This window comes from Cavia porcellus, unplaced genomic scaffold (genome assembly GCF_034190915.1).
Source record: "Cavia porcellus strain 051 isolate PalLab524CR breed Dunkin Hartley unplaced genomic scaffold, mCavPor4.1 scaffold_17, whole genome shotgun sequence".
NCBI lineage: Eukaryota > Metazoa > Chordata > Mammalia > Rodentia > Caviidae > Cavia > Cavia porcellus.
Window position 1 is genome coordinate 66640215 of NW_026947500.1, and position 68801 is coordinate 66709015.

At 52.3% G+C, this 68801-nt stretch overlaps 4 protein-coding genes across 10 annotated transcripts; 3 read left to right on the forward strand and 1 right to left on the reverse strand.

The window, feature by feature from the left end:
- The first annotated feature begins 11852 nt into the window (after window positions 1-11852).
- On the forward strand, window positions 11853-18121 carry Casp14 (caspase 14). 4 transcript variants are annotated; one of them, XM_063228542.1, is made up of 8 exons: window positions 11858-12106; window positions 13774-13843; window positions 14923-15072; window positions 15144-15369; window positions 15472-15588; window positions 15672-15775; window positions 16355-16488; window positions 17621-18121. In XM_063228542.1, exons 2-7 carry the CDS (start codon window positions 13817-13819, stop codon window positions 16457-16459), a joined length of 729 nt encoding a protein of 242 aa, XP_063084612.1. In that variant the 5' UTR covers window positions 11858-12106; window positions 13774-13816; the 3' UTR covers window positions 16460-16488; window positions 17621-18121. The 4 variants fall into 4 exon arrangements, with proteins under 4 accessions (XP_063084613.1, XP_063084612.1, XP_013012224.2 ...); XM_063228543.1 differs by having other exon boundaries at window positions 11853-12106; window positions 15153-15369; window positions 16355-18121; XM_013156770.3 differs by having other exon boundaries at window positions 11859-12106; window positions 16355-18121.
- Window positions 18122-41427: 23306 nt separating this feature from the next.
- LOC100716028 (olfactory receptor 1I1) lies at window positions 41428-42495 on the forward strand. The gene has a single exon (XM_003461805.2). It carries the CDS (start codon window positions 41488-41490, stop codon window positions 42427-42429), a length of 942 nt encoding a protein of 313 aa, XP_003461853.1. The 5' UTR covers window positions 41428-41487; the 3' UTR covers window positions 42430-42495.
- An 8043-nt stretch (window positions 42496-50538) lies between these two features.
- Window positions 50539-57039, forward strand: Syde1 (synapse defective Rho GTPase homolog 1). Of its 3 annotated transcripts, none has more exons than XM_013156774.3 (8): window positions 50539-50697; window positions 52080-52406; window positions 52506-53153; window positions 53306-53520; window positions 54198-54324; window positions 54486-54646; window positions 55221-55446; window positions 55751-57039. In XM_013156774.3, the coding sequence occupies exons 1-8, from the start codon at window positions 50550-50552 to the stop codon at window positions 56131-56133; spliced, it is 2235 nt and encodes a 744-aa protein (XP_013012228.3). In that variant the 5' UTR covers window positions 50539-50549; the 3' UTR covers window positions 56134-57039. The 3 variants fall into 3 exon arrangements, with proteins under 3 accessions (XP_013012228.3, XP_063084615.1, XP_063084614.1); XM_063228545.1 differs by having other exon boundaries at window positions 54419-54646; window positions 55751-56138; XM_063228544.1 differs by lacking the exon at window positions 50539-50697 and adding an exon at window positions 51327-51659.
- On the reverse strand, window positions 57039-65661 carry Ilvbl (ilvB acetolactate synthase like). Of its 2 annotated transcripts, none has more exons than XM_013157072.3 (16): window positions 65470-65661; window positions 64745-64895; window positions 63099-63300; window positions 62861-62988; window positions 62639-62777; window positions 62448-62559; window positions 61159-61258; window positions 60949-61046; window positions 60701-60837; window positions 59220-59354; window positions 58409-58523; window positions 58157-58326; window positions 58012-58082; window positions 57862-57933; window positions 57627-57732; window positions 57039-57506 (listed from the first exon to the last, which is right to left on the reverse strand). In XM_013157072.3, the coding sequence occupies exons 2-16, from the start codon at window positions 64883-64885 to the stop codon at window positions 57328-57330; spliced, it is 1905 nt and encodes a 634-aa protein (XP_013012526.1). In that variant the 5' UTR covers window positions 64886-64895; window positions 65470-65661; the 3' UTR covers window positions 57039-57327. The 2 variants fall into 2 exon arrangements, with proteins under 2 accessions (XP_013012526.1, XP_003461855.1); XM_003461807.5 differs by having other exon boundaries at window positions 65352-65658.
- Between the last annotated feature and the right edge of the window lie 3140 nt (window positions 65662-68801).

Here is a 68801-nt window from a genome sequence, read left to right on the forward strand (position 1 = left end):
CTGTGTCCCTGGCTGACAGATACGTACACTGGAGAGTACATTTTCAAGTAGCATGCATGATAGATGTGTGGGGTGGCAACCATGCCAGCCACCCTCGGCTGGCCGTTGCAAATATGTGTATCATTACCTCACGACATACCTCATCCACTGGCATGATTATTATGTGTCAGTTAGAATGTTTGTGCATTTTAGAAAGGAAACCTGTTATGTGCATTCCTTAGCTTGAGGAGGAATCAGGCCTTCTCCACGTAAAGCTGAGTTAAAAGAATAAATGCAATCTCTTTTAAGAATTGCAAGTGTGCTGGATCCTTAGACGGAAGAGCAGAACTGCCTCAAACTTGAGGCCAGTGTGGGTCCCGCAGTCAGCTCAAGGCCAGCCGCAAAGCGAGACCCTGTCTCAGCACAGAAGTGTAGGCAGGAGGAGATCAAGGTTTTCAGAGCCGGGAGTGCAGGTGAGAGGCTGAGCGCTGGGCTAACAGGCATGCGGTGCTGAGTGTAATCCTCTACAGGGGAAAGAAGAAAGAAAGAAAGAAAGAAAGAAAGAAAGAAAGAAAGAAAGAAAGAAAGAAAGAAAGAAAGAAAGAAAGAGAGATTCTTTTAATCAAGATTTTCATTCTGCAATATATAACAATACCATCAGTATGACCACTAATAACATTACTGCTACTAATAAACATTTGGGTTTTTTTTTTTACTATGAATGCATGTCAGTAAATACCAGAAGGAACATAAAAATGAAGCACAGTAAAATGTAAGGCTCTGTGCATGTTTGGGAGAAGGCACGGCCACGCAGCTGCCCACCCAGTTTATGGCAACCAGAGGCTTGCACAACTCTGAGACATACAGTCCGGGGAATGCCGCACCGCCTGGGGCCCTTGGGTGTCTTCCCAGATCTCGGCTGACAAAATCCTGCTTGACGAGATGCCACGTCCGTCCCGTCTTGCTGGTGTCGGAGTTGTTTACCCTCCTGGGAAGCCGGGATGGTGGCGGTTGCCAGCCTTTGAGCAATAAGAGGATGCTGGTGATAAGAGGGGGCTCCGGAGGTCACAGCCCGGATGCAGAGGGACTCTGGGCTGGGGACAGACGAGAACCCAGGCAGTGCACAGAGACAGGGCTGTCACCGCTACAGCCCGGGTTTGGGGGTGAGCCTGGGGTGAGCGGGGGGCAGCCTCCGGGTGTGAGCATCCTCCAGCCCTGCGTGACAGCAGGACCACAACAGGGAAGGCTCCAGGAAATGGTACCCGGAGGAAGTGGGCGTGCAGGGAGAGGCCTCCGTGAGGACCACAATCTCTCACATCCCTCCGCTTGCAAAAGAAGCCAGTTTCAGACCTCAGCGACACGGGGCTGGCTTTCAATAAGAGACTTTATTTCACTTTTTAACTCCCAGATGAGACTCGCATATATTTATGAGGCCCAAAGGGGTGCTTTGACGCATACATACGAGATAGAATCACTAAATCAAGTTCACTATATATCTGGCCCCTCCCTTAGATTTTTTCTTGGGGACTCGTTTAAAGTTTACTCTTAGAATTTTTTTTTTTTTTTGGTCTTTTTGAGACGGGGTCTCACTATGCAGTCCAGGCTGGCCTTGGGCTCACTTTGTAGCCCAGACTGGTCTCAAACTCGCAATGATCCTCCTGCCTCAGCCTCCCGAGTGCTGGGATTACAGGCATGAGCCACCACGCCCGGCTTGCTCTTAGAATTTTGAAATATAAATTATGTTTTTACCTATGGTCACCCTGCTGGGGAAAAGATCACACAAACATACTCCCTTCTGTCTCAGTGATATTTTGAATGTAAATTAGTAAAGCCATTATGGGAAACAGGATGGGAGCCAGTATAGAAGCCCTCAGAAAACTAAAATTAGAACTAACGCATGATCCAGCAATCTCACTACTGAGTGTAAGCCCCAGGAAGGTGAAATCGGGGTGTGCAAGAGACCCTTGGACCCCCACATTCACCATAATACTATTCACAACAGTCAAGGAATTTGTCTGCCCACCCATGCGTGAATAAACATGCACAGAAAATTGGTCTACACACAGGACTCAATTATTCAGTCTTATTCAGACCCCCCAAATTCAAAGACTCAATCCAAAACTGAGCATCTGAGATGAATTCACAGTGCTCAGATGAAGAAATACAAAAGGCAAATAAACACTTGAAAAAACATTCAGCATCACTGGTCATTCGAGAGATGCAGATTAAAACCACACTGAGATTCCATCGCACTCCAGAAAGAGCGGCCATCAACCAAGAAATCAACCCATAACAGGTGCTGGAGAGGCTGTGGGGAGAGGAACCCTTCTCCACTGTTGGTGGGAGTGTGGGCTGGTGCGACCGCTGTGGGAATCGGCGCAGAGATTCCTCAAAAAGCTAGGATTAGGGCAGGGATTTAGTTTAGTGTTGCTGCACCTGCCTGGCAAGCATGGGGGCCTGAGTTTGATACCTGGTACCAAAAAACAAACAAACAAAAAACTAGGACTAGAGATTCTATTTGACCTAACTTTTTCCCTTCTGGGTATCTTACTGGAAGAATTCAAAACATTATACCATTTATAGCACAGTTTGTAATAGCTAAATCTTGGTAACAACCCAAATGCCCATCAAACAAGGAATGGATAAAGAAGATGTGGCTTTTTTAATACAGTGGAGAACGAGACTTCCAGGAGAACATGGCGGACAGATAGCAGCAGCTACAGAGGCTCTCTGAAAGACCCAGCTTAGAATTCAGGAATGGTGCTGAGTAAGGGATCATAATCAAGTGGAGATATGCCCTGCTGACCCAAGAACAAACTGGGCTGAGAGAAACCAACTGGGAATGCAATCCTGGTGCTATAACAGGAACAGAAAAGCCTCAGTGTGGAAGCCGGAGCCCGCGCCATTGGAAGCCGTGATTTGGGTTTCCTGCTGCCGCTGCTGCATCTACATCAGCTCGGCAGGGAGAGAGACGCGCGGAAGCTCTGAGAACGGGAATCGGTGAACGGAGTTGAAAGCAGGACAGGCGGGGAGCTGTGCATTGACCTGCGGTGAGTGAGAGAAACTGGGACTCTTCCACAGTCTAGGAGACTCCAACAGAGGACATGCTGGGTCCGGGCAGACTTGCAGGAACAGGGCGCTGCAGTGACTTCAGCCATGTATCCCCCTTTCAAGCAGGATTGGTGAGCAGTGCCTAGCCTACGTGATGCTGCTGGCTGAGACCCAGTAGGCTAGCACAGCCCACGTCCCAGCTCCTGAAGGTGACCTGGAGGGGTGGGCCCCGCGTAGGCTGCCTGGTCTGCAACTTCCTGGGTGCTGCGGTGGGCGGGAACACCTAGCTGGTGCAATTCAATCAGACTGTGGCTGACAGGGAAGGAAGCTGGGCCTCCTATATACGCTTGCATATATAAGGAACAAAGAATATGGGAAGAGGCAGCAACAAGAAAGGGTCCTCGGCCCCCAATCCTGAGAAACAGGCAATAGCAGACACAGCACCAATAGACATAAAGCACTATCTCCAGAGCCTCATAGACAAGTTCAGGAGTGAAGTTATTAATGACCTGAAGCTAGACATAAGCAGAATAGTTAGAGAAATGCTAAGCGTCACCTAAGAAAAAACAGATGGTGGAATGGAAGAACAGAAAGAGGGGAGAATTGTTTGATGGACAAAATAGAGAAAGCATAGAATACGTGAAGCAGGTTCAAAGAGATTACCAGGAAACTAAAAAGTCTATCGAAAACTGGCATAACAGCTTAAAAGAAACTAAGGATAGACTATCTGAACTGGAGGGCAGATTTGTAATATGGGAGAATGAAATGAAAAACTTCTTAAAAGTAACAAAGAAACAAACAGGAATAATACAAAGACTAGAAGATGATAAGAGGGTCTATAACTTAAGCATTAAGAACATAAAAGGAGAAGTAGGGACATAAACAAGTGAACTACAAAAGCTACTCACAGAAATAATCCAGGAGAATTTTCCTAATTTAGCAAAAGGTAAAGATACTCAGTTGTATGAAGCATACAGGACCCCAGCTACCTACAACCCAAACAGAGCTACACCCAGGCATATAATAATTAAAATTCCAGAAATTCAATACAAGAACAGAATATTAAAAGCTGTCAGAGACAAGAAACAGACCACTTACAAGGGAACACCCATCAGAATTACAGCAGACTTCTCGGCACAAACCATCAAATCACAAAGAGCATAGGGGGAAATAATTCAACCTTTGAAAGATAATAATCTCCAGCCAAGATTGATATATCCTGCACAACTATTCCTGGAAATTGATGGAAAAACAAGGTGCTTCCAGGATAAAGAGGAACTAGGGGAATATGCAACCACCAATTCAACTCTACAGAGAGTATTGCAGGATATTCTAAAAAAGAAAAATAAGAAGAATCCAGAAATAGTGGCAGAGAGGCCACAATGAATGGAGCAGAAAACAAAATGAAGAAGATAAACTGACAACTAATGACAGAAAAAGAGCTCAACAGAAATGAGGCAGAGAAGATTGGATGATAGGAACAGATATTTTGGAGAAAATGACGTCTTAATAGGTAATACTGATTTAGTACCATCTTGTTTTGAAGTCTCATCAAGCTTTTGTTCTTCTGTCTCCATTGGTCTAAACAGGTGGTATCTTATTGGATTTTATTATGTATGATAGTATAAGCAAAAACTTTTATAGACAAGGAGATTATACAGAAACCATTGTTCAGTTTCTGTTAGTTGATTCTAAATACCCTGTAATGCTGTCATTCTCTTAAATGGTTTTACATTGTTTTGATATATTTGATGCTACAGTATACGAAGTTATACTCAAAGATTCCAAGGAAAGAGACAATATGGTAACTACTTTTATGTCAGGATTATCTGGTGGTGAAACACTATTCTGCTTAAATGGTTATGTTTTGATCTGCGCTGTTTTGCTGTTATGCCCTCTTTTATCTCAATCTCCACTCCATTATTTACTTTTTTATTTTTATCCTTTTAATTAAGGGAAAAATAAATAAAAAATAGCAGGATATATTATAGTAACCCCCTTTAGTTTCCATTATCTTGATTCAAAGCCCTGTATTACTCTCACCATCTTGTTTTTGACTGATGTTCCTCTATTCTGTTTTGTTTGATAGTACCAGGTTCAAAAGTTTAGGCAACAGCTGTGAAGATAGTGAGATTCATTATGAGGCCCATTCTGGTTGACTATTATCTACTTTTGAAGACCTACAATGTCTCCAATGTTTTGGTTTTGTCAGTTTTGTTCTTTACTGTTTTGTTCAAATTTTATTATAACTAATAATATAGGCAATTCTATTAGAGATAGCGGGAGGCATTATGGTAACCATTGTTGATCACCTTGTATTATACTTTTACATTATCTATTGTGTCCACCCTTTTGATTTGATTGACTCTGTTCTGTTATGTCACATTTGGTTCTACTCCCTTCCAAAAAAGTGATAAGAACTGTGGGAGTAACAAAACCCAAAATGGGTAATTGTCATTGTACAAAAGAGAGGAAAAGAAAGTGCTCTAAATGATATAACTGCATGTATATTTAAGTGTATAAGATAGAAAATGATATCACAGAGTTTTATTGGATCATTGAACAGAACTGTTTGCAGTCTCACTGTTGGAATGTCCACTTTATAAGCTTTAATTTTGTAACTTGAACAATTGTTTCTGAGATGACAATATGTAATCTATTAACTAGTGATTTCCTACTGTTTATTTTTTCTGTAAATCTGTATAACTTGTACCCTTTCTCTGCCTTTTTTCTTTTTCTCCTTAAATAAAATTAAAAAAAAAAAGGAAAAATACAGTGGAGTACTACTCAGCCGTAAAGAAGGGTGAACTGGAGACACTTGTAGGTAAATGGATGCAACCTGAGATCGTACTCTTAGGCGGAATAAATCAGTAAATATCACATTGTCTCCCTGGCGTGAGAAACTGAAGAGGACACAAGGACCGAGGTACACCACAGATACTGTGAAATGGGAAGAAATTGTTCAAAAGCAAAGAGGAAGTGGGGTGAGGGAAGGGGTAAAGAAAGGAAGGGAAAAGGAAAAATTATTTTTAAAAGGGTGAAAGGGAATTCAAGCTTTGTAAGTAGGGGAGGGAAGAGAAGTTGAAGGCGGGAGAGGGGACTGAGCGAGGGGGAGAGGAATCCAAATGTATCAGGCGTGGGTACAAATTCCCTCTGGTGCCTGTGATGTACACCTAAGATGTACCAAAAAGCTTAATTTTTTTTACAAAAAGGAAAGAAGTCCTGTCATCTGAGCAGGAACCTGGAGGACAGGAATTAAAGGGAAGCAACCCTGGCCGGCATCGAGCGACAAATTCAACAGATCTCGCCTCCATGGGGAGCTGAAGAAGTCGGTCTCTTCGAGGGTACAACCGTGCTGACCAGAGCAGGGGCGATAGGGGACGGGAATGCGGGGCAGAGGGCACGGGAGTCCTGGGGGAAGGACCAGGAGCGTCCCCTGCTGTCCTCTGGATGCCTGCTCCACCCTCCGCGGGAGCCGGTGACCCCGGACCTGTGCGGCCCAGGCTCTCACCGGTCAGCTCTCTCCCAGGGTGGGAAGACATGAGGGACCGACGTGACCGCCTGCGAGGCCAACAAAGGCCCAGAGCAGTGGACACGGGACCCAGCCTGGTCCAGCAGACGGACAGCCTCCTAGAGAGCTGACTTCCCCCTGAAATCCAGGCGACCCTCCAGGCACCCCGAGCTGTGCAAGGCTCTGTATCCGCATACCCACAAGGGCTCCACTTCGCAGGCCACCGAATTACAGCACGCTGTGCAAAACTGACCTAGGGGTTTGGATTTTGTGTTTTGCTTTTATTTCAGGGATGAAAGCCCCAAATAACACTAAGCCTGGGAAACACAGGTGACCCTGCACCCTAGCCAGAGCAGGAATCCCCAAGTGCTGCCAGGACCCGCAGCCTCTGCAGGGGACTCCATGACTTCCTGGGTGGGGCCTTCCATCCTCTTCTGGAACAGCAAGACCTTAGCCTGGGTCACTGTGAGGAGACACGCAAGATACACTATAATAAGCTACGTGTTTCCCACACACGGTCCAGGAGCCCCCAAATCTACCCTAGCACGCACGAAAATATGGTAGGACTGTAATTAATACAGCACTCATGACAGTGAGTCCCTGTGGTGATGGAGGAGGAGGAGGAGGAGGAGGAGGAGGAGGAGGAGGAGGAGGAGGAGGAGATGATGACCTGAGCATAGCATGTAGTCTCCACAAAGATGGAGATCATGCCAGCTTTGTTTACCGCGGTTGACTCCACATGTGACACAACCCAAGTGTCCAAGCCCTGGAAAGCAGTCATTCTTCACCTGGAAACTGCCCCTTCACAAAAGGATCCTCTGCTGCCTGAATTCAGACGCACAGCGTTACTCACGGAGGAAAACTGGAAGCTCCTGAAGCGCCCGTGAGCAGAGAAATGACCGAACAAATGCCTGCCACCTCCACTGTGAAGTAGCCCTTCGGCAAACATTTGGCAGTGGCCACCCAAACCGTGTCGACGTCGCCTGTGAGCCAGCAGTGCCACTCACAAAGCTGTATCCAAGAGAAATCCACACATGTTCACCCCAAGGAATGCATTCAACAAAATTTACATAACAGGATGCAGCGAGATAGATCTTCTGCACATCAGAAAGGATCCGAAGGATGGAGAAGGGGGCAACGGGAAGGGTGCGTTACAAAGATTTCGGTTACGTTAAATTAAATTGCGTTATGTACAGGTATCAACTTCCTCAGGTGAGTGCAATCATTACATACTAATAAAAATTTTTAAGAATCAAATGTGCACAAATTCATAGCTCGTGGTATAAAAACTAGAAACAACCCAAGTGCCTGTCGGTAACACATTGAATTAACTGTGGAAGTTCAGACACTAGAAAACCAGAGAAAGCGTGCATGCTCAGAGGGGTCACACCACAGATACCGAAAGCTGATGTGAAGGGGTAAAAAAGACTCTCCCTCCAAGGCGGGGGATTTAGCTCAGCGGCACAAGCACCTGCCTGTCAAGTGCGAGGTCATGAGTTCGATCCCTGGTACCAACAAATAATAATAATCATCATCTCACTGCTGCTGTGTCTGATGCACACATATGCAGATACACAAACAGTACAGAGGTGCTATCAGTGCAGATGGAATCATAGATGTAAATACGGACACACAGAGATAAGAGGAGGGAAAATGCATATGAATATGCAAGGTAGGAGGGTGGAGGACAGACAGAGATGGGTACAGAAGACAGAAAGAAATAGATGGACTGAATGACACATCACCAAGAGGACAGAGTAACAATGCATACACAGACAGCCCGACCCACGCGTAGACGAGCGGGTAGGTGTGACATTCCGTGCTTCTACGATGGCTTGTGGGTGGCAATGAAGAAAAATCCAGTAACATTGCTATGAAACAATTCGATTTTTTAAAAAAACTAGAGTACGGATTTCACAAGCATAATGGTACCCGGACCCAGCCAGACACAAAAGAACGTAGTGTGTGGTTCCATCTATATGAAGTCCAAAGCCAGGGAAAAACAAACCCATCGTGTTTGTGTTAGGATGGTGCTTATTTTATTTAATTAAGTTTATTGGTACAATCTAGGCGTGCACGATGGCCACAGACAAATAACAAAACAAAGCAGTAAAAGGGTACAAGTAATACAGAATTTCAAGGAAAAAATATACATAGTAAGAAATATAAATAGTAATAGAAATAAAAATATAAATAGTAAGATATCACTAGTTAATAGATTACATACTGTCATCTTAGGAACAGTTGTCCAAATTACAAAATTAAAGCATACAAAGTGGACATTCATACAGTGAGATTGCAGACAGTTCTGTTCAATGATCCAACAAAAACTCAGTAATATGGTTTTCTACCCTACACACTTAAATATACATGCAGTTATATCCTTCAGACCACTTTCTTTTCCTCTCTTTCTTACAATACCAATTACACTTTTTGGGTTTTATTACTCCCACAGTTCTTATAACATTTTTTTTTAAGAGAAAAAAAAACCAAATGTGACAGAGCAAAACAGAGTCAGTTAGAACAGAAGGATGGACATAATACATGATGCAAAAACAGAATACCAGGAGATCAACAATGGTTACCATTGTGCCTCTTGTTATCTTATAAAGAGTTGCCTATATCATCAGGTATAATAGAATTGAACAAAACAGTACAGAACAAGACCAATAAACCCTACACTGGAGACCTTACAGGACTTCAGAAGAAGATAATAGTCAAACCATAATGGGCATCTTAGTGAATCTTATTGCCTTCAAAGAGGTTGCCTGTACCCTCAAACTTGATATTATCAAAAATATAGTAAAACCAGACAGAACAAGATGGGGAGAGCAATACAGGGGTTCAAATCAGGTTAATAGAAAAACAAAAAAGTTACTATAATATATCCCGCTATTTTTTAATTTAGTTTTCCCTTAATTAAAAAAATGAGAGAAAATAGATTAATTTAAAAATAGGGGGAAGATTGAGATAAGAGAGGACATTGTAGCAGAACAATGCAGGGCAGAACCGAGCAATTCAAGCATCATTGTGTTTCACCACCAGATAATCTACATAATAATAGTCACCATAGTGTCTCTTTCCTTGAAATATTTGAGTATAACTCCGTATACTATAGCATCAAACATATCAAGACAGTGTGAAGCCTTTCAAGAGAATGGAAGCATTACAGGGTATTTAGAACCCGCTAACAGAAAAGGAACATGGTTTCTGTGTTACGTCTTGCAGGCACCCTTCCTTTCCGAGCATTTCTTCCCATCTCCCTGTGTCTCTTGCACAATTTGGTTCTTATTTACGCTTTCCGCTTCTCACACCAGTGAGACTCCGTGGTGTCTGCACGCGTGTGTCTGACTGATTTCCCTTCAGCGTACGATCACGAGGTCCGCCCCGTAGGAAGGCGTTTAGAGAAGGCCGTGGCCAGCAGGGAACGGAAAGAGAGGACATTCAGGGCACGGGGTGGTGCAGCTCTCCCCGGGCAGGCACTGGCCGGATGCGTGCATTTGGTGAGAATTCATGGAGCCACACACTGAAGGCGTGTGCACTTTGATGCACGCAAATTGTCTGTTAAAAACAAAACAAAGTGTCGTAACAAAATTGAGAATGGAAACAGCTAAAACACTGTAGCATGATGTTAAAAGAATGTTACTCAGAGTACAAGTCCTGGGCAAAAAAATAGAGAAACAGGAAATATTGAAGAAATTTAGATAACTCCCCAAATTCTCTACTCAATTGCTGGAAAAAGGTAGATGCTAACTTGTTTCATGGGTACTGCTCCTTCTTCTAAGTTTACTGAAAAGAAAGTTTCGCGCTGTTATCTGTAGGTATTTTTTCAATGAAATGTTTGGAGTTTTTATTGTTGTTGTTTTTGTGGTACCGGCACTGAACCCCGCAATACCCTACTCTGAACCGCATCCCTTACCCTTTTTATTTTTTAATCTTGAGACCCAGGCTCATAAAGCTGCCCAGACAGGACACAAATTCGATACTTCCTGCCTCAGCCTCCTGCGTGGCTGGATCACAGCACCACCACGCCCACCTCCAAGTTTTCTTAAAGAACACAAAATGGGATTTTGTTCCCTTGGACCCCATGTGGGATGATGATCAGGCTTAAAACTAGGTGAATAAAATAAACGATAGAACAGTTTGGTAAAATGAGCCCACATTTGCAACCAACAGCTGATGATGCACAAATCAACTCCCAAGATGAAAACAGGGAATTCACAGTCTTGGGTCTGGGTTTTTCCGAGCAAAGAGAAGGGCTGGAGGAATGGGGGTGCTTAAAACGTCTGTCCTGTTTGAATATTCCACCCAAGCAATGGAACGAAAACACATGTTCACACAAACACTCACAGACAGGAGTGTGTCAGAGCAGATATCAGAAGCCAGACACAGCTGGGCGTGGTGACGCGCACCTGTGACCCTGGCCCTCAGGAGGCTGAGGCAGGAGAGTGCCCATGGGTTCTAGACCACGCTGGGCTACACAGTGAGTTCAAAGCCAGCCAGGACTGGAGAGCGAGTCCCTGCAATCACAAAAGAACCCCAGGTATAAAGGACACATATTCTGTCTCCGTGAAACATCCAGAAGAAGAAATCTGTAAGGCAGAAGTTGGTTTGGTGGCAGCCTGAGGCTGAGACGGCTTGGGGGTCATGGCGAAGGGATGCAGGGTTCCTTTCTGGGGTGAGGAGAATGTTCTAAACGGATTGCGCTGAGGAGTCGTGCCCCTCCATGAAAATCCTAAGCCATCAAATGGGACCTTGGAGATGGAGCCATGGGGCGCGTGAATATTATCTCATCCAGGCTGTTGGTGCAAAATTTTTTTTTAAAACCACAAAACAAAAGTCTGAGAAAGAAGAAAGGAGAGAGGCCAGGAGAAAAGAGGGGCTGGGGGGCCACAGCCTCACTGGAAGCGGCCCCATCAGACGGTTGGGCCTTTCTGGTCCAGATGCCCGCTGTCCCAGTCCCCAGCGGGGTGACCCTGAGAAGTCGCTTGATTTCCCCACACGGACCTCGGGTTCCTCCTTTGCCTAGTGGGAGGGACAGTGGAGGCCCCTCGGGGCTCCCCAGGACGTGAGGCGGTGATGAGCAAAGGGAGCCGGTGTCATCTTCCCTGGGGAAGGCAAAGGGTGAACAGGCCCGGCTGCACAGGGTGCTGGGTGCGGAGCTGGCCCCGCGGGGCAGGGCCCCGGGGTTGCTTTGGCTCAGCGCTCAGCTGACTTGGTTCTGAGCTCTGGCAGCCAAGGGGTGTCGCCGAGCCGGCTGTCACTCATCCTATGGGCGTCTGACTGTTTCTACACCCAGGCTGTGCCAAGGGAGGGAGTGTCGCGCTCATCCGAGGTTCCTGAGTGACAGGAGATTCGCGGGCCATAAAAGGGAGGGAGGCAGGGCCGGGCAGCCTCCCAGCCAGGCCTCCCGAGAAGCTGGCAGGTCCAGCGCGCCAGCCTCTTGTCCAGGGTCAGCACGTGGGCTCCGCTCCCCCTGGAAGCCCAGCCCCAGGTCAGCAGGAGACAAGGAGACAGAGCTGGAGGACTCGGCCCGGCCTGGAGGAGCAGGTGCGGCTACAGCCGGTGAGTGACGTGGCCGCCTCACTTCTGTGCCTCTCCCTGCGGCGTGCACAGAGAGAGACACAGACAGACAGAGAGAAACAGACAGACAGACAGAGGGAGAGAGAGACACACAGAGAGGAAGAGACAGAGAAAGAGGGAGAGACAGACAGAGAGGGAGGACAGAGAGACAGACAGAGTGAGAGAGACAGAGACAGACAGACAGACAGACAGACAGAGGGAGACACACAGAGTCAGACAGACAGAGAGACAGAGAAGGAGAGACAGAGACACAGACAAAGAGAGAGAGACAGACAGAGATAGAGGGAGAGAGAGACAGACAGAGGCAGAGACACAGAAACAGAGAGACAGAGAGGGAAAGAGAGAGACAGACAGAAAGACAGGGAGAGAGACAGAAAGACAGAAAGGCAGAGAGAGACAGACAGACAGAGGGGAGAAACAGACAGAGAGAGAAGGAGAGAGAGCTAGAGACAGACAGAGAAACAGAGAGAGGGAGAGACAGAGACACACAGAGAGGGAGAGACAGAGAGAGAGGGAGAGAGAGAGAGAGAGAGAGAGAGAGAGAGAGAAAGATATGATGTTCATTTGTGCCATACACTAAAGCTACACATGAACAAGAAGACTATCCTATATAGTATGTTCCCAGTATTTAACAAATAATAGTTGCCCAGGAGATGTGAGCTAGAGAGGTTGGTGGATGGATGGGTGGGTAGATGGATAAATGGATGGATATGTGGGTGGATGAATTGATGGATGGATGAATAGGTGGGTGAATGGATGGATGGATGGATGGATGGATGGATGGATGGATGGATGGACGGATGGACGGATGGGTGAGTGGGTGGATGGGTGGAGGGATGGATGGATGGATGGGTGGGTGAGTGGGTGGATGGGTGGAGGGATGGATGGATGGATGGGTGGGTGAGTGGGTGGATGGGTAGAGGGATGGATGGATGGATGGGTGGGTGGATGTGTGCATGGGTGGATGGATAGGTGGGTGGATGATGGGTGAGTGGGTGGATGGATGGATGGATGGATAGGTGGGTGGATGAGTGGGTGGATGGGTGGATAGGTGGGTGGATGGATGGATGGATGGATGATAGATGCATGCATAGATGGGTGGGTAAAGAGAAGAGTAATGGGTATATGGATGCATGTTTGGGTGAGTGGGGTCAAGAACAGATGGAGAAGGGATGGCAGACATTACTCCACCCCTCTCATCAGAAGGGGTCTTTTCTGGTAATTGCAGTCTAACAAAGGAGTGATAAACAAGGCCAAATAAAAGGAGAAAGCAAAATGCCAGAGTGTGCCCCAAGTCTTCTGTGTAGCCAGAGCACAACCTCCTGAGTAGAAGTGGGGAGCAAATGGGCCCCTGGGCCCCTGGCCACCCAGGGCCTTCAGCAGGAAGTTGGGTGTCCTGAGGCAGGGGAGGGGCTCCCTAGGGGGCAGGGATGGCATTTTGAGGGCCTCGGTGGGTGGAAGACTCTCAGGTTCTCAGTCCAGGGTGGACATGCACCATGGACTGTCGTCTCTCCCCAGGTCTGGCCATAGACCAGATGACAACCAGGGCTACCTTACTGAGTCTCAAAAACCCAGATGGACAAATCTCTGTGTCCCTTGACCCCCTCCCTCCGTGGGAGACTGTCAACCTGTCTTCTTTCGCTACTCAGGATCAGAAAATATTTCGGAGAGCTGAACCCAGAATCAAAAGAAATGAGTGAGCCTAAGCCTTTGGAAGAGGTAGGTTGGTGGGGGCAGAGAGACCTGGGGAGGTGGGAGGTGAGGACTTAATCCTCCAAAAAGAGTAAAAAAAAGAAAAGATAATGCACTACGATACCCCCTGTGGTTTGACTGTTATCTTCTTTTGAGGTCCTGTAATGTCTCCAATGTTTTGTTTTTATTGGTTTTGTTCTGTACGGCTATGCTCACTTTTATTATGCCTGATGATGTGGGCAATTCTTTTGAAGATAAGAGGCATCATGCGAGCCATTGGTGATCTCCTTGTATTTGGTTTTTAAGTCATGTACTATGTCCGCCCTTTTGTTTTGACTGACTCTGTTCTGCTTCGTCTCATTTGGTTTTATTCTCTTCAAAATAAAATAAAATTTAAAAGAAAGAAAAGAGAATGAACCACACTCAGAGCTAGAAAGCATTTTGTGATCTTCCACAAGATAGAAATAGATTCCTAGATGGGTAAAGATAGAAATAGATTCCAAACTGGACGGAAGGGAGCTACACCTGTCCCCAAAATCACTATGGACTCAGTACCTTGCTTCTCACCAAAAAGAATTACTGACCCAAATCTTTCTCCCTCGCTTGGAATAAGGATAGGATGTCAGCCTTAGCTTCCAAAATTTGGAGGCTTTTGCAGGTGAGGAAGTGACAGACAATTGCTCAGAACACTCTTAAGAAGGATGGGGAGAGAGGGAAAAGCCATCGGATGGGACAACAGGAAAGAGCCTTCAAAATGACACCCACAGAGATGCACACACACACACACACACACACACACACACACACACACTCGTGTGAATTTAGAAGCTGGGGCCCACGTAAAGGCAGACCTAACGAATCTTGCAGAAAGCCAATCAGATCTCAGATTCCACTGCCAGATCAGGCAAATAAAAACAGAATCTCTGAACCGAGCTTGAATTTCACAACAGTGAACTTGCAGGGCAAGTACATCCTGCACCATCTTCCTGTGTGTCACCAGGCACCATGGATTTTACCCGGCCCGGTGGCCCCAGGCCCTTTTCTAGTGCCCCCTCTGCACATCCCTGACCTCCTTCCTCGCGCCGTCTCTGCCCCCCCTTGGCCAGGAGGCGTACGACATGTCGGGCGCCCGCCTAGCCCTGACACTGTGTGTCACCAAGGCCCGCAAGGGCTCCGAGGCAGACCTGGACGCCCTAAAGAGCATGTTCGATCACCTGCGGTTCAACAGCACCATGAAGAGAGACCCCACCGCCCAGGTATGTGGCCGCCAGCCCCAGACCGGGAGCTCCCGCCTCCCGCCTCTGAGCAGGGTGGACTCTCCCTCTAGCAATTCCAGGACGAGATGGAAAAGTTCCAGCAGGTCATAGACAGTTGGGAAGAGCCGGTGAGCTGTGCCTTCGTGGTGCTCATGGCCCACGGGGACGAAGGCATCCTCATGGGCGAAGACGGGGAGACCGTCCAGCTGGATGACCTCTTCCAGGTCCTCAACAACAAAAACTGCAAGGCCCTGAGGGCCAAGCCCAAAGTGTTCATCGTGCAGGCCTGCCGAGGAGGTGGGGCAGGCCAGGGGACCGGGGCCACCGCCCTTCACCCAGCCCGACCCTGCCCGGCCGCCACCCCTCTGACGCTGCCCTGTCCTCCTCCTGGCCCCTCAGTGCACAAGGACCTCGGAGAAACCGTAGGAGGAGATGAAGTGACGTTGATCACCAATGACGGTCCCTACACCATCCCGACGTACACGGACTTTCTCCACGTGTACTCCACCGTGGAGGGTAGGGGCGCCCCGCTGGTCCACGGGAGCCCCTCTCCTCGCCCTCTGAGCCCTGCACCCCAGCTCACCCCTCTGTACCCCCAGGGTTCATTTCCTACAGACAAGAAGAAGATGGCTCCTGCTTCATCCAGACACTGGTGAAGGTGTTCAGAGACAGGCTCGGCTCCATCCTGGAGCTCCTGACCGAGGTGGGTTGTGAGGAGCTCTCTGGAGCCCCCTCCCCGGTTGGTCTTCCTCCATCTCCCCACCCCCAAACCCCAACATGGAAACTAGGGTGTCTTTATGCCAGCCAGAAGTTTCCCCAGGCAGGAAACCTTTCCTGAACAATTCTTTCATATTCAATGAATGGCCAGACATTTTTTTCTTCTAATGGTGATGTGTTGTGTTGCAGATTTATATATATATATATATATATATATATATATATATATATATATATTCCAACCAGACACGATAACCAGCTGTCAGGAGGCTGAGGCAGGAGGATTGCAAGTTTGAAGTCAACCCAGACATTAAAAACTAAAAAACTGGAGTTATATAGCTCAGTGTGAAAACCCTGGGTTCCATTTTCAGTACATCCAAAATAAAAAAAAAAAAAAGATTCAACCAACAATTCCACACAAATATGGAACAGAAGGGGACAGCAAAGGTCTTTTGTTTTAAGCCATGGGTACCTACCTGTCCTGTTCTCTAACGTTCTCCCCCTAAGCTCATGATGCCGACCCCCCAGGGGCTGGTCCCAGAGCTGACCATGCCCATTGCTGTAGGTGACCCGGCTTATGGCAGAGGAAGAGCTCCTTCATGAAGGGAGACTGAGGAAAGTGAATCCCGAAATCCAGAGCACCCTCCGGAAGAAGCTCTACCTGCAATAAAAGCAGAGAACCCGGGGAGAACCTCTCCTGCAAGTACTCTCTTGGCCCCACAGATATTCACAGGGCGGCTCCCCCCTTCCTCAAAATCTCCTCCTCCCAATCTTTCTTCACCCCCATCTGTGTCCTTCTTGGAACAGTCCAGCCAAAGCTGAGCACCTGACACGAAGGTAACATGAACATCACCTCCCTCTGGCTGGACTCTCTACCTCCATTAACCCAACCTCAGGGCACCCGCTTCTGCTTTATGCGTTTGTACCCAACTGAGATCTGTCTCTTCCTCGTGTGACACATGTTCATACACAACCAACTAGTTAAGCTCAAGATTTCCTCTGATCCCATCTCCCAGGGATTCCCTCCTAAACCCTGAAATCTCCGAGAGGCATAAATTACTCTCCCAAACCTGCCTCCCTGGCTAGCAAGTTAGTGCCTCTACGCATCCCCCGAGGGTGACTCACGGGCTTTTTCTCTGAGTAATACAGCTGCCTCTTGCTTTCCCCGTTCCCTTCCTCCTGATGTTTTTTCCTTAAGTTCCTGGACTCTGCCCTCTCTCCAAGGGAATCTGCTCATCCACTTCTCTGTTTTAACTTTCAGCCGCTCTAATCAGAGCCCACCCACCCTGCGGGCCTACACAGCAGAGTAACAGAGGCCCAGAGAGGTTCAGTAACATGGCAGTTGCCACACAGGATCTGACACACACAGAGGCAGAGCTGAGTTCTGATTTGTATCTCAGCCCCCTTTTCACAATCTGCTAAGTCTTGATCTATCAGAAGTTTCCTAATCAGAGTCACCCAGGGAGTGTCGTCCCTCTGCTGCAGGGAGGAGCTCTTCGGAAGGCTCCTAGAAATTCTCCAAACCTGCCAGCTGAGGTCACGCCTGTGGCATTTCAGCCCTGGGCTGGAGGTTGGACCAGCTGTGTGTTTTTGCAAGTTCCGAGGCCTGCTCTGTGGGTGTATCCACCATCTTTGAAAATTCATTGCTAAAGCATCTTTTTCTCCTGGTCCTTCCTCCAAGAACTCCCTGGAATCCTCACCCTCAGACCCCAGGCTGTTACCTCTGAAGTCATCTGTGTCCCCTGTCTTTTTCTGTGCCTCCTGGACCACCGGCCACCACGCCAGCCCCCCTGATGTCAAACCTCCTTCCCTCCCCCTCATCCCCCTTCAGGGTCAGTCTCCACCTTCTCGGCTCTTTATCTGGGCAGCTAGCATCCTTCCCGCCTCTCTGCCTTCTCCTCTCACGGGGCTTCATCTGTCCTTCACGCCGTCTAAAAGAGAAACCTCCCCGGAATGGTCCAGAAGACACAGGAGCGCTGTCCTTTAGAGACCAAGGCCAGACTCCACTCCTGATGTCTCCCACCTGCTGACCCCACTCGGCACCAGCGCCCAGCGAAGCTCTTCCCAGGCTCCTCCACCCTGACCGCAGGTCTGCGTCCTCTTCCTCACCTGGGCTATGCGTCTGCAATCAGCGTTGCCCCAAATGAAGGGGGCCCCCTCTCTCCTTATCCTCTCCCCATGTCTCCATCCCCTACTTATCCCAAAAAGCCTTCTCTAGCATCCTTTGAGTTGTTCCTTACCCAGAATGAGATGCTGGAAAAGACCACGTCTGGAGGCCAAGAGAATATCACCCAAATGATGATAAAGTGTCCAGTAAAATGTTATAATACTTTGCAGTGGGTCGGAATCTTCATTCTGTGTAGAAGCCAAGAGGCTGATGGGAAAGGACCTTTGGGTTTGATTTCTTTCTCTCCATTTCTCTTTGATTTCTTTGGGTGCATCAAGAGACTCGTGCTGTCTCTTTCATAACAGCAGGTGTGTCCGGAATGTTTAAAAATACAGACCACGCTCCTATACCTAATGACTACATTTTGCATGCTTGATACAGCTCTGGAATGTTCCCAAAGAAGCACCCAGAGCACCATTCCTCAGCAACCCTACAAGGTGAATGGGGTGCAGTGACACACATCTGTAATTCCAGTTCAGGAATTACTCTGGAGGCTAAGACAGGAGAGAGGAAATCTACAAGGGATGGTGGAGGTTAGCCAGTTACAGGAAGGCAAATATGTAGCAAGCATGTCCTTACTTCTACCCTGGCGCACATGGCAGCCATAACTAATCGATCACAACTCTCCTCCTGAGCTCAGCTACGGCCTCCACATTTTCTCCTCTCAGAAGCCTGGAAGCAGACAGCAGTCTTTTGGCCTAGGCACGGCCTTCCTGCGAATGAGATGCTTTTAAAGGCTTTTGTTTGTTGGTTGTGCTGATGTTGGCACCAAGTGCGTCATACACCCTAGGAAGGACACTCTAGCCAACCTCGCTGTCACCTCTGATCTGGTTGAAAGCCCTTATTAAAGAGTAACTAACATAGACCCAGCGTTGCTTGCCTTTGGTGCAGCCATAAGCATGGCTTTGTCCATGGGAACGGCAAAGCAAGTCACCAAACAGGAAGGCACAAAGGACCACACGCTCTGAGATGGTCCACAGACAGGGTCCTGGGCGCCCACCCGCGTGCAACCTGCTGTCCAAACGCCAAGTGATTCTGGAGTCTTCCGACACGGGGGTCAGAAAACAATAGAAAGCTTCACAAATCCAGCTGCAGCCTGTTTTTATAAATAAAGCTTTATTGAGACCCAGTCTGATCACTCATTTACATCCTGTCTACAGCTCCTTCGAGTCTACAAACAGAGGGACATGTGATCACAGCCAGCTCAGTGTGGCCTGCAGAGCTGAAAGCATATTCAAGCTGACCCTCCACAAGAGGGGGAAACAAAAGATTGACAAGCAGGCTCACAGGAAATTCTAAATTTGCTATGAGAACCATGATGAGGCATGACCTCACACCTGTTAGGACGGAGAGTCTAAAAAAGGTGAGAAGGCTGAGATGCAGCTCGATTGTAGAAAGACAGACTGACATGTACAAGACAGGAAGAGAGAGACAGAGACAGAGACAGAGACAGAGACAGAGATGAGCTCTTTTCTTCCTGGTAAGGTTATCAAAGTCATGACCTCACACTTGCCAGGCAAGAGCTCATGCCGCTGAGCTGAAGCCCCACCCTAGAAACGAGCTTTGTAAGCTGAGGGCGGCACATGCCTGTAATCCCAGCTATTCGGGAAGTTAAAGTAGGAGGATCCCAAGTTCAAGGCCAGCCTAAGAAACTTAGCAAGACCCCGTCTCAAACCATAAAATCAAATAGGCTGGGGATGTAGGTTAGTCGTCCAGCAGCACCGGATTCGACCCCCAGTGTCACAAAAAATAAATACACAGATAAAAATAAATAAGCAAGAGATATGCGTTGCAAGGATGTGAATAAACAGAAACCACACACCGTGCCCAGGAGGCAGCTTCAAGCAGCCATTGTGGAAGGTGATGTGGAGGTTTGCAAAGAGACTAACACAGGACCGCAGTGTGAACCAGGAAACCCTTCGACACCTGAGCCCTGGGGCAGCGTTAGAGATCCACGCTGTAACCCCGTGTGTCCACGGCAGACAAAGAGAAGTATGCTGTGGTCACTATGGAAACAGGCTCGGCAATTTAAAAACTGGAGCTGGAAGTCCTGCAAGACCCAGCGACTTCTCTTCTTTTCCAAAAGGGTGAAAGACATTATTGACAGTCATCCACGCATACCTGTGTTTACAGCAGCACAACTAAGCCTTGGGAGCAGCCTGTCTGTCCACCCACCAGTGCGTGGGGAAGGAAGATGTGTATCACACAGTGGAGTACTACTGTGCCATAAAAAAGACAACCTCGAGTCAGGTGTAGAGAAATGGATGGGGTTTGAGACCATCATTGTGAGTGAAATAAACCAGACACGGGAGCTTAAGCATCACATGGTTTGTCTTGTACGAGAAGCTCAAAGTGTAAATAATGCAAAGAGAAAAATAGTGATCGTGAGAAACAGGGCAACAGACCCTTTGCAAAGAGGAAGAGAGTCTAGAGATAGAGGAGTGGACAGAAGAGGGAGAGGAAGGAGACAGAACTAAAATATCACACGGAATAACTCCAGTCAAGGGATGTGTACAAACATGTACTAATAAAAAAAAAAAAAAAGAAGAAACCACGGCATTGCACATAAACAGACACCCACATAGTGGAATATTTTTCCGCTTTACCAATGAAAGAGGTTCTGCCATTTGCCATAACACAAGAAACTCAAGGACATTATGCCAAATGAAATAACCCAAAAACAAATCTCACACGATCTCATGCATATGTGGAACCTAAAAAAAAGGGGGGAAATATACAGAGGTAGGGCGTGGTATGGTTATGACAGAGGAGAAAGAGGTGGGGAAGAAACGGGGGGATGTGGGCCTCAGAGCCCCGAGCAGCAGATACGGGCAGGAACCAGTGCAGAGAGCTGACGTCCTTGGGAGCTGTGCTTCGTGACAGGGCCCTGCACCTGGGGGGACACTAAAAGACGGGGTTTCGGGTGTCCCCAGGGAGAAGAAAGGGAAGCAGCATGAGGGCAGAGTTACGGACGTTGCACAGCAGCAGGCAGACACCAGGTTGTGGCCTGTGATGACGCCCACACTGCCTGTCACCTGCCCAGCCCGCTACGCTCAGTGAGCCTGGGTTATCTGCACCCAGCTGCTCCTCCCTGATAGCACACGAGGTCCACCGACCACGTCCAGCGGTCATGCTTTCGTTCTTCCCTACTTAGAAAAACATGTGTAGTTTTCAGCTTGCTTCAAAGACTTCACATCTGGGACAGACTGACCCAGCCATGGACACACGGATCTGTGCTTGTCCCACTCACACTCCTTCCCGCCTCCCCAGAATGCTCCTGACTCCTGGTGAACAATTCCACGTTCAGTCTACTTTTATTAAAAGCCAGTCTGCGTAACCACCTATGACTGAATTCCTGTAACCGGTCACGGAGTAACTGCCCTCAGCCTTGTCCTGCATGTCTGCAAAATGTATGTAAACCGAACGCTAAGCTGACGATCGGGAACTGAGGCCCACCAGCCCGCTAACGTGAGGAATCGTTGCCTTCCACGCTCCCTGGTGTGGAGAGGTTTCCTTTCCTCTGGGGTTTCTCTGCAGCAGCAGGGCTGGGGTGGAGGGCCGCTCGGGGCGTAGGGCACTGGTTCAGCTCAGTGTCCAGCATGGGTTTATTCTTCTTTGGAAGGTAACTGTGTGAGGATAGGTTCACCTGCTTCCCTCTGGAAACATCTACCTTATTCATTTACGTATGTGCTCATTAGCATCGCATGGCGCTGCCTCAGTGTCTACAGCTTACAATTCCAGCTTTGCTGAAGCTGGGACCCAGGTGTTCACCCGTAAAAACTGGCCCTCACCCCATGAGCAAATGGGACAGCAACCCAGGCCTTTGCTCTTGGAGACGCTTCTCCCAAGAGAGGGATTTCTTCCCCCATTAAATATGGAGGCTGGGCTGTGGCCTGGTGGTACCGTGTTTGCCCAGCAGAGGTGAGGCTCTGGGTTTCATCTACAGCAGGAGAGTGAGAGACAGAGACAGAGAGAGACTGAGAGAGACAGAGAGAGACAGAGACAGAGAGATAGAGACAGAGAGAGAGACAGACAGAGAGAGACAGAGGCAAAGAGACAGAGAGAGAGACAGAGAGAGACAGAGAGACAGAGGCAGAGAGAGAGACAGAGACAGAGAGAGACAGAGAGATAGAGAGACAGAGACAGAGAGACCGAGAGAGACAGAGGCAGAGAGAGAAACAGAGACAGAGACAGAGAAAAAGACAGAAACAGATATAGACAGAGACAGAACAACAGACAGAGACAGAGACAGAGAGACAGAGGCAAAGAGAGAGACAGAAGCAGAGTCTCTCTTCTCTCTCTCTCTCTCTCTCTCTCTCTCTCTCTCTCTCTCTCTCTCTCTCTCTCTCTGCCGGGATCCACACAGCTCCTGAGGTTCTTGGGGTGAAGGACCATGAGAGGATGAGGAAATAAAAGAGAGACAAAGCAGGGGTCATGTCAACCACTGCGGTGCGTTTATTTACACACTCAGGAGCTTATATCAACGTCAGTCCCGCTGCCCAGCAGCTTGTGTGCCTGGCTGCCCTGCGCCCTGGCTTCTTGGTGCTGGAACAGCTGGTTTACGTAGCTTGTTCTGGGCCCCGTGTTCAGGGCTGGCCGTGCCTCTGCCGCACCTCTGATCAATCTCCCGCTCCACCGGCTCCCTACGCCTCTTTCCGGTGCTGGGGGTGAAGCCCAGGCCCTGCTAACCGAGCTCCCAGCCACTGCCACACCCAGCCCTTCATCTTTCGTGTTAGATTCTGCAGACGAAACCAAAGTGCTGGGGTTTTTTGTAGATTGTTTTTTTTCTTCAAACCACAAATCACACTTTTTTTCTTGTTTGTCTTATGAAACAGCAAAACAAATTTTCCTAACCAAAGAACAAAAGAATCACAATAGTTATCACACTATGCATGGTTATCTTGAAAGTGGTTACTCAGAATGGAAGATATAAACTGAAAACATTCTTATAAAAAAGGGAGCCAAAAAAAAAAAAAAAAAAGGGAGCCGACAGATAACAACACATAGTTTCCTTTCAACAAACTATAAGATGAACCCTTGGAATACATGAAATCAATAGCATTTAGATTGAAATATTGTTAAAACAATATGTAGCTTGACAAAGTATTCAAATGTCTCCCTACTTATGTATCTCTGTTCTATTTTGCTCTTTATATATTCTATATGTACAGATATCACTCTAAATTATATATATAATTATATTATATTTAGTTATCGCATGAGAAGAAAGCTCAACTTTGTGTGTCATATTCTGCTTAACATTATGTTCTCAAGTTGCATCCGTTTACCTAAAACCACACTTTTTCAGTCAAGTCTTCTGTTATGTGATTATTTAAAATCTGAGTGTTTCATGGCTCTGTTGTCATAAGCCAGTGAGCTTTGGGGATCATTCATACTGGGGAACCTGGCCTACTCTGACTGACACACCAGACCAGGCTGAAGTGTAAGAGCCAAGTTAAAAATGCTTGTCCAAGCCAGGCCTGGTGGCGCACACCTGTAATCCCAGCACTTGGGAAGCTGAGGCAGGAGGATCGTTGCAAGTTCGAGACCAGCCTGGGCTACAAAGTGAGCTCAGGGCCAGCCTGAACTGCAGAGAGAGTCCTTGTCTCAAAAAAAAAAAAAAAAAATGTACATCCTAGAATGAATTTGGCACGCTGAGGTTCCTGGCCACTGCAGAAGATATTCACAGGATCCGTAAGCGAAAATCAAATCCACGTCCCGTACTGTGAGCAGTTTCCATCTGATGGTGCTTGAATGTCACACACTGCCAGAGAAGCACGTGCCGTTTCCAAGGCCCCGAAGTCCAACCTCAGGCTCACAGGAAACACAAGCACGGTGGTGGAAACTGGAAAAACAGGCTGAATCATTTACATTCTGATCGGTCGGGTTATTAGAGAATGCAGGATTTCAGTTGTGATGGAGTTGTTCCTACGGTGATCGGTGATGAGAAATGAGGTCACCCTCACCCCCGTCATCCATTAACTAATCCCCCGACTGACTGATGGCCTCACCCGCACGCCGCACCCACACTTTAAGGCAGGATCCCCGTCCCCAGCTGGCTTCTTGTTGGCTTCTGACAGCATAAGACACAGGGGGAACAGAGGGAGGAGGGGGAGGGGGAGGGAGGAGGAAGGGGGAGGGGGAAGGGGGAGGAGAGAGGAGGAGGATGGGGAGGAGGGGGAGGAAGAGAAGGAGGAGGAGGAGGAAGGAGGAGGAGGAAGGAGGAGGAGGGGGGGGAACGGGCTTGACTCTTTGTGATTTAGCTACAGTCTTTTCAGGTTGTCTCCGTTTCCAGGGTTTTGAGCTGCACACCCGGAACTAGCACCACGGTGCCCACCTCAGTGCTGACTAAGGCCCCGTGCCAACAGCCCTGAGACACAGGTACAGAGCTCGCTCTCATCTCCCTCTAAACTCCCGGGGTCTGCCTCACACCCGCTTCCCAGCCCTAGGCTGGCCAACTGATTCCATAGAAACAATCCGTGTTTGCACCCTCACGCTGGAGCTGGAGGTGCAGCCCACTCATCTCGGGCCCTGATGGGTTTGCTGCCTGGTGCTGCAAAACAAGAAATACATAAATAATAATAATAATAATAAGCCACAGCACGGCGCTGTCACTTATACTACATGAACTCATTGACTCCTGAGTTAAATTCTCCCTGTTAAAATACCTGGAGCTTCCAATATTGATGAGACTTGAAAACACTGAACTAAAAAGCAGATGTGTGGTGCGGGAATGCTGCATGCTTAAAAAGAACAATAACCAGGGCTGTGATTTTGATCTTCGGTACCAAAAAATAATAATAATATAGAATGGACAAGTCCCCAGCCAGAGAAAGTCGATTAGAGATTATTAGGAGGTAAATAGGACAAAATGAGGAGATATTGTTTAATGGTTTAAAATTTCTACTTGGGAACTACCCGATAGTGACAGTGAATGCATCTCACGCACTGGGTTTCACACTTTTAAAAGCTTCCTGGGCTCAGGGGTGCAGCTCAGTGGTGGAATTCTCCCCTAGCATGCACCAGGCCCTGAGTTTGATCCTCAACAGTGCAAAAAAAAAAAATCAAATTAAACCGGCAAAATGGCGAATTTCATGTTATATGTAGTTTGCTACCAGCGTTTAAAATAATCACATAATACGCCAAAAACATATTTGAACTGGCGCTTGAAAAGAGTGGGTCATAAAGTGTGAAAATTACATTGTAAGAAACCTGGAGGGTTTTTTTTAATAGTTTGGGTGCTTTGTCATGAAAAAAACAGGCAAACAGAACCCTGAGCACGAGGAAGTTACATCAACAGGAAAGGCGTGCGGGTTTCATGAACCCCAGTAAGATGTGGTAAGGGGGTGATTCCACCTCGTGGTCTTTACTCCAAAATAAGCACCAAGAAGACACCAAGCAAGAACAAATTGATCTTCTTGGTCTCTCTCAGACTGTCAGGTCGTGCAACACAAGGGGAGACTGAGGTATTATCAGACTAAGGAGACGCGGCAGTGATATTTGTCTTTCTGTATCTTATTTCATGGACTATTAAGACCCCCAGGTCCATCCAGGGAGCTGAAAATGACAGGGTTGCTTCCCTTGATGGCTGAATAGTATTCCTCTGTGTGTGTTTGTGTGTGTGCGTCACATTTCCCAGAGGCCGTGGAAGGATAGGGGAGAAGGATGAGCACGCAGAAGGTGCTTAAGTCTCAGCCACGTAAGAGGAATAAATTCCGATGCTGGGTGATGATGGTCAGCGGTACCGTTCAAAATTCAAAATAGGTAAGACAGCAGCTTTCCAATGTCCTCAACTCAAAGAGATGATAGAGAACCTAAATATTCCCAGGCGATGCGTACACATAGGGAATCTGTCAAAATACCACACTACCATCCATCACGACGCCCATTTAAAAATAGTAAATAGGGCTGGGGATTTAGCTCAGCAGAATAAGTGCCTGCCTCCAAGCACAAGGTCATGAGTTCGATCCCCGGAACCAAACATTAAAAAAATAAATAAAGTAAAAATAGTCAAATAAAGGCCTTGTGGAACTCTGGGCTGGACCCTGGAATGCAGCGAGAGTAGTCAGTTTAAAAAGTGGGTAAGTCTGGAGCTCTGTTTATTAAAGACATAAAGAAATGGAGTGTTTTCTCCCCAGCACTCTTCGGAAGCGGCAAGCTCAGGAAAGTCATCACGGATCAGAGACGGCCAAGGAGAGAAGGCAGCCAGATGCAATGTGGGGTCCTGGGAGGCTCCCAGACAGAGGAGCAAAGTTCGTGGTTAAAAACAAATTAATCATGCAAGAAGTCTGAAGTCAGCAGCCTTCTCCACACTCGGGCCGGACAAGGGTATCCTGGCTGTGCAACAGATTAACACCAAAGGACGCCGCTCCAAAGCTGCGGGAACTCTGCAATTTTTGCAGCTTTTCTGCAAACTGAAAATTATTCCAAAATAAGTATATTTAATGCTGCAATAAAAATAGAAACACAAAAAAAATTTTAAATAGTAGCACAGACCTTGCTTTGGTGCACAGATATAAATCACATGTCTAATCTTTCTGAAATGTTAAAGCGAACCATGACTGTCATTATTTGCCAGTTTGCTAAAAAAATGTTAAAATAAACATCATCGGAGGACCGGGATTTAGTGTGGCAATGCGACCTGTCTGGCAAGTGTGAGGTCCTGGGTTTGAATTCCAGGATCAAAAAAAAAAAAAAACCCAGAAACAAAAATAATAAAAAGGATAGTGTGTTTCTAATTTTTATTTTCTATTAATCAGTAACATCTACACTTTTAATGAGGCGCAGTATAATATGCACACGCCGAGCACACCACGGTAGCTAGGATTTTCCTCTCCTCCCATTTCTTTCCATGTATTAACTTTTTGGAGTGCTGGGGATTGAACCCAGCACCTCACACGTGATCAGCACAAGCTCTCCCCCGGGCTGCACCCACCCCAGCCTCCTCCTGGGTCAATTCTGTGTGTTTAAAGTCTTCCAGCTCCTCTCTTTACAAAACAGAGCAGTGTGTCCTGGTTCCCTAAGTCAATCTTGAGTTCCCTGACCTCCGCAGGGTTTAATCATCTCTAATTACAACGTAGAGTCAGCAGATCTAGAATGTCTAATCCATGGAAATTAATTTATCAATTGTAATCTGCTGCCGGTAACACCTGGTTGACAAATCACAAGTTTTGAAATTACACTTGACTTGGAAAGAATTTGGGAGTTTGCCCCAGGCGTGCATGGAGTTCAAACACTATTACATCCAGGTGAATTATTCAACACCTCCCTAATTGGGTTTAACACTCTCCTTGGCTATGTCTCCCTGTCTTCATGCCTCTCTCCTATTCTTTTTTTCTTCTCCTTCCTGTCCCTCCTCATCCTCTTCTTTCTATTGTTCTGTTTCATCTTTTGACACAGTCTTGCTTTGTAGTTCAGGCTGATCTTGGACTGACTACGCAGCTCACCCAGCTCCGCTGGAAATCACGCCAATCCTCCCGCCTCGGCTTCCTGAGTGCCAGGATTACCGGTGTGCATCTGGTTTAGCTTTCTAAATCAACGTAGCTCTACCTTTGGACAGATTCCCACAGGAGGCGCAGAGCTGCAAGAGATTAGGCAAGCGATGCTGAGTATCTTCTGCCCAACACGTCTGGTCCGATTTTTCCCATTGATAATTCTACGGATTAGGGTGAACCCAGCAGGGCTGGGCAGGTTGGATGAACGCACCTCCCTCCTAAAGCACAGAATGAAACTGTTTGCACCTCCAGAGGCATCCTCGTCCCCCAGCTGCCCAAGCTGACGTGCATGAACCAGATTGCCAAACGTTGCTTTCAGCCTGCCTCACATCCACGTGCCTGAGGTGGGTTGGCCAGGGGGCCTCTTGTAGCGCCAGGTTAACTGAGTCTGCGTGATTCTGGTTGTGGCAGGCCCACCTGGAGATCGTTGCCAATTCATTGCAAACGGAGAATGGGAGGGGAGGATGGTGCTTTTGATTCTCCCGGTGAAGCTTGCAGTGCTGGCTTTTCTGATATGAACTCAGCTGTTCTCATCAGAGGAGCTCAAGTTCTTGTAGTCCCCGAGGATGGCCTTTGTTCTTCTCAGGGGAACCTGGTCCCTACCTTGAACGTTGCTTCCTGGCTCCAGGGCAGATCCTCAGCCTGCTGGCACAGCTCCTTCACCCCGTTGGCACAGACTTTCCAGCTTTCACTGCTGACCTCTGTGTGCGGGACATTGTCGTGGGCTCCAGGCTCCAGCTGGATTCGTACAAGACACTGCCCTGAGATTCAGGCCCTCGGCTGGATTTTGGGGTCTCCAGTGCATGGACAGAGCTCTAATCTTCTGCATTTGACTTTTTGGGTGAATATTATAAAATAATCCTGTAAGTTATGTGTCCTGTATTAAATCTGTCCTCTTGTAACCCCTGACTACAACGCCTCTGCATTGTTTTCCATTGATATTTTTCTTTAAAACAATCCCATTTGGTATAATTTAAAAGAAAACCATTATCATCCAATGGAATATTACTTGGCAATAAAGTGGAATAAAGAACTGATAATTGCTACAGTGTGGAAGAACCTTGAACGTACTAGGCTTTGCAACGAGGAAAAGCCAGTGGCAAAGGGTGGATATTGTCCAAGTCCCTGACAAGCCCAAACAAGGAAACAAGTAAATCCATACAGACAAAGATCAGGTCATCAATCAGCAGGGACCAAAGGAGAGAAACTGGGGAGTGACACACAGCGGGTCCTCTGGGGGTGCTGGGGAAGTTTTGGAATTGTATAGAGGTGATGTTTGGGCATCACTTTATTCCAAAAATCACTGAGAATCTGCTTTGGAAGGGAGAATTTGATGTTGTGCAAACTGTATTTTAAAACTGTCAAAAAGACCCTCAGATGTAGGTGAAGATATCTGTGCATTTTAACCTTTCTGGGAAAGATGGGGCGCTAGCTCCCCAGAAGGAAACAATGGTTTCCGTGTTCACTTTCGTCCTGTGCTGTTCCCACCAGGCATTGGCTCAGGGCCTCATCGTGATGTCTAGGACGCAATCAGGGGGCAAGATCCTGCCAGAGACACAGGGTGCCGAGGGCTTTTTAAAGTTTTATTTTTATTATGGTCGCAGGACGGCAGTTACACACACTGTGGGGAGCTGAGGCACCTTTTGGGGTGCTGAGAATGTTAACCCTTTTGCCACCACAGTATCCCTTACCACAGACAGGAGATGAGCTAAAAATAAACACATACAATTAATATTTTGTGAAGCTGGGGGGGGGGATGAAAGCCAGGACCTCAAGCGTGCTGAACAAGGGCTCTTCCTCTGAGCCCCACACACCCCAGCCCAAATCCACACCTCCTTGTGCATGTGTACAAATATTTCTCCTGAAACAGAATTGCAATCTCAAAGAGCAGGCGTATTTTTTTTTAACCTCTGATAGATTTGTTCACTCATGGATTGCATTCGAGTGATTCACGAAGCCCCAACCAAATGCCAAATGCTGTTTTAGGTCCTGGAAACTATGTGAATGAAAAAGTTTCAGATCCTTGGAATTGATACAGTAGGAGGAAAGTGTGTTCATAAACAAATCCGTAAGACCTCAGCTGATACCGACAGGACTGGGAGAAAGAAAGGCGCGTGTGACGAGTCAGAGAATGATGGAATTATTGGGGTTATAAAAAAACTCATAAAATTGATCACTTAACGTGGACAATGCAGTGATACGTGGCACATCCACGGTGCTGTACAACCGTCACGTCTGTCTGATTCCAGAACATTCTCATCATCCAGGAAAGAAACCCCGGACCCAAGTGGATAATTAGGAAGGTGACATTTGAACAGAGATCCAAAAGAAAAACAAATGAAAGCCGTAGAAGACCAAAGAAGAGCTGGGCACGCTGGACCAGGCCTGTAATCCCAGCACTGAGGAGGCTGAGGCAGGAGGGTTGCAAATTCAAGGTTACGTAGCCTCTAGAGAAACAATAAAATCTGATGCTATCTACATGCCCCATACTATTATCCGGTCCACTTGTTTCTTAGGCAATTCCGTTTTGTTTGTTGTTGTTTTAATGTATATTTTATTTAAATGCAGGGGAATATTATCTGACAAATCAAGAATAAAATACTGATCTCTACCACAGCATGAATGAATCTGCAAAATAAAGGCTTTCAAGCAGAAACCGGCTGTCCTCAATAGCTTCGAGGTACAAGACCTGTTGGAAAGGGCGGCTTTAGTTCAACCTCAGGAACATTCTAAAGTTGCAAACTGGTCCCTCCTGAAAGCACCTGACTCTGGATTTGCAGAGTTCCTTCCAGATGACCCCAAAGCAACACGGGCAGAGACCACCCACTGTGGTCCCCAGAAGAGAGCCCCTGAGACACACCAGTTTCAGGCAAAAGCAGGCAAGAACCGCCTTCCGCATTCGTGCAAATTCCGCCAGCCCTGCAGCCAGAAACCTTTAAACCCCTCATAAATTATCGGTGTTATCCTGCAGAACCATAAAACACCTGGTGGCTATACAAACTGCTACAACTTTGCAGCACTGGGCTTTGCCAAGAGTTGTAAAAATTTTATTTCCCTTTGTTTCATTGTTCTGTTTTTGCCGTGCTGGGGACGGAGCCAGGGCCCTGCCCGAGCCGAGCCGGGAAAACCTGCCTCGGTCACTGATGCAGCTCCTTCTCTTCCCTGGATGTATCAATGCCCTTTCCAGAAGGAACCCTGAAGAAATAACCCAACAGGAGAAGGGAAGTTTAAGGCTCGGATCCCAGCCTTCTCTACAGCTGCTGCTTCTTGGTTTCTTTCTTGGCGATCATAGTGATTCCGTTCAGCTCGGGGAGCCGAGACACACGGACACACGGACCACGGTTTGCTCCCGTTGGCTCCTCCTGCCCTCCACCCGCTTCCCTCTGTCCTTCCCCAGATCCTGTCTCTGCTCTGCGGATTCTGCTTCCCATTCATCTCCATGTCTCTTTTAGTTTGCTCTTTAAGTCATTTATAGTTTGCATCTCTCAGAGAAACCATGCAATATTTAATCTCCTGTGTGCCATTTATTTACTGAATATTATGGTCTCGAGAGTCACCGGCCTTCCCTCAGATGACTCCAAGTTCTCCTTCTTTATGCACTATGCGAGATCCGAAGCGGCCCTGAGATGAGCATTAGGGAGCGTATGCAGAAGCGAGAGTGCGGTTCATAATATTAAACAGGGAGGAGCTTGGAGAAAAACGGTGTGCTGTATGCATTTCCCACTCAGCCCAACGAATGCATCTGGAGGCCAAGAGCAGCGAGAAGCCAAGCCATGCAAGAATTTCCGAATGCAGCATGAGTTTTTGCACGTGCTGTTCCACTGCTAGAAAATCCCGTCTCACACCCACACCCTACAGATGCACACACCCTGGTAAAAACCTGTATGAGGCGCCCACGCATACACACCCATGTGCACACAGCCACACACACACACAAGTACAAACAGCTCCCGATGTGCAATGGTTCAACGCACTGTTTTTTGACCACACAAGGATACAAAAGTAAAGGGCCCAATGGGAGAACAATGTTTAGGAGGTGCAAAGCCCAGGTTGCATCCCCAGCACTGCAAGACACAAAATAAAACTCTAAAACAGCCCTGATTTTTTTTTAAAATGAGCTTATAAAGGCCAAGAGTTAGAGTCTTCTGCAAGACTGAACGATAACACACAGTCTCAACTAAATGCCCAATGGGATGCGTAGAGAAAGGAAGTGTGGTACGTCCAGGTCGTGGAGTACTATTCAGCTATGAAAATGAGTGAAATCTTGGTACCACAGATGAGCCTGGAGGATGCAGTGACACACAGCAGGCACAGAAATATGAAGACTGCGTGTTCTCACTCAGGTGGAAAATCTTACAAAGCAGCTCTCATAGTTGAGAATGGAATAGAAAAACAGAACAGAACAGGACAGGACAGGATAGGACAGGACAGAGGCTGCAAAGCCTGAGATCAGGACAGGGAGAAATGACGGTCACCAGAGCCTTGCAGGCCACAGATGGCTGAGAGGAGAGAGTTCTGACGCTGGCCCACTCGCCAGGAGGACTACATCTCACAGCAGCTCACCGTGTATTTCAAGCCAAGCAGACCCGCATGCTCTCACGGGAAGAAGGCCGGCGTGTAGGGCGATGGATGGGATACTTATCCTGGTGGTCACACAGTGTGTGCAGACAGGAAGCCCCACCCTGCTGCCCGTCCATACGGCCAGCAATCGTGTGTCAGTGCCCTTCTTTAAAAGGTGACTGCCGTCCAGGTCACGGGGACACTGGACTTTCTCCTCAGCATTGCCAGAGGACAGGAGGACATTCGCTCTGTGCTGGAGGGAACTGATGGCCCCCGTCACTGCCCCACAAAGTATGCATTAGCGGAGCCGATTTGGGAGTGACACTGTGTGATTCTGTGGCAGAGACCACCGGAGATGTTGTTCAAATTTTATTAGAACGTGGCGGGGGCTGTCAGCCCACAGTAGAGCACCTGGCTGGCAGCCACCAGCCCTGGATTTGCTCCTCGGCTCCACAAAAATAGAAAGATTTACTAAGCCTGAAGCTTTTAGCTCCACACATCACGCTCAGCCTTGGAGCTTCCCGGGGCCACGGATGTGAATGTGTGAACCAGTGCCACTGCGGTGGCAAAATCCTTGCACTTCTTGGACGCGGTAAACCTCCCGTTCCCGTGGGGTCCGGCAGCTCCAGCCTCAGGAACGGGCCGACCTAGCAAAGGTAGACACGGGAGGCTGCGTGATTCCACTGAAATATGCACGGGAGATGAACCCACGGACGTGGGAAACAGAGTCGTGGGAGCCAGCGGCTGAGAAACAGACCATGGCTGCTGGTGGAATGAGGCCCCCTTTCTCCTGTTTATTTATTAAGTGTAAGGGACAGTTTGGGCCCATCTGATGACTGCACTGGCCCCGTGAGCCTGTGCTGGCCGCGGGCCATCTCAGGTCCCCTTCCCTGTCCCATTCCACCCCCCGCTCCCACCTTCCTTCCCCTCCTGATCTACAAAGCTTGGTTCACAGCTCATCTCTTTCTCCATTTTCTTTCTTTACCCTTCCTTCTCCCCTCCCTGATCCCCTCTCCTTTCCACAATTTCTCTCTCCTTCACAGTGTCTATTCCGCGAGGCTTCCTTTCGAAGAATGGTCTAAAAGTGAGACACCCTGAATGGATGAGGTCTCACTGAGTTACACGTCTTAGACCTGTTCAAATTAATCCTTACGTTACAGGAATTTTACCATGATCAGTCCTAATCGCAGCCCCGAATCACTGAAACCCAAATCTTTGGCAGTGGCGTCCCAGGGTCCAAATTGTTTTAAAAATCTGGGGGTGCATCTCAGCATACCTTTTGCCCAACATCTGTGAGGCTTTGGGTTCCAAATAACAATATTTATTAAATACAGAAGGCCTGGAGGAAGCCCCTGCAGGCTGCCGGGGTACAGGTCCTAGGAAGGCAAGGCCAGTCCAAACCCAGAGCTAAGAGGAGGAGAGGATGTGTGAAAACCCCAGGCCAGCTGAGCCTGAGACACGGCCGGGAGGGTCAGGGAACCCAGGAGCTGGTTCTCCACAAGGATGCGAAAGCCAAGAACAGGGAAGGAAAAATAGAAGCAACAGTTATCTGTTGCTTTTCACGCATCAGATTGGTCATAATTTTCAATCTTAAACTTTTGTTTTTGGTACCAGGGATTGAACTCACAACCAGGCGCTTGCGCTGCTGAGTTAAACCCCGGGCCCCACGATGGGTAGTGATTTTTAAAGGATACCCAGGGCTTGGAAGAGGCACTCCTACTGTTAATAAGAGTGAGCCTTCATTTCTGCTCTTTTGGGAAATTATTACAATAATACCCCCTTGAAATCCCACATCTGGGGCTCTATTCTATTGAAATCTGTTTACTAAAGAATTGCTTCTAGGAGCGAGAAAAGATAAACTGGAAATTTCCTGCATCCTCTCAAAAGGTAAAATGGTTTGATACCTGGAGTGTGTTATTTCATGGGACACTGGGCACCTATGAAAATAACCAGTGCGATATCTATCTGTTTACCTGGGGAACTCCATGCTGTCTGTGATCCCAAACCCCAAATCAAATAAAGCAACAAACTTTAGAGCTACGTGGCTGACAGGCTCTCAGATTTGAAGAAAGTTTTGGGCAGATACACCAGGGCATGCTATATTTTAATACGAATTTCCCTCTTTTTGTGAGTGTCTTTACAAGGTGTGATTTTTTTAAAAAACACAGTGATTGCCCCTGTCCAGCGCCGTCCGGTAGAAAGGCAGGTTCATAAAGGTGTGACCTCTGGGACTTTATTCTCCAGGACCAGCACAGAGAGACGCCTAGCTCTTCCCCAAAGCCAAAACCATCCTGAGAGGTTTCACCGAGCCAGCCGGAAGCTCTGATACAGACACCCACTAACGAGGACTTCCAGGGATTCAAAGCCACAGAGAGGGGATTAAGAGCCGTGTGTGTTTTACCGTAATAATCTTTTAAATTTAAACCATGGCTTGCATCTGCAATTATAATAATCATTAACAGCCAATAGCTATTGGATATTTATTACTATTGTTCCTTTTTAAAGTGCCCTCAGTGGGGACTCAAATTCCAGGCTACCCCTACATCAAATGTCCCTTTGTTTGATAAAACCCTGCACCACTTTGGTAAAATCTGAGTCTCTCCGAATGCCATCAGCGCATCCTGTGTGAGTGACCACCTCACTTCTGGCAGAGCTTTTGCAGGGTCTCTGTTTCGGAGGGTGAATGAGTTACTACACCAGTCTTTCTTATTTTTCTAGGATGAGGTCTCTCCAAGTCACCAAGCCACCCAGGCTGGGCTCGATCTCCCAACCTCCCCGGAGCGCTGAATGTAGAGGCTTAGGCCGCCACGCGCCAGTGTGTTACTGAAGAACACACATTTTATTCACTTTAAAATTCAGACTCACACGAATGGGAGAACAAATGTTTTTACTGGTAATTGAACCCAGGATCCTCACACTGAGCTGCATTCCCAGCCCTTTTCAATCATATATTTTTTATTTTGCCATAAGCTCGCTAGGTCTCTAATTGCCTGGGATGGGTTTCAACTTGTGATCCTCCTGTCTCAGCCTCCTAGAATGCCAATGTACTATTTTTTAAGTTGTATCTTACTTTATCCCCAGTTTTATCGGGATGTATGAGGCATAGCTAACGAATAGAAATCGTATTTTTTAAGCAATGTTATGACTTCCGTCTAGACGTCTCCCAGAGCCTCATGTGGGCAGAGGGGGCTTTTGCAGAGCTGGCTGGATCCAGGGTGTGTGGCTGATTCATGGTGCCAGGCTAGGTGATCGCTAAACCGACCCACTGATGGGGCTGGCACCACCCTAACCCGGTAGCCGGGATACAATAAGGGACAGAAAGAGGTTTGTCTTTTCTGTCGCTTGGTTTGCTGTTTTGTTCCCACCATGCACTCTCTCCCCGCTCCGATGTCACCCCGCCCGGGAGCCAGCCTTTACCAGACTGACACCTCTACACCCCGTGCCCTGAATAAACCTTTCCCCCGTAACTTTGCGTGTCAGGTATTTTGTGTCAGACATGGGAAAGGGGACTCGTCTGGGTGCCCAAGACAATGACTGAACACATCCACAGGAGGATGACGGCCACCATCACAGCATTTCCCTGTCTGTCATCCCGGCAGCCCCACGCGATGGCCACCGTGATCAATGCCATTTTGTAGATAAGGACACCAAAGGGAGAGAGAAGGCTCCGTGGGAGGAGCAGCGGATCTGGAGTCAGGGAGACCCTGAGCGCACAGCCACACGTGTGCCCTGCGACAAGCAGGCTCCCTGGCCCAGTGTCCGTCTCCCCGGGTGTAAATAGAGGATTTCACTCCTGCATGGCTGAAGAAAATACACAAAACCCTTGCTCTGGAGACCAGCGGTGAGAGGCGGATTAAAGACGGGGCGCTGGGCTCCATCTGCACCTGTCTCCCTCCTTCCAGACCCACATGGCAGAGCAGCGGGCTGAGACCCGAGCCCTCTCCTTCCGGCCCGGGGTAGCAGCTCAGGCCTGTAGTTCCAGCTCCTTAGGGGATTAAGGAAGGAGGGGGCAAAGTGTGGAGCCAACCTGGGTTTGATGCCAAGAGACAGGGAGGGAAGGAAGGGAGAGGAAGGGAAGCTGTTTAATATTCCGGAAAGGAGCCCAATGCACTGGTGCATGCCTGGACTCCGGGCACTTTGGGAGGCTGAGGCAGGAGGATCACCAGTTCAAATCCCGCCTGGATAATTTTTCAAGAATTTGTCTCAAAATAAAACAGTGACAGAGCAGCCAAGGGTTTGGTCCCCCCAACACCACAAAACAGTTCTGGAGGTAGAAACCCTACAGTACAGGGGACGGGAGGAGGAATCTAATAGAAAGTGGTAGAACTGTGTGACGCATTCAAGCTACAGATGTACCCACAGATGCGGAAAACAGAGTGTGTCCGAGACAGTTATCCTGGCAAAGACCAGCAATACCCATTCATAGAAATAGAAGCCATGAATTATAGCACCATTAATGACAAGCAAGTTCTATAAATTGTGGTATCACCCATAAAGAGCTTTTTTAAAAATGCAAGGGTGAGCCGGGCGTGGTGACCCATGCCTGTCATCCCTGCACTCGGGAGGCTGAGGCAGGAGGATCGCTGGCAGTTCCAGGCCAGCCTGGGCTACACAGTGAGCTCAAGGCCAGCCTGGACTGCACAGACCATGTCTCAAAAAACCAGAGAGGGAGAGAAATATAGAAATAGAAAGACATAGATAGAGAGACAGAGACAGACAGAGGGAGAGAAACTGGAAATTTCCCAAGAAACAATTAACGGGGGTTATGGAGGAAGCAAGTTTCTCTCTGAAAAACAAAAGTATCTGTTGGGGGAAGGCATTCACTATTCCACTGCTAGCCGCTTTCTCAGCTTGCCCCAAAATTAGAATTACTCATTTAAGAAGTGAAGCATTATTTCTTTGAGACAGGGTCACGCTAAGTTGCTGAGGCTGCTCTCAAACTTGAGATCCTCCTGTCTCAGCCTTCTGGGAGCTGGCATCAGGGCAGCATCAACCCCTCTTAAATGTTAATTTGGGGGCTGCAAATGTGGCTAAGTGTCAAAGAGCTTGCCCACCATGTACGAGGCTCTGGGTTTGCTTTTTGGCATTACCGAAAAAAAAAAAGTTAACTCTTTTTAAAAAAATCAAAAGGCCAAAAAGACTGAAAGAGAAAAGAAATCAAAAGGCCAGTAAGGCATAAGGTAAAGACAAAAAGGTTCCAGGAGAAGGAAACAGAAACAGAAGCAGGTCCCAAAATGAACACCCCAAAAGCAAAGAACAAAAACCAGAACAGCCACTGAGCAAGGGTCAGGAGAGACCCCCCCCCCCCCCCCCGATTCCGCCCTGAGTGGAATCACCGGGAACCGCAGGAGGCCGAGGCAGGCAGAACTCTTTGGTTGCCAGGAGAGCATTGTTAACAAGGCCAGGTGACCGCAGCTGGCCCACACCCGAGGATCCAGCGGCACTTGGCAGGGCCACGGTGTAGAGCTCTTGCCCGGCGCCTGCAGGCTGAGCTCTGCCCCAGCCCTGGGAAAGGGAAGTGCGTGATAAACTGGTTTATTTGGTGTGTGTTTCCTGATAGCTGATCACAACTTCCCAGCTCTCTTGCTAGATGAAGCCAGGGGGGTAAATCTTCCTGCCCCGTGGAGTGTCCCCCACGGCTGGCTGTGGCTGGCTCTGGGCTGAGACAAGGCCAAGGGAGATGCCCTGGGGTGAGAGGTCCCCCGAGTCTGCTCTGTCCCCCATCCAGTCCATGATCCCCCCAGAGAAAGAGCCACAGAAGACACAAGTGGAAATATAACCATTAGATCATCTTCCTTAACAAGCAGCCATGGGACCAGGGCCCCAAGAGCCCCCACGATAACACAGTGCTGAGCCTGGGCCTGTCCCCCGCCCCTGCCCCAGCCGGGCCGCACTGTGAGCGGCTGGCTCCCAGGGACACCGGTGCGGCTGAGCCACTGCAGCAGAGGCCTCCCGTCCCCGCCTCTCCCCTCCCGGCCCTCCGGTGAGCAGCAGACCAGGAGCCCTCATGTTGGTGAGCAGGTGAGGGGTGGAGAACCCCGAGCTGGAAGATGCTGGTGGACAGGGCGAGGGGGAGGGAGGACTGAGCCCGATTCTCTAGGCTCTGGGAGGACGAAGGGGACAGAGGAGGACAGGGCAGACACGGGGAAAGGGTCTGAGGCTGGAGATTGGAGGCCTCTGCAGCAGTGGTCAGGACTTTCCACGCGTGGCCCCCAGCCCTGGCCACTCCCGGTGACCTGCTGCCAGCACCGATTCTGGACATGCCACTCACCCTGGACACCCCAGACCAGGTCCCCACTGGCCTTTCCCAAGCCTGACTCCAGGAAGTACAAGTAACGTGGGGCTCTGCTGAAGGTCTCTTGGGATTGTCAGGGTCTCGCTGTGCGGTTCAGGCCGGCCTGGAGCTCACTCTGTAGCCCAGGCTGGTCTGGAATTTGCAAGGATCCTCCTGCCTCAGCCTCCCTAGTAAATCAGGACTACAGTCACGCACCACAAAAACCTCTGCCCTTCCGCAGAGCCAGCAGCGAACCGTGTCCTCCAGGTTGCATTCTGCTCTCGTGGACCCTTAAGTCTTTCTAGAGACCCACATTCCTGGGGAAGCCGGGAGATAAGCATCCGTAAGGCTTGTTGCTAAACAGTTTTTTCCCGCGTGTCAACGCACAGGGTTTAGCTCTGAACAGCCCGTCGTGTCACGGGGAGAAAGGCTGTGTGGGGGAGGCCAGGGTCTACGAGAAGAGGGAGAGAAGTCTACGTTGAGAAGAGAGATGGGTTCCTGGCAAGACAAAGGTTCCTAGCAGCTGTATGAACCCGGGATTCTCAGAATTGTTATGAGAACCACACAAAAATAATCCAGCTCTTAAGAAAGTGCTGGTTCTTTTCAAGCCTTGCCTTTAAATGCCTCTGATGTGTTCCGGTTGGAGACTGATTTTAAAAGCTGCATAACCACCTAGGAAAGAAGAGAGCCGAGCAACAGAAAACCCTCTCGTGGCTGATTGGAGGAAACATTAATGTTTTAAAAGGGCTTGGTGACTGACACCATGGTGGGGGTTTTGTTCTATATCATTTGTTTATTGTTGGAGAAAAAGATAGTTGCTGGCACCAAACCCATTCTTCAAACATATTCATTAAAGAAAATGAAGGATAAACGTGTCCGCTGGGAGATGGGAGCCGAGAAAGGTTGTGATACACAATTAATCCTGGGCAGGGTGACAGATCCGTTTGTAAGCCAGGCTACTTGGGAGGCTGAGGCAGGAGGATCACTGCGAGCTCAAGGCCAGCCTGGACTACAGAGTGAGACCCTGCCTCAAAAATGACCAAAAAATTCCCAAAGAGATAAGAACAAAGCAGAGAAGCATCCAGAAATTGCCTGACGCTGCAGATTCCCACAGCCTGGGATGAATTCCCGGTTTCTTCTAAATTAATGAGGACCCACGAACAATGTCAAGTGGATGAGTAAGAAAGTCCCCAAAGTGTGTCTGATCGTTTGCATTTCTTTAAATCTTTTACATCGCCGTTTTTATATTAGTTCACTGTGGGTGCTCTTTTTTAAAATTGCCTTGTCAGCCCATTAATTTCAGGACGGAGACTTACGTGCAGACACAGGTTTGTAGTGTCACACCCACACTTCCCTAGGCCTCCGCCTGCTGGCTCAGTTGCTTTTCTCTGGTTGCTGAGACAAAATACCCAGCACCCAAAATGAGGACAAGAAAGGCTTATTTAGCTCAGTTTGTGGAGGTTTCAGTCCAGACTCAGCTGGCTGCAAGGGAGGGTGGCGTGGCAGAGGGCGTCGCAGGGGAGAATCAGCACACGGCGGGCAGCAGGTAACAAACCATCCAGAGACCACCTCAGCTCCCTCCACGCCTTACGTCTTACCAGGTCACTTAGAGCAGGTTCCACTCCCACCCTGGACCCTGTGCCTGGAGCCTAGCCTTGCACCAGACTCAGTTTCAGCACCACACTCTTCCGTCTCTGAAAAAACTCCAGCCGGCTCTGAAACAGTCCCACCCGTGACCCCGTGAGGTTTTGGGGGGTCCCTGCCAACTCCCGGTAGCTACCATTGTACCTGCTGACTCTGCGCTTTTGACAGTTAGATTCTACGTGCAGGTGAGGTCAGGTGATATTTCTGTACCTGGCTTATTTCATCCGGCATAATTCTCTAGTTCACCTGTGTTGTAGTAAACGAAGAGTTCCTTTTTTAAGGCTGTATGATATTCTACTGTGAGTGTATATATCACAATATTTTTCCAGTGCTGGGGATCAAACCCAGAGCTTCCCACGTGCTAGGCCAGTGCTCTCTTACAGATGCACCCTCAGCTTCTTGTGTGCTTCAGCTTTTTACTTATTTTTATTAGTATATGTTTCATCCATTCATCTGTCTTAAACACAGAAATGATGTTTGAGCTGTGTCTCCTTCACAGAAGAATGAATGGGAAAGAGGAAGGGGGAAAAAGAAAAAAGAATGGGAAATGAAGAAGAAAAACAGGATCTGGAAGAGTCCCTTGACTGCATAAACAGAGGGTTCAAAATTTATTCTGGGGGCTGGGGATTTAGCTCAGCGGCATAAGCACCTGCCTTGCAAGCAGGCAGTCGTGAGTTCGATCCCCGGTACCGATAAAAATAAAAACAAAAGTTGATTCTGTTTGATTTTGTTTTCTGGGCAGCTTTTGTGCCCCTGAACAGAAACAGAGGTGTATTAGTGAGCTTTCTGTCACTCTCACCAAACAACTGCAGTAGTCAGTCTAAGAGGGGTGAGGCTTCTTTTGGCTCCTGGTTCTGAGGGTTTGGTCCAAGGTTGCTTGGCCCTGTTATTTGGACCTGCAGCGAGGCAGCCCGTGATGGAAGGACACAGCAGGCAGTGCCCCGGAAGAGGGTCGCGGCCAGAATCACACGGTCCTCTTTCAGGCGCCATCCCAGTGACCTCACTGTCTCCCCGAGGCCTCCGCTCCGCAAGGCTCCACCCAATAGCACCCCAGGCTGAGGACCAAGCCCTTCAGCACACGGCCCCTTGAGGGTGCCTCCAAACCACAGAAAAAGGTCATCCAAGGTGGATGACATCCAAGTTGACCATAAGCAACTAAGTTAAGTCTTTGAGATTCCATCTCAGGCATGAATTCCCCCGGCAAGCAGAAGTGCACTGCTGGTGGCTTGAAGCCTCCTAGAGCAATGCGCATAAGCATGAGATGAGTCTGGGGATGGAGCTCAGTGGTACAATATTTGCTCAGCATCCACTAGACCCTGGATTCCATCCCAGCCCCACAAACCCAAAGGACACAAACACAACAAAAATGAATATATCTGTAACGCAGCATAGAGTTGACTTCTTCAAACAAAGTGTAAGTTTAAGTAAAATATTTTTTTAAAAAAGATTAAATGAGCACCTCCAGGTCTCCATGGGAAGCTGGGATTTGAACCCCTTTTCTGACTCCCAGTTTTCTGTGTTTCCCTCCCCTTTTTGTTCCCACTAGACGCAGGTTCTCCATGGAACCCAAAAACCAAACAGCCGTCTCTGAATTCCTCCTCCTTGGACTCTCGGAGGAGCCGCAGGTACAGCCCGTGATTTTCGGGCTCTTCCTCTCCATGTACCTGACCACGGTGCTCGGGAACCTGCTCATCCTCCTGGCCATCGTCTCCGACCCCCACCTGCACACGCCCATGTACTTCTTCCTCTCCAACCTGTCGCTGGTTGACATCTTCCTCTCCACCACCACTGTGCCCAAGATGCTGCTGAACACCTGGACCCAGAGCAAAGCTATCCCTTTCACGGGCTGCCTCACCCAGATGTACGCCTTCCACCTCTTTGGGACCATGGACAGCTTCCTCCTGGCCGTGATGGCCGTTGACCGCTTGGTGGCTATTGTCCACCCGCTGCGCTACTCAGTCCTCATGCGTCCCCGCGTCTGTGGGCTGCTGGTGGCGGGCTCCTGGGTGCTCACCAACCTGCAGTCCCTGGTGCACACCTGCCTCATGGCCCGGCTGACCTTCTGCGCTGGCTCCGAAATCCCCCACTTCTTCTGTGACCTCACGCCCCTGCTGAAGCTCTCCTGCTCGGACACTCGCGTCAACCAGCAGGTGGTGTTTGCGTTCGGCCTCGTCATGGGCGTTACCCCGATGTCCTGTATCCTCCTCTCTTATATCTGCATTTTCCGCGCTGTCATCCGGATCCCTTCTGCTCGGGGCAAGCGGAAAGCCTTCTCCACCTGCGGCTCGCACCTCACGGTGGTGTCGCTGTTCTACGGAACCATCTTCGCCACGTACTTACAGCCCGCCACCCTCAACAGCTCCCAGAAAGACAAGGCAGCTGCGCTCATGTGCGGGGTGATCATCCCCACCCTGAACCCCTTTATCTACAGCCTCAGGAACCAGGACATGAAGGCTGCCCTGAGGAAGCTCGTCAGCAAGGCGGCCTCCTCCCAGAGCTAGGGCAGGACGGTCGCTGGACCCCTACCCTGCTCCAGGACCACTGTTCTGTGCCAGGGGCGCAGAGAAGCATCCGATCCTGCTCTCCAGGAGCTCAGGGTCCAGAGGGAAAGATGGACACACAAATAAATCCTTAGAGAACAGTAGGGACGGGCTGAGGGTGTGGGACTCAATCCCCAGGACCACTTGGGTGAAAAATTAAGATAGAACAATGTGGTAAATATGTTAAGAGATGGATGGATAATCCCAGCACTCGGGAGGCTGAGGCAGGAGAATCATTTGCAAGTTCGAGACCAGCCTGGGTACAAAGCAAGCTCAAGGTCAGCCTGAACCGCACAGCAAGACCCTGTCTCAAAACGATCCCCCAGAGAGAGAGAGAGAGAGAGAGAGAGAGAGACCACTGCTCTGTTCCAGGACCCCTGTTCTGTGCCAGGAACCTAAAGATGAAGTTTTCATTTTCCTCAAGATTTATCTTCCCCGTGAACATCAGAAAACCTGAGAATGCTTCCAAGTGGCCTCAAATTATCCCTCCCTGGGATACCAGACTTACAGAACCTCTCGGTGAACAAGGCTTCTGGAACAGAAGATAACCACATGCAATAGATTAACCCACGCTAACTTCCCAATAATTTGTTTTGAAAGTCTGTGTCATACTTTTTATTCTTTTGGGGGGGGGGTTGTTTTGTTTTTAAAATTAAAAAAAAAGATGTATTTCTCCTCATTCATTTTTCTCTTTCTCAGGGCTGGGGGTATTTGTGGTACCCAGGGTCACCTGACCGCTGAGCTGCATCCCTGAACCGTTTTTATTTTGTTTTGAGGCAGCATCTCATGAAGTTGCCCGGGAGGGACTCACACCCGAGACCCTCCTGCCTCAGCCTCCCTGAGTGCCTGACATCCAGCTGAGTCCCCACACCCAGCTTCCTGGGCTCACTTTGGGCCAGAACAGGCCATGTGCTCGTCCAGCCACAGTGCTGTGCTTCCTTCGTGGTAACAGGACACTTGGGGAGGACCCGCTGAGACTCCCGGCCACCGGCCTCGGCCTCCGGTGACTCCGGACCACAGTCGCTGTTGTGGCTGGCTCCTCATGGTTTGAAACATGCCAGTGTTCAGCTCATGGAGATTCTGGTAAGCAGGTCTGGTGTTGGGCCCTGGGTTCAATCCCCAGGAACAAAGAAAGGAGGAAACACGGACACCAGGCCTCACGCAGGGAGAAGCTCAAAGGACACGCATGGGACGGGTTTGCCTCCACGGCCCTCAGAAGGGCCACCCGCACCCCGATCCTGCATCTCTAGAACTGTAACACAATGCATTAGTTTGCAGTGTCACAGCGGCCTCAGAAAACTATGCAGTTAGCCAGGCAGGGGTGTGACACCGCCAGGATCTTGTTCAGGCACCGTCTCTGGCTCATGACCAACCCTAGGTCCCAGCTCGCAGACTGGGCTGCGGTTGGAGGGTTTAAACTGCGGGGTGCTTGCTGGGCGCCCCGAAATAACGGGACAGCAGCTGAGACCTGCTCTCCGCACCGTGCTGAGCCCTCTCTGGGCACCATCTTGTTAGGTTTTAAACGACATCCCTGTGGGATGCAGCAGGGGACCCTTTTCTTACGGATGAAGAGACTGAGGCTTGGAAAGTGTCCCTGCTAAGAAGCCAAGAACCCCACGAAAACTTGACGCTGTCTGGAATCCAGTGTGAAGCAGAGTCCACAAGGGGGCGCCCACTGGGCAAGTCCAGCCTCCCGTCTCTTCATATGGTTTGCAAGCTAAGGATTTTAAAAACTTTTTTAATGGCCAGGGGGACATTAGAAGAATTGCTGGGTGTGGTGGCTCCTGTGGGCAACTCCTGCTCCTTAGGAGGCTGAGGCAGGAAGACTGCAAGTTTCAGGCAACTTAATGAACTGTGTCTCAAAGTTTAAAAAAAAAGATTGAAGACTGAAAATTTACTTTAGGGACAAAAGTCCTTGCGCACCTGTGCAGGATTCTGGGCTCAGCCTTCTGTGCCAAAGAGAAGGAGGAAAAGAAAGGAGAGCAGAGGGAGGGCAGGGAAGGAAGAGATTTTGTGTGTGTGTGTGTGTGTGTGTGTCCCAAGGGGTCCATAACACACTTACACGTTGCACATCACTGGGGGAGCTGGAGAAAATTGGGGCCCAAGAAGAATTAAAAAAAAAAAAACAGACGCGGGCTCCCATGTGGTCCAGGCTGGCCTCGAACTCGCGGACCCCACTACACGGAGGATTTAAACGAGCCATTCCCAAATCCCCTTGTCCAAAGCTGTAGTTAACATGCGCGACCACCAGGTGGCGATGGTGCACTCTTCTACAGTGAATTTAAAATTCACTTTTCAAAGCAGATCCCAAGCCCTGAATGACCGTGACCTTGGGTTTGCAAGGAGACTTGGAGGTGGTGGGGGGCTCTGCCCTCTCCCCAGGAATTGGTCCACAGAGCAGAAGGAGGGAGGGCTTGGGGTGGGGACCCACATTACAGCTTAGGAATGCACACACTTTCTGGAGGGTCCGGGCGTCAGGATTGGCGGCTTTCTGGGCCCCGGGAGCCTCTGTCCCTGTCATTTAACTCATGCTTTTGTAGCAAGGAGCCAGTGGTCAGCCGCACATCGGGGAAGGGGTGCAGGAATTATCATCCTGCGATGTCACACAACATTCAGTCTTCCATTTCACCCTTGTGTTGGATTTTTCAGGCCGCGGTTTGTTAGCCCTGGTGTAGGTTAATGGGCGTGACAAGAAGTAAGGAGATCAAAGAGGCTGTTTTAAAAAATGGGAGAGGATGGGACTGGGGATTTAGCTCAGCGGCATAAGTGCCTGTCTTCAAGTGTGTGGTCGAGAGTTCAATCCCCGGTACCGATAAAAAAGAAAAAAAGACCAAAAAATGAGAGAAGTTGGAGTGGGCTGAGTTTCAGCACTGGAAAAGGAAGAAACAGGTGAAGGTACCACAGGACCTTGTCACATGCCATTCCAGCCTCCTGCCGCCTCCTAAGGGCTGCCTGCCTGTCTGGCATGGAGATCTCAGAGCAAACCGCACTTCCTCAAGAGGTCTCCCCTGACCTCCACCCCCTCCACCACTGCAACCACATCTGGGACCCAGATCCACTCAGTAGCCCACATTTTTTTTGTCTTTTTTTGAGACAGGGTCTCACTATGCAGTTCAGGCTGGCCTTGAGCTCACTTTATAGCCCAGGCTGGTCTCAAACTCGAAACCATCCTCCCGCCTCAGCCTCCCAAGTGCTGGGATTACAGGCGTGAGCCACCACACCCAGCAGTAACCCACATTCTTATTGTCACTGTGCTGGGTCCCCAAAAAGCTCATGTGGTAAAGGCTTGGGCTCACGCCCTGTCACTGATGGGAGGCCGGGGACCTCCTGGGAGGTTTTAGGCCACCAAGATAGCATGTCTCCAGTTGGGAATTTGAGGCTCTAGTCCCTTCCTCCTTACCCCTAGTTTGTGGCCTGGCCACGGCACAAATGGCTTCACTGCACACCGGGTCCCGGGCTGTGATTTGGGCTCATCTCAGGGCCAAAAGCAGCAAGGCCAACCGCCCACACACTGAAGCCTCTGAAACCATGACCTAAATTAGACCTTCCCACTTTATACGTCATCATCTGAGGCATGTGTTACAGTAACATCATCTGAGGCATGTGCTACAGAAACAAACACACACACATTCATCTGTGGCATTCTTTGGTTAATGTCTCTTGCACTCTAAACTGTGAGCTGATACCCAGTGGAGAGAGGGCTTTTCACTCCTCTCGCCCAACTGTGTTCCCTCATGCTTAGGACGAGAGTCACTTTCAATATGTTTGTTGAGTGAATAAAAGGTGGAAGGAACAGAGCGGTGATGTGATGGCAGGAATCCGGGAGGCCTGGAGGGCGGGTGGCCAAGGTGGGCGGAGTGGGAACAGAGGCGTCAGGCTGGCTTCGGCTTGGGTACGGCTTGGGGAAGGGTGAATGCCACCTTCCAGAAGTGAGTTAGTCCTCGAGAGACAGACCTGTTAGGAAGGAGCATGCCTGGCTTCCTGGCCTCTGGCTTCTTGTCTTGCCCCATGATCTCTCCCCTCACATGGGTGCCCACCACAGTGCCACGCACGATGTGACCCTCGCCAGGGGCCAAAAGACAGCACCATGCAATCTTGCACTCTCAGTCTCTAAAGCAGTAAGATACATAAACCTCTTTTTTATAAAATGCCTGCCCCGGCCTCAGGTATTTTGTTATAGCAACAGAAAACAGACAAAAGCAACAGTCAAGGTTAGGCTGCCGCAGTCTGAGGAACAAACTCCGCAAATTTCCTTCATCCTCAAAAAAACCCTTTTCTGTACCCTCATGCAAGCAGATTTCTGCTAAACTCAAGGACAGAGCCTCTGGAGCAGGATCAGAAAGTTCTAGGTCAAAGTATTCATTCATCAATAACGAGACGCTGTGAGAAAGTAACCCAGGGCTTCTCTAAACTCTCAGCAAGGGGTGCCGGGAGGGGCCGGCTCATCTGACTCACATCCCAAGGGGCAGAGTAACCTTGAGCACAAGACCGCGACCCTCTCTCCCTCCCTGTGGGACACTGCGGAGCAATGGGCACGGACGGTGTGGAGACACCGAAGCACAGAGGGAAAACAGAGCTATCCCAGGACCCCATGCCAGGTCAGAGGCGGGGGTCCCCCAGCCCGGGTGAGGGTGACCCTGAATCCAGCCCACCCCTCCACGTGCCCCTGACTCACCCAGTTACCCTGACCATGGGGAGAAGGAGCAGCCCCAAGTGGGGTCCACAGAACAAAAAGTAGACAAGCAGGCAGGCGTGATGGCACACGCCTGTTGCCCCGGCACTCAGGAGGCTGAGGCGGGAGGATCGCCACAAGCTCAAGGCCAGACTCGGCTCCATGCAGGGCTCTCTCTCAAAAGAAAAACAAAAGTAGAAAAGCAGGTGAAGTGGCCAGAGAGCCGCTTCCTGAAAGCCTAAGGACCCTCCAAAGTCTGGGCTGGGGGTAGGGGACCCCAGAGAGGAAGTTCCTACCCCCCCAAGTGCCCATCTGCTGGGAGCTTAGCAGGACGGAGGAGGTGGGCTGGCTCAAGGAGCAGAATGGATTTGCCTACACTTTGGCAGTGGAAAGGAGTCTGCAGGGATTCCCCCGAGATCTGTCTCTGTCTCTGTCTCTGTCTCTGTCTCTCTGTCTCTCTCTCTCTGCGGCTGGCACAGGGCTGGCTTCTCCCAGGCCTTACATCTGCTACAAAGGACCCCAAGTCATACCAGGTGGGGGCCCAGGGCAGTGACCCCATTTTAATCCCACTGTGTCTGTCCAAGACCTGCTCTGTAAGAACAGTCAGTGCCGGGTGTGGGCAGCTTCCGATTTCACCCTAGGAATTTGGCAGAGGAGGGGCAGAGCTCAGCCCTGAGCAGCCCTGTGGGTGCCCCTGATGGTTACGGTGGCCCAGTGTTGTCTGTCTCCCAGGATTCACGGCTTGAGAACTCAAAGGGATGGGCCCCAGCCACGAGGGTGTGGGTCAATCATAGAGTGTCCACCTCAGATGTGCGGGCTCCTTGGCTCTAGGGTGCCCCAGCTCTGCCCCCGACTTGGGCCTGTGAAGCTCTGACCCCCAGCCATCTGCCAACTGGGGCTTCTCTCCTTTTCCAGACTGACACCTAGCCAAGAAAAAGGACAGGGCCTAAGGGATGTATATGGGGTGCTAACCAGTTCACCGGGAGACACACACACCATGGAAATCTAACAAGACCAGACAGCACAGACAGAAAGAGTATCTGAAAGAATACTGGCCCACCACGGCCCAGAGGCGATGAAAGACATGAATTCACATATCCAAGAAGCCTGAGGAGATAAACTCACAGTGAGGCTTTAAAACCACACGCACGCACACACACACACACACACACACACACACACACACATCCCTATGCCTAGGGCTCTGGGCCACCCTTCCAGGCACCAGATAGCCTATCTGAATGTCCAGTAACAGCTGGACAGCAGTGGACGGACAGAAGAGAGCCTCCCAAGGAGGTGCCATTGGACCTAAAACACAAGGGGAAATCACAAGAAAACCTGAGTTTCTCGGACAAAGTGTGAGTGTGTGAGTGTGTGTGTGTGTGTGTGTGTGTGTGTGTGTGTGTAAAGGCCCTGGGGCAGGAAGATGAGAAGAATGCCAGAAGGAAACCACAGAGTTCAGGAAAGGGGGCAGACAACAGATGGAACCGGAAGCTTTGAGGTAATGCTCGGCATGCAGAATCTTCTCAGGGCGAGAATGAGGATCACAGGAAGGCCGTCAGCGGGAAGGTGCTGCAATCCGATTTTAGTTCAGGTCCAGTCTGGGCAGTGCATGGGGCAGGAAACACGGGGATAAAGTGGGTTACATTTCCACGAGAACATCTCCAGCCCCATCCAAGCTCACGAGCCATGACTTCCGTTGAGAGACTTGGGTCTATGTCCCCTACCCTGGACGCTGGAAGTGACCAGTGTGTCTGATGGTTCACCCTGACTGCCCACTGGGTGCCTGGAACATGACAGAACATACTTCTGGGTACATCCGGGTGGTGGTGGTCACGACCTTGAGGAGAGCCTGGTCCCACCCTCCTCTTGGACTCTTCCTTGCTGGCTTCTTGGCTGGGGCAGTCTTCCCCTCCATGTCCTTCTAGCCGGGCATCTCTGCCTTGAAGCCGGCTGTCCAGGGACTAAACCCTCTGAAACAGTGAGCCAAATTCAACCCTTTCTCCTTTAAATGGCAGGTGTCAGGTGTGTCGTTCCAGACACAAACATCTGATCAGCACCAAGTGTAATAACGCCCAATGCTATCAGGAAAGGAGGGCAGCTTCTGCCTTGTGTTTTTGTTTTGTTTTGTTTGTTTGTTTGTTTGGTCTCTTTCCTTTTTATCGGTACCGGGGATCGAACTCACGACTGCCTGCTTGCAAGGCAGGCGCTTATGCTGCTGAGCTAAATCCCCAGCCCCCTGCCTTGTGCATTTTTGGAGCCCTGAGTGGCTGTCTAAGAAGTCCAAGGACCCAGGGCCACCACAGTGAGAGGAACAGGAGGACACATGGGAAGCCCACAGCTGTGGTGGAGATTCCTGCCCATGGCCGGCATCAGTGCAAGACCTGTGCCATGCTGAGGGCTGGTCTCCAGTGGTCGCCTTAAGACATGGGGCCAGGAGGCAGGTGGTTAGGTACTGGGCTGTACCCGCAAAAGGAATTAAGGCGTCCTTGGGGATGAGTGAGTTGTTATAAGAGTGAGCCCCCACCGCAGCCCCAAAGTGTCGCCCTCTGGCCTCCTGTCTGGGGACAGGACCTCCTGCCCCCTCCCTTCCTCTTTTCTCTCCTGCACCAGGATGCTTCAAGCCTGGCGCCTTGGGCAGCACCAAGCTGGTGAACCTCCAGAACTCTGAGTTAAACAAACCTCTTTGCTTTATAAAGTTACCAGCCTTGGGTCTTTCATTATCCTAATGAAAAACTGATGGATACAACCTACGATTGAGGATGAACCCATTGTGTGTGCGTGTGTGTGTGTGTGTGTGTGTGTGTGTGTGTGTCTCTCTCTCTCTCTCTCTCTCTCTCTCTCTCTCTCTGTTTTTTGTGCCCCCCTAACCCTTTCCACTGAATATAGACAAGGATGCCAGTCCGGCCCCGGCCCTGTTTCCGACCCATAGCAGCCGTGAGCACCCTAAGCCAGCTGTTTACACCAAGTTTGGGGACAGTTGGTGAAAACAGCCGCAGCCATGGGGAGCTGCGCGAGGAGGCAGAGGCAGGGGTGGCCTGGAGGAGACCAGGGAGGAGGCTCGGTGGACAGCGGGCCATGGAAAGGGAAGACGCCAGGGCTTGGGCCTGGTGGAAGTCATGGACGAAAAGGAAGAGGAGGTTGGGTGCGTTTTGGAGACAGACCAGCTGCCACCGTGCAGAGCTGGTAAGAGGCTGCCCGGGCCCGGAGGAGCCCAGGAGGGCGCCTGCACCCCCACCAGGCCGGGGCGACTACATCTCCCAGCAGCGCCCGCTCGTGCAGCTGGAAAGGGGAAGGGAGAAAAAACAACTTCGGGCCAAGCATTCCCGGAATGCGCTTCCTGCCGGCGGGGCCGGGGCGCGGGGCGGGCTGCAGCCGGGGCGGGGCGCGGGCCGGGGCGGGGCGCGGGATGGGCCGCGGAGCGGGTGGGGGACCGCACTCGGCTCGGCTCGGCCGCCCGGGCCCCAGCATGGCCGAGCCGCTGCTTTGGAAAACCTTCTCCCGCCTGCGGGGCCGGGAGAAACTTCCCCGGAAAAAGTCAGACGCCAAGGAGCGCGGTGAGGGCGGCGGGCACGGGGCAGGGCGGGATGGCGAGGAGCGCGCGCGCGCGCGGGGCCTGGGGTCCCGGGACCCCCCAGGAGGGGCAGCGCGGGGCGGGGGGACAGCGGGACCCCGCCGAGCCCCCTGCGGAGCGAGGCGCGCACGGGACGCGCGAGGGTCCCGGGAGCAGCGGGTGCGGGGATGGGGGCGCGGACCGTTATGTGCGGCGGCCCGGACGGCTCCGCGGGAGGCCCGGGAGGGGGCCTCGCCCCGACAGGAAATGGGGTGGCGGGGAGGAGGGGCGGGCGGCCGGGAGCACCGCGCTGGGACCCGGGAGGAGCCGCGCGCCCGCATCATCCCACGACCTCCGGTCTGCGCGCGCTGCTGTTGCTGCGCCCGTCTCCGGCAGCTCGGGGAGACCGTGACCCCTTTATCCAGGGAGGGAAACTGAGGCACGCGGTAGTTTTCGGTAGCTCGCCCGGGGCCGGCGGAGTGAGTTAAACAGTGATGTGGCCCTTGCGACTCATAGCAGAGACCTGTGAGACCGTGTGTCCTGCAGGGCGGGAATCAGAGGTGGCCGGGGGACCGAGTCCAGGGGCAGCAGCAAGACCTTAGGGAGCCCCGAGCCGCAGGGGAGGCGGGGCGGGGTGTCCTTTAAAAAGGACGGCGGCTGCACCATGACCTGACCTCTCCTCCCCGGCTCTTCCTGGAGATTCCAAGGTTCCCAGAGCCGGACGAGGGACGGGGGTGCCCACACATAAACACACACAGGAAATAGGCTGTGACACGGAGGCCACGAGGCCTGGACCCTTGGCGCCGGCCTGGGCCGAGGGACAGACCGGCCCGGGGTGGGGGCGCAGTTTGGGCTGCTGCGGATGCAGGGCACAGTGATCTTCACCCTGCTCCTGAGACTGTGTCTGCTCTGGGATGTGCGCCGGCTGGGGCACAGTGTCTGGGAGCCCCCCAAACCCTCCTGAAGGTGAGAGCTATGTCCATCCCTCTGTCCGTCCTTCCCAGGAGGATGCTGTGGCTCAGGAGAGGGCAGGGACTCACAAGAGGGCAGCTAGGACTAAGGCACAGGAGAAACCAGATCCCAGGGCCCGAGGGCCCGAGGACAGCTGCCCTGGGCCCTGGGGCTTCGAGCACTCAGCCTGCTTTGGAATGCTAGGAACCGAGCTGGACACCAGGGAGATGGCTGGCCTGTGGCTGCCCATTCCATAGGAGGCAGTGGGTCCCTGGGGGCAGTGATCGCAACCCCGGGACAGGACAGGGCATCCCTGTGTGTCAAGTCAGTGGCATGCAGTGGAGGCCAGCACCGAGCTGACCCCAGAGGAGCCTCAGGCTGGGGCTGCTTGGGGGGTGCCTGGAGCCTCCTCTCACCCAGTCTACTCCCCTCCAGGCCGCCCAGCCCAGCGCCCAGGGCCCACCCCACCAGAGCCAGAGCCCCTAGCCCTCGAAGGGCCCCAGGCTGGAGCAGAGGGGCCCCCCAGCCCTGAGGCACCCCGGAGCCCTGCCAGGGGCGCGTACCTGCAAAGCCTAGAATCCAGCAGCCGCAGATGGGTGCTGGGAGGGGCCAAGCCCCCGGAGGAGGCGCCTCTGGGACCGGGAATTCCTAGCAGTGGGGAACCCGCTGGCGAGATCTGGTACAACCCCATCCCTGAGGAAGACCCCAGACCCCCAGCTCCTGAGCAGGGCTCTGCTGAGCCGGAGAGCCCAACCCACCAAGGTAGGTACCTGTGTCACCTCCACACTCCCAAGGCCACAGCCAGCCTCACACTCCCGCCCCGGCCCAGGCTCTGGACCCTGAAGTGTGCTCTCCCCCCAGGTGCCGCCCCTGCAAGCCCCCCAACCAAAACCTCCCGCACCAAGTCCCCAGGCCCCGCCAGGCGCCTCTCCATCAAGATGAAGAAGCTGCCCGACCTTCGCCGCCGCCTGAGCCTTCGGGGGCCCCGGGCCAGCCGGGAGCGTGAGAGGGCCGCCACGGCGGGCTCGGTCATCAGCCGTTACCACCTGGACAGCAGTGTGGGGGCCTCCGGGCGGACGGCAGCCACCTGCAGCACTCGGAGCCCCAGGGCCGGGTACCTCAGCGACAGTGACTCTCCCGAGCGCCCCACAGGGCCCCCTGCGTCCACTGCCTCCTTTCAGCCCTACCAAGCAGGCCCGGCGGCCCGGGTGCCCCCGGCTGCCCTCTGGGGCCGCCTCAGTCTGCACCTGTATGGGCTTGGTGGGCTGCGGCCAACGCCAGGGGCCACCCCGAGAGACCTCTGCTGCCTGCTGCAAGTGGATGGGGTGGCACGAGCCCGCACGGGGCCCCTTCGAGGAGGGCCGGACTTCCTGCAGCTGGACCACACCTTCCATCTGGAGCTGGAGGCCGCCCGGCTCCTACGGGCCCTGGTGCTTGCTTGGGACCCTGGCGTGAGGCGGCACCGACCCTGCGCCCAGGGCACGGTGCTGCTGCCCACGGTCTTCCGAGGTAGGACATGGGATTTAAGGCGGGAAAGGCAGGGTACAGTCCCTTCCCCTGAAAGTGCCCAGAGGGTTGGGCTCTAAGGGAAAGATATGGGCTGGATTAGGAGGGGCTGGGACCCTCCTAATCTTCTGGCCCAAATTTCCTTGTGTCCCCAGGCTGCCAGGCCCAGCAGCTGGCCGTCCGCCTGGAGCCCCAGGGGCTGCTGTATGCCAAGCTCACCCTCTCAGACCAGCAGGACGCACCCTCCGAGGCTGAACCCCGTGTCTTCGGGCTGCCCCTGCCACTGCTGGTGGAGCGGGAGCAGCCCCCCGGCCAGGTGCCCCTCATCATCCAGAAGTGTGTTGCACAGATTGAGCGCCGAGGGCTGCGGGTGAGCCCCTCCCTCCCTCCTTGGCCCCCAGAATTTGGATCTGGTTCCCCCGTGTGTGGACACCAGACCTTCCAACAGCCTAGGCTACACCTAATTCAAACCCCCACCTAGACCAGCAGGACACCTCTCCCCTCAGATCACGGCAGCCAGGCCAGAACCCATTAATAACAGGACCAGGACTCTCCTGGAGTCCAGTCTCCTGGGAGAAAGACTCACGTGACTAAAAATAGGTCACATATGTAAAAGTGGCCTGGAAGCTGGGTGTGCTGGAGCACAACTGTAACTCCAGCACGTGGGAGGCTGAAGCAGGAGGATGGCACCGAGTTTGAGGCCAGCCTGAAATACACAGTGAGACCCTGTTCCAAAAACCAAAGAGAATGAAGTGGCTAGGCAGAACCTGGGGGCTGTGAGAGCTTAAGGACCTGCCTTGATTGGGAGACTCTGGGAGGCTTCCCGGAGGAGGACGTGACTCGTGGTCTGAGAAGCCAGAGGAGGCAGTGTCAGGGCATCAGGTGGGGATCCAAGTGACAGGTGTCACAGGGACAGAAACCACCACCAAGGCGTCCTACAGCCAGTGCCACCCTCCCAGCCCACAGTCACTTTCCCAGCCAGCCCCCATAGCAGCAGGCCCTGATCAGCGTGCAGCCAGACAAGACCCGCTCTGTCCCCACCCTTAGGTAGTGGGCTTGTACCGTCTGTGCGGCTCAGCGGCGGTAAAGAAAGAGCTTCGGGATGCCTTTGAGCGGGACAGCGCAGCTGTCTGCCTCTCTGAGGACTTGTACCCTGACATCAACGTCATCACAGGTCGGCACGACCCCCGTCACCTTTGCGGGCTCATATCCGGTCCGACCTTGTTTGCCCTCTCCTGTACTGTCCTCCACTTCCCCCCTACTCCCAGGCCCAGGGAACCCTCTGGTCTCAGAAACCACTGACACTCTGACCGCAGCGGCTCCCTGTGCCCACAGGCACCCTCAAGGATTACCTTCGAGAGCTGCCCACCCCACTCATCACCCAGCCCCTGTATCAGGTGGTCCTGGAGGCCATGGCCCGAGGGCCCCCAAGCAGAACTCCCCCAAGTCCCGAGGGCACCCGAGGGCTCCTCAGCTGCCTGCCGGATGTGGAAAGGGTGAGTTAGCCCTGGTGGGGGTAGCGGGAGATGGGGCGAGCAGGACCAGAAGGGCACTTCAACCCTGCCTGAGCCTGTGACAGGCGAGAACTTGTGGGACCATCACCCCCCTACAAAGCAGGTACTGTGGGCACTTTCACTCATAGATCAGCAAGCCAAGGCCCAGAGCAGTTGAGTGAGTTGTCCAAGGAGGCACAGCCAGGATATGTTAAAACCGCAGACTGTCAACACAAGTCTGCTAGCCTGCCCAAGGGAAGGTCCTGGCTGTGGGATCTCAAACAAGTCCTTTCTCTCTCTGTGCCTCATACTGTCACCTGTAAAGTGGGATTGTGACAACTCCGCCTAACCTATAGGAGTGGGGTGCAATCTCAGCTCTGCCACTCAAAGCTGATGGCCCTTGGCTTTGGTCTGTCCTCTGGCAAAATGAGATCAAGCAAACAGCTCAGCCACCTGCCAGCTGTGAGACCTCAGACTTCAGTTTCCCCACTTCGGGTGGCCTTAGTCGCTCACAGGTGTGACAGGGCCACGACTCTGCCTGCCTTATGCCCACCCTGCCCTGACATCCTCTCCACAGGCCACGCTGACGCTTCTCCTGAACCACCTGCGCCTCGTCTCCTCCTTCCACGCCCACAACCGCATGACCCCGCAGAACCTGGCCGTGTGCTTCGGGCCCGTGTTGCTGCCGGCGCGCCAGGCACCCTCTCGGCCCCGCATCCGTGGCTGTGGCCCAAGCGTCACCAGCGCCGTGGACTTCAAGCGCCACATCGAAGTGTTACACTACCTGCTGCAAGCCTGGCCAGGTGAGCCCGCCCAAGGCCCCAGCCACCAATCCAGTCAGGCTGTTAGGGCACCGCCTTCAGGAGCATCCAATCAAAGTCTGGTTAGGGCAGGCCACGCCTCCTCTGGGTTAAAAAAAAAAAAAAAAAAAACGAGATCTAGCCAATGTGCCATTGCTGCAGCCAGGAGTCCCGCCTCACAACGTGCCAATCAGCCTGGTTGCCTAAGCAACCAATTTGGCCCTTACCAATGAAATCCTAGGCCTTGTCTCCCCTAAGGGCCTAGTTGTGCACGAAGTCATCACAAGTGTTCCCTCTGCTCCCTCAGATCCCCACCGGTCCCCAGAGGCTCTGGACGTTGCACCGTACATGCGGCCCAAACAACCATCCCTGCACTTGCCGCTAGCGAGCCCAGAGGTGGTGACGCGGCCTCGCGGTCGAGGAGGCCCAGAAAGCCCTCCAAGCAACCGATATGCTGGCGACTGGAGCGTGTGTGGGCGGGACTTCCTGTCTGGACCTGACTATGACCACGTGACGGGCAGTGACAGCGAGGAGGACGAAGAGGAGGAGGCAAGGGAACAAAGAGGCGCTGGCGACTTTGAGGATGAGTTTGATGCGCCCTTCAATCCACACCTGAATCTCAAAGACTTCGACGCCCTCATCCTGGACCTGGAGAGAGAGCTCTCCAAGCAGATAAACGTGTGTCTCTGAGCGGTGGGGCGGGGCCCTTAGCATCCCCAAGATGGGGTTGCTCCTGGTTGCTAGGGGGGTTGCCAAGGGGCCAGCTTCCTCCGCTAAGTCATTCCCAGTGTCCAGTGCCCTTATGTGGGTACCAGTTGTAAAGGCCAGGCCCAGGGCTTTCGGGATCATAGCCGCCGTGGCCGTCTTCCCGAGCGCCTGGACTTCTTGGCCTTCGTTGCCCAAAGACGGTTCTCCTGCTTGCTAGGCTGGCCTCTCTTGCCACCCCTCTGCTGGGGTACACACCAGTTACTGTGAGCATCACTCTGGGGTGCTAAGACACCCCGTTCAGGCCTCTTGCTGCTGCCAACCAAATCAGTATTAGCTTCGAGCACTGCGCTCTGTGTCTCCCTCCTCTGGAGGGCCCAAGCACGATCCCCAGGTGCTGTCCGAGGGTAGGTGACCCCTATTCTGACTCCAGCTGGATAGGGGCAGCCTGGGGCTTGCAGACACAGCTGGTTTCCTTCCCCACCCTGTTTTCCAGGGAAGACCCCGTGATAGGCCTGCAGCCAACCAATAGAGAGGGCAGAGCCTGGGCCCTGCCTTCCTCCCCTCCCCATCCTGACCCCAAAAAAACCATTGAGCACTTAGCCCCTCCCTTTCAGAGGGGCCCTCCCCACCTGAAGTGTCAGGCTGGGGCACTTTGGTACGGAACCTATTTATTGCCTCCGTGCGTGTGTGTGTGTGTGGACCAGTGTGTGTGGACCTGTCTGGAGATCGGGGTTGTGGAACTTCCAGGGACCACAGAGGGGGGGAGATTTCACCCTGCCAGGTACCCTGAAGTCCCCAGGAATCCAGTGGGAGAGTAAGGTCCCCTCCTGTCTCCCTCTTCTTTCCCTCACCTCCATCTTTGTGGATAATAAATCAATATGCACAGGTTCTGTGACTGAGTCCTTGGGCCCACAGGGCCAGCGGTGGTTTATTTGGTCTGTAAGAGCAGAGGGGAGATAGTGCAGTTAGGCCTGTGGAGGCAAAAAGCCCGCAGCTCTCCAGGGCTGCCAAGATGCCTCTGAGTGCTTTGATCCTCTGTCCCCCCTCAGCTCAGGGAGGGTTGTGAGGTCACCAGGTCTCGTGGGTTAGGTCCGGTGCAGGCAAGAATGAGACTCCAAACCAGCCAGGCACAGTCCAGGTGCAGGAAGGAAGCCAAGCGTGCTCACCCTGGAGGCACTATACGGAAATGGAGCCATCTCGGAAGTCCGTCCTCCCAATGAGGATGTTGACCACAACCGGGTGGCCATCTTGGCACTGCTGCTGGCCGTCACGCAGCACCTGGGCCATCTGGTCCTCATTCTCCCGTGAGAGCAGCAGGCCCCGAGCCCCCAGACCTACGGCTGCCTTGTGATAATCTGCAAGAGGAGATCAGCTCAGCACGCAGCCCGCCATGTAGAGGAACATACGGCCCACTGGGCACAAAACAGGACCGGTCAGTCCAGGCCACCTACACGCGCCCTGCCGAGAAGCCTCACCTGTGTAGGCCAGGCCACAGGCCACGTTACTGCCCAGTCTGGGCACCTGCTCCCGAGAAATCTGCGTCCAGCCTGCGTCGTTACCTATCAAGGCTATCACTGGGATCTGCAAAAAAGATGAGCGGACTACAGCCGTCACCCCAAAGGCCTGGCCAGCCAAGCAGCAAGGCCTCTGCCTGGCAGACAGTGCCGTCCCACCTCAGGGGCTCCAGAGCGCCCCTAAAGCCCTGGTCACCTTGTGTCTGATGAACGTGTCAAACTCGATGAGGCTGTACCCAAAGGCTCCGTCCCCAAACAGGCACCAGACCTGATGGAGGAGGGCCCGGACGGTTAGAGGGATTCACGGCCCGAAAGGCACCAAGTCTCCCAACATCCAGGGCCTCACCTCTGCATCCGGCTGGCACAGCTTGGCCCCGAGGGCGAACCCTGCACCGACTCCCAGAGTCCCAAAGGCCCCTGGAAAGACAAAGTGCCGCTCACCGGGAAGGGCTCAGAAGGTGTGAGCTGCTAGGGGTGTGGCCCTTCCTTACCAGGATCGAGCCAGCGCAGGGGCCCCCGGGGCTGCACAAGGTAGGCAGCAGTGGCCACAAAGTCCCCACCATCAACCACAAGGAACGCGTTGTCGGGCAGAATCTCCTCCACCGTCTGCAGCACCCGCACTGGGTTCAGATGCTGGGCTACGGGCCTCGCTGCCTTCTCCCTGCAAGAGGTCGGGGAGGCTCAGCCGGGTCCCTCATAGCCCACTGGAAAAGCCCTTGCCTGTCCGCTCCCCGCAGACCCACCGGTAAGTCTGCTCCTTCTGCTGGTCAGCTTCCTGCAGCTCCTCCACCCAGTCTGCTGCCCACGTCTGGCCCCGAAGGCCTTCCGCCAGCTTCAGCACAAAGGAGCCCACATCGCCTGGTGAAGGAAGAGCTTTGGCTCCCTCCTGCCTTCCAGTGCCAGAGGCCAGAAGACGATGAGAAGCCAAAAGCAACATCCCAGGCAGCGGGGATGGAAGCCGGCCAGGGCTGCTGCTAGGGCAAAGCGGGTAAAAGGCACCCCGAGGTCTGCCAGAAGCAGGCAAGGGCAGTCTGGACTAGAGGGAAGTGAAGCAGCGAGATGAGATTTAGGGAACCCAAGTTGGACCCATAATCCTCTTTCCCTCGCCCTTTACATCGCCAAGTCCTGTGGATGCAGCCTCCAAATGAACGGATGAAAACGATGCCACTGAGGGCCGGGAAGTAGCTCAGCAGTAGAGCACCCGCCTCACACGCCTCACACGCACAAGACTCAAACCACAGGAAAACCAGCTCCGCCCCGCAAGCAGGGCTCTCCCAGAGGCTCGCAGGGGTTTCTCAGCCTCCCGCTCGAGAAATGCCCAAGTGGCAGCTTGGAAGTGTTGGGCTGCTCACACCATCCACGCCCACTCTGTGCCCTGCCATCGCTGCCCCGTCTCCGCCTGTGCCCCTTCCAGCCTGCTGCCCACCAGCTGCGGGGCTGCACCTTCCCCAGGGCAGGGCCTGGGCCTTCACTCTGACACCCAGCTCAAGGCAGCTGAGAGCACGGGCCAGGACGAGAGGGACCAGTACGCAGTGGGGCCGCTGCGGAGCTCACCCTGCACGGCCTCCTGGGGCTTCCAGAAGATGTCCGAGTTCAGCAGCATCTCTTCCCTGTTCCGATTCACCACGATGATCTTGCTGCGCCGGCTCAGGACGCGGCCATAGGAGAGACGGAAGTCACACACGGCTCCTGGAGCAGGGGCAGGGAGGGTGTCAGTACCCAGAGGCCTGGCGTGCACAGCGATGCCCACGGCCTTGCTTTGGATCCACTGTAACACAGTTCCTGTGCTCTCTGCCTCCCTCGAATCAGGGCTGACCTCGGGAGTAGCCCTGGCCAGCAGGGTGCGGCGGCAGCAAGGGTCCTGTGGTTCCTGAGAGGCCTCAAAGGCTGGGGGTGCTGCTCGGTACAGAGCACCTGCCTGGCATGTGTGCGGCCCTGGGTTCCATCCTCGCCCCACAAGCCGAAGGAGGACGGAAGGAAGGAGGGAGGGGAAGAAGAGGAACGTTTCTCATCCTCCACCAAGTGACCAGTGCGGGCTGGCCTGCTCGAGGACACGGCACACAGTGGGCCCAGGGTGCAGGCAGAGACCCAGCTGCAGCCTTTGCCAGACCCCAAGCAGGCAAACAAGGCCCGGCCCCCCTGGATTGCACAGCAGCCTCCCTGCTCCATTGAGTCCAGCTCACGAAGGAGCCAAGTCCAAAGGTGAGCGAGTCTCTCTTTTTTTTAATTAATTCGGCTCCTGTTCTGTTTCTGCAGCCCTGGACAAGGAAGCCAGGGCTCTGGCCGTGCTGAGCAGGCATCTGCCAGGAAGCTGAAATCCCAGCGCCGCATGTTAGGAAATCACAGGGGCACCGCGGGTCACCGAGTTCGGGCACAAGATTGCAGTCTTGCATCGCCCACGCACATTTCGGTAAAGGACACACACACAACCAGCCCTGTGCAAGGACACTGCCCCGTGACTCGATGACCACCCTGCTTTGTCTAAATACCCTCGGTGACATTCACATGGCAGCCACATGGCCTGGTGACACACCTCTCTGACAGAGCATCCCTGTTACCCAGCAACACGTGCTGTGCACAGCCAGAGCTCAGTCATGTGGGGCGCACACCTGTCAGCCCAGCACTCCAGGAGGCTGATGCAGGAGGCCTGAAGTTCAAGCCTCAGGGACATAGTGAGACCCTTGCTCAGAATCAAACATTGAAGGGCTGAGGCATAGCCCAGCAGGAAGGCCCTGGGGTCCGATCCCCAGAACTGCCTAAAAGGTCGAGGGGCTGGCGAGACAAGTCTGTTGTGCATCTATCAGGATTCAGAGTGCCTGACGTGAAAATGTGTGTGACACAGCAGGTGCCCGTGAGGCGTGTGTCCTGGGGGGTAAACTGTGTCAAGGTCCCCTCCAATTTCAAGGTGGAGCTGTTCCAAGGCCCTGAAATGGGAAGGGGGTGATGGCAGAGGAGAGGGTACGCTGACAGGCTGGTGGGGTGCCAGGGAAAAGGGGATCTCGGGGGAGAGGGGAGGGGCTCTCAGGGAGACCCACCTGCCAGGATGACAACGTCAGCCTTCTTCAGGGCCGCCCCGCGATTCTGCCGGATGTGGAGGGGGTGCTTGCGGCCCAGCAGCCCCCGCGCCATCCCCCCTAGGAAGCAAGGGACGCCTAGGGTCTCCACGGCAGCCCTGGACAGCCAGGCAGAGTGCAGGTCAGTGCGGCCAAGGGCCTGCCCCCTCCCAGCAAGGCAGCGGCAGACCAGGGCCAGGGCCCAGGGAGCAAGGGTGGGGGCTCCTCACCGAAGCTTGCTGGCAGGCGTCGGGGGCAGCAGAGCCTGGCTGCCCAGCAGCAGCAGGGGCCTCTTGGCCCTGCTCAGGATCTCCACGCAGCGCTGGACCTGACGCAAGAGTCAGGGTTCAAAGGGTCACCATCTTGCCCAGTCTTGCCTCAGGGAGAAGGTCCGCAGGCCCGGCCAGGTGGGAGTCCTAGGCCAGCAGGAGGTGACTCACCTGCTGCGGGGAGGCCTGGGGGATGTCCAGGGGCAGGGGCCCCTCGGGCTGAGGCTCCCATGCGCCAGCAAAGAGGTTAGCCAGGCAGTTCCGCAAATACCTATGGGAAGAGAGGAAGGAGCCCAGTCACAGTGCTCCGAGGGGCTGAGGCCAGCCAGGGGCTCGGACGGGGCTGGAAGCAAAGGAGAAAGGGACACAGGAGTCGGGCAGTGACCAGGAACAGTGAGGATGGACCTTTAGAGCTCTGGATGACAGCAAGACCCTGGCCGTGGCCCCTGTGCCGTGGGTGCCCCCAGGGACCAGGAGGCACTGAGTCTCCAGCTGTTTACCCCAGGCACCTCTGAAGGCCAGGTCCATCCGACCCGGCCCTGCTGCAGCAACAAAAACCGGAGCCCAGGTGCCTGGACGGGGGCCAGGGCTGCAGGACAGCCACATGGGCCCGGGCCCGGCTCCATCCTAACTCCGGCCATCTGTCCACCGCAGTACTAAGGCCCTCTGCAAAACACTGCACCTGCGGGCGCTGCTACCCTCACCGTCCCTGGCTTCTTCCCATGCCTGCCTCCTTATTCACTGGGCCGTGGGCCCCGAGTTTCCTGAAGGCCCCGTGTGGGGTCCCTGGAGACACACAGAGCAACCCTGTCCAGGCCTTGCCCTCAAGGAACCCTCCTCAGTCCAGCTAGAGACGGCCCAGGAACCTTGGCAGGAAGCGGTCAGGGCTTAGAGCCAGGAGTTGGCTTTGTCTGTGGCATCAGGATTCCAGAAAAGATGACAAGAAAAGCCAGAGACAGGGCAAGTGAAAAGGATGAAAAGAGGCAGCTCTGCGAGGGGCAGCGAGAGACAGGAAAAGGGAAACAGGAGAGGAAGAAAGATGGTGACCAGCAGGCCCCAAAATCACTCCCACTCAAGCCGACCTTCCAAGAACTTCTCAGGAACCCAAAGCGCAGGGACCCGTCTTGTCCATCAAGGTCACCCAGGCCTGTCACAGGACCTGACACCTGGCCAGGGCTTAGTAAATATTTGGAGGGGGAGGAGTGAGCCAACAGGCAGCAGAGCCCTCCAAGCTCACCCTCTGCTCAGCTGCTTCCACAAAGGCCACCCTTTGCTTTTCTAACCCAGCAATCCACTCCTGCCTCAGGACCTTTAAACATGCTTTTCCTCTCCCCACAGCCTGCCCCTCTTGGGCCATGTATAAACCGGTGGCTAAGTCAAAGGAGGGTGAAGGCACAGAAAGAAAAGGCTGCAGGAGACAGCAGGAGACAAGAGGGTGCAGCGGGAATGGCATTATTTACCAGGAGATCACCCAGCCCATGAGGCCCTTTGGCGGCTTGGCTGGCACCATCTCCTTCTGGACCATGAAGTAGGGGTACAGCACATCGAGGGGCAGCTCCACAAACACGGGCCCTGTGGGTACAGAGAAGCAGCTGAGCCTAGGATACCGCACTGGGACCCTGCTCACTGCGCAGCACCTGGCCCCGCCTACCTGGGGTCCCCGACTGGGCGGCGGCCACAGCAGCCCTCAGCGTGGGCACGATGTCCCGCACCCTCCGCACCGACACACAGAACTTGCAGAGCGGCCGGAATAGGGACAGCTGGTCGATGGCTTGCAGGGCGCCCCGTTTCTGGCAGCGACAGGGTAGGGAGGTGACCATGTGAGTCCCTGGAGCCTAGCCAGGCTCCCCGCCACTCTGCAAACCCCGGGTACCTGCAGCAGGGTGCTGGCAGCTCCTCCGAGCAGCAGGACGGGGGACTGTGCCACCTGCGCGTTCTTCACCGCGGTCACCGTGTTGGTGAGGCCAGGGCCTGCCGTCACTGCCGCCACCCCCACGGTGCCTGGAACACAGTCCTGTCATGGACGTGCACCCCCACCACGCCACTGCCCCTGCTCTCCCAGACCCACACCACTGTCCCAGCAGCCAGCATCCTCTGCACCCCTCCCTCACCTGTCAGGCGAGCCACAGCATCGGCCGCGAAGACGGCCGTGACCTCATGGCGCGTGTCCACCACACAGATGCCCAGCTTCTCACAAGCCACCAGCAGCGGGGAGATGTGGCCACCGATCAGCGTAAAGACGAAGCGCACGCCGTGCGCCCGCAGCACAGCAGCCACGCTCTCCCCACCGTGCCGCACGCTTGTCTCATCCACCTGGGCAGGGAGAGAGACAAGCAGACCGGTCAAGAGGGTGGACAGGCAGGGAGGAGCAATTGGTGAGACCCTGTCTCCAAATAAATAAATAAATTTTAAAAAGGACAGTGGATGTAGCTCGATCTTAAAAGCATCCCTGGATTCATCCAAAAATAGAAACACTGTCAGGGGCCAGTACACTGGCAGCCAGGAGAAGGGTCAGACTGAAGTCAGGGGAACCTGGGAGCTGGTGAAACAGTTACTCTGGGGATCAAACTCATGACCTTGCACTTAGCAAGCAAATGCTTAAGCCACTGAGCTAAATCCCCAGCCCTTTTCTATTTTCTTGTGCAGGTAAGAATACCAAGACTTGCCCAAGAGAGAGTTAAGTCCAACAGAACGCACAACGGTAACTGTCAGGCTGTTATGTCACATGCCTCAGAGACACAGGTGAGCAGGAGGCGGAGAGGAGAGGTGTAAACAGAAGGCCGGGGAGTCGGGCCAGAGGTAGGAGGCTACCATCTGGGCCTCTGCCTGCCCTAATATCCCTGCAGGGCCTGGCACCTGGACTGCTGACTCCAGCCTACCTGGCTTCCTCCCAACAAGGCTGAGCAGGTCTGGGTCCAGCTCACGTGCTGCCAGCTACACACGGCTGGCACCAAAGCTCCTGCCCAAACAAACCACATGGAGGACCCTTGGTCCCAGCAACTACAGCCTGAAACCTCCATGCATCTAAACGTCAGCAGCATTGCTCCCAGCTAGAAGGCCTGGAGAGGAGGTCTGGGGAACAGGTCGATTTCTGACAGAAAAGCAAGTGATTCACAGAGAGAGACCTGTGAATTCATCTGGGGAAAAACTGCTGAAACAACCTCTCCGGCCAAACAGGTCACCTCTCTGGGCCTCAGTCTCCTCTCCTGGAAATATGCACAGAAACGGCAGAAAGTAACTTTCCAGGAGATGGTGAGGGATGTGTAAGAAAATCCCCCTAAATCATTAAGCTTGGGGGCTGGGGATTTAGCTCAGCGGCATAAGTACCTGCCTTGCAAGCAGGCGGTCGTGAGTTCGATCCCCGGTACCAATAAAAATGAAAAAGACAAAAAAAAAAATTAAAAAAAAATCATTAAGCTTGGCAGAGGGCCACTGTCACAGAAGCCTCTCCAGCCCATTGATCCTGCTGGGCTTAGGAAGCATGAGCCCAGGGCTGCCTCTGCTCAAGCCGTGGGGAAGGAGGAAGGCAGGGTGGGGCCACTGCCCAGGCAGCAGGTGCTGCCTTATCTCTAATGGCAAAGTCCAGGGCCCACAAACGGTGCAAAACCCTGGCTAGAAACTCCCAGCCAGCCACACTGGACTTGTCAGGACTCGCTTTCCCTGTTAGAAAAAAAAGAACCGAGCCAGCCAGGAGCACCCTACAACCCTCCTTTTCTGGCGCCCACCCCCAGCCGGCCTCCCACCAGCGCCCCGGCACCTTGTGCATCAGCTGATAGAAAAGCCCCAGTCTGTGAGCAGCCACCAGCAGGGCTGTCACCAGCGTCCCGCACGCCAGAAGCAGGAACAAGAAGGGGGACACCTCCGCGGGGACGGGGGCGGCGGCGGCGGGGTTCTCCATGAGGCAGCACCTGCGGGAAATAGCACAGTACAGGCACTGGGGCAGGACATCACCTAATCCGGAAGAAGCAGCGTCCCCACTTTTGCGAGTCTTGGGCCACGCCCCTTGCTGCCAGCTTGAGGCCACGCCCCCTAAATAACCAGGCCACTCCCTTGCTATGAGTCTCCGAGAAGCCACGCCTCTTTCTGCGAGTCTCGGCGAGGCCACGCCCCACACACTAGATTGAGCGAGGCCAGGCCACGCCTCTCGCGAGAGCGGAGGGGGGTAGAGGGTGAGCGGGGGGGGGGGGCATAAGGCAGTGCCAACAAGGAGGGGCGATACGCGAAGCGGGCCGGTAGGGACGGGGATTTCACGGGTGTCCTCATATCCGCCACCCACTTATGTCATCGCCGTTCAAAGTAGGCTACCGCGAGTAAATGCAAGGATAACAGCATCAACACAAAGTGTTTTGTTTTTACGCACGTACCTGGATGTCACTCTATGAGCGGGAAGCCCCGCCCCTCGTTTACAGAGCACTCGAGAATCTCAGCCCCGATGCTGAGCCCGCCCCGCGTCTTCCCCAAGCGCCACGGAGCCACGCCTACCCCCGGTTGGGAGCGCGCGACCCTCAGCCCCAGCCACGCTGCTACCCTGCAGAGAGCGCGGAGCCGAGCCGGACTCTCCAACGCAGGCCAGGAAGATAAATAGCATCAGGACGCTTCTCCAGCGCCGGATGGACCTTCAGGGTCCTTCACCTACAAGAAACAGCCCTGACTCAAGCGGAATTGGGCGCCCTCAGTGTCACGTGACCCAGGCGTTACCCCCCCTCCCCCGCGCGCTCCTTTGGTCCACTTGACTCAGCGGCACCCGTAGTTCAGGCCGTGCGCATGCGCGTGCGCAAAACCTGAGCCAAACTGGGGGGGGGCCGTTAAGAGTCCAATCTCTATTGACTGCTTTGCCCTTAGGCCCCGCCTCTCCTCGCCTTTCATTGGCTTGAGCTGCAGACCTAATGCCTTATCCACTTTTTAGCTAGAGGCCGTGGCCCTTGGCGTCTTCCATTAGCTGAGACCCTCGGTGTCCCGCCTTCTGCAGTCATCCTCCGTACTGGAGACCCTTAGCTTCTCGGCCCTCCCAGAGCAGGTCGCTTTCCACACCAGCCCGGCCGTACGGTCCTTCACGTTTGCTAGGTGTGACAGCCACCCAGAGACCACCATCCCGGAACTCATCCCTCTAAAACGCCAGCCTGGCCATAGCCACGTCCCCTCTCACCATCCCGCCCCTGCGCACCGCCCCATCGTGGACCACCGGGGTCCTCTATGTGCAGCATCGCCGCGATTACTAGTGACAGTTCTTGTTCAATAGTATTTCAGCTGTCCAGCTCCTGAACAGTGATCTTCGTGTAGGAAAGGAGGAGTCGTTCTTACACCAAGCCCTCGCTTCCGTTTTCAGCAGTCATCTGTATTTAATGAGTGCAGTTTGCTCTTGAATGCCATCTAAACGGGCTCTCCCTTGAGAACTGTTCTGTATATTCCTTCACAGTCTCCAAATCGGTTGCTCCACCTTCTATTTCTGACTCAGCTCCACCCTTCAAAGTGTTCTGAGGGAGTCACCCCTGCCTGCAGGGAGGACCCCTAACTAACAGGATAAAATGCAAACTTCCTGTAAGAGTCTTCCAGGATCAAGTACAGTACCAAAGTCAGTACTGAAGTAGTGTTCATCACCTTTGGATCAAGCATGTATTACATGTGAGAGGCTGAACCAGGCCTGCTGGTGCACACGTATCATCCTCCCAGCACTCTGGAAGGCTGAGGCAGGAAAGTTGCAAGCTAAAGTCCAGCCTGAGCAAATTCTGAGACTAAGGGAGACGTATCTCAAATTAAAAATTAAAAAAGGCTGCTGGGGGATGTAGCTCAGTCAAAGGCCCTGGGTTCAATTCCCCAGTACTGAGGGAAGAAGAGTTCCGGTGGCTAAATACCCGGGTCTCCCACCCGTTGGATGACACAGATGAGATTTTACACAGGGAACTTCCTCGGTACCACGCCCTTCAATGGCCTCCACCTCCCAACCCTGCCCACTCCCCAGCAACCACCCCACATCTCCGACTTGCTTAGTCCCTGTTATGGATTAAGAACTGGTGGTCAGCTTGGTTACATCAGCATGGCGCTGAGTGTAGATGCTCCACCTGAGGAAAGTTGCCAGCATAGAGACTTGGAGGATGAGAAGCTATGTTTTGAGGCGTTGAGGCATTGTGGGTTCTCCTACATGTTGCTGTCTGAGCTGTTGGTTCTCCTGGAGAAGCTTTGGTCCTCACATCGAACATTGCTTCCTGGATGCAGAGGGGAAGACGTGTGCCCCTTGGTCTCCAGGATGAACTCGTCACACTGGCTTCCTGGCACGTACCCGACTGTGCTTATCGTCGGAGAGCTCAGGGCCTCCCTGTTGCTGAGGAGGGCTGTGATGCTTTTCAGGACAGTCCTGGTCTTTGTTGTGAGTGTGGCTTCTCAGCTCCAGCATAGAACCCTCATCCCACCAGCACAACTCCTTCACCCTAATGGCACAGGCTTCCTGGCTTCTACCGCTGACCTTTGGGCCTTCCCAGCACAGATCTGTAAAGAGACTGACATGAGTCCTTCTTGTGGGCTCTGGACCTCTAGTTAGACTCGTGTGGGGCATTGTCATGAGCTCTGGGTTTAACTAAATATTCTATTTAGTGTTGTGGATAGATTTCCTGCATTTCTTGTGTTAACTCTGGGTGACCATCATCAAATGATATTATAAACTCCATGTCCTGATTCTGATTGTTCTCTGCAGAACCCCTGACCACAACAGTCCCCATCCAGGAGACGCAATCTAAGATCCAGGGCTTGATGTGAGAAACATTCATTCAGCTCTGCAAAACGGATAAGGGATCTCTTACCACACAAGCAGTGCGAGCAGTGTCATCCAGAACATAGAGCAGAAACCTGACCTCCTAGCTTCCTCCTGTCAGAAGGACCCTGTGCTAAGCCGAGAATTCTCTCCTAAAGCAGTGATGAGTTTCTCCGGCAGGTGCCAAGGTAAGGTGATCAGCTTGGGCCCTCTGGTCATGAACCTGTCTGATGCAGTGTGGCTGAGACTCATCTCATCATGGGACAAATTTCTCGCCCCTGGAGCCAGGTTATAAACCAGCTAGATAGGCCTCTGAAAGCCCTGCCCCTCCCCAGCCGTATTATACACGCTGTGTGGCAGTGTCCTGCCGTGTCGCCCTGCTAGGACCACAGGCGGGCACTGCTGCACCCACTGTCCTGAGTTTAACCTGGTCACATAACCTTGGTCACAGCCTTCGTCTCTCTCTCTCTCTCTCTCTCTCTCTCCCCCCCCAAACTTTCACTTTCACAGTGTTGGAGATGGAACCCAGGGGCACTCTACCACTAAGCTAGAACCCCAGTATGTTTTATTTTTTTTTTATTTTGAGACAAGATTTAAGTTGCCCAGGTAGAACTTGAACTTGGGATCCTCCTGCCTCAGTATCCTTAGTATAGACTTTTTAAAATAATGGAATAATTTGAGGTCTAAATTTTACAGAAAACAATATGTGAAAAATAAGAACAAGAATCCCCTGTATTTCCTTCACTGAGCTTCTGTATTGTGTGTGTGTGGTATTGTTTTGTTTTCAGAGTCTTGATATATAGTTCAAGCTGACTGTGAACTCGCTATGTAGCCTGGTTAGCATTGAACTCGTGGAGACTCTCCTGTATCAGCCTCCTGAGTGCTGGGGTGACAGGTATGCACCACCATGCCCTGCAGTCTTTTCAGACACCTTTGGTCTGCAGTTGGCTGAATCTGTGAGACAGAGCCTACAGATACACAGGGCCAGCTGTGCTCACTCATCGGATCCTCATAACAACCCGACAAAGTGGACAGCGTACTTTCCAATAGGAAAAAACAAGGAAAGGTT

Bases quoted from the DNA above. Each gene is read 5' to 3' on its own strand.
- Casp14 (XM_063228542.1), top strand. From the start codon at position 13,817: ATGAGTGAGCCTAAGCCTTTGGAAGAG. The intron at 15,073-15,143 runs GTATGTGGCCGC...CTCTCCCTCTAG, and splicing joins AGAGAGACCCCACCGCCCAG to CAATTCCAGGACGAGATGGA. The intron at 15,370-15,471 runs GTGGGGCAGGCC...CTGGCCCCTCAG, and splicing joins CGTGCAGGCCTGCCGAGGAG to TGCACAAGGACCTCGGAGAA.
- Ilvbl (XM_013157072.3), bottom strand. From the start codon at position 64,885: ATGGAGAACCCCGCCGCCGCCGCCCCCGTCCCCGCGGAGGTGTCCCCC. The intron at 62,989-63,098 runs GTGAGGGAGGGG...ACTGTGTTCCAG, and splicing joins TGCTGTGGCTCGCCTGACAG to GCACCGTGGGGGTGGCGGCA. The intron at 62,560-62,638 runs GTAGGCGGGGCC...CTGTACCCACAG, and splicing joins CGCCCAGTCGGGGACCCCAG to GGCCCGTGTTTGTGGAGCTG.
- LOC100716028 (XM_003461805.2), top strand. From the start codon at position 41,488: ATGGAACCCAAAAACCAAACAGCCGTCTCTGAATTCCTCCTCCTTGGA.
- Syde1 (XM_013156774.3), top strand. From the start codon at position 50,550: ATGGGCCGCGGAGCGGGTGGGGGACCGCACTCGGCTCGGCTCGGCCGC. The intron at 52,407-52,505 runs GTAGGTACCTGT...CTCTCCCCCCAG, and splicing joins GGAGAGCCCAACCCACCAAG to GTGCCGCCCCTGCAAGCCCC. The intron at 53,154-53,305 runs GTAGGACATGGG...TTGTGTCCCCAG, and splicing joins GCTGCCCACGGTCTTCCGAG to GCTGCCAGGCCCAGCAGCTG.